This window comes from Arabidopsis lyrata (genome assembly GCF_000004255.2).
Source record: "Arabidopsis lyrata subsp. lyrata unplaced genomic scaffold ARALYscaffold_5, whole genome shotgun sequence".
Taxonomy (NCBI): Eukaryota; Viridiplantae; Streptophyta; class Magnoliopsida; order Brassicales; family Brassicaceae; genus Arabidopsis; species Arabidopsis lyrata.
Window position 1 is genome coordinate 10,540,159 of NW_003302551.1, and position 72,089 is coordinate 10,612,247.

At 37.0% G+C, this 72,089-nt stretch overlaps 5 protein-coding genes and 1 pseudogene across 5 annotated transcripts; 2 read left to right on the forward strand and 4 right to left on the reverse strand.

The window, feature by feature from the left end:
• Positions 1-1,883: 1,883 nt before the first annotated feature.
• Positions 1,884-2,836, reverse strand: LOC110228587. The gene is made up of 3 exons (XM_021026289.1): positions 2,465-2,836; positions 2,298-2,382; positions 1,884-2,217 (listed from the first exon to the last, which is right to left on the reverse strand). Exons 1-3 carry the CDS (start codon positions 2,574-2,576, stop codon positions 2,001-2,003), a joined length of 414 nt encoding a protein of 137 aa, XP_020881948.1. The 5' UTR covers positions 2,577-2,836; the 3' UTR covers positions 1,884-2,000.
• A 17,022-nt stretch (positions 2,837-19,858) lies between these two features.
• LOC9313377 lies at positions 19,859-20,830 on the reverse strand. The gene is made up of 2 exons (XM_021026150.1): positions 20,206-20,830; positions 19,859-19,992 (listed from the first exon to the last, which is right to left on the reverse strand). The coding sequence occupies exons 1-2, from the start codon at positions 20,828-20,830 to the stop codon at positions 19,859-19,861; spliced, it is 759 nt and encodes a 252-aa protein (XP_020881809.1).
• Positions 20,831-21,792: 962 nt separating this feature from the next.
• Positions 21,793-22,999, forward strand: LOC110228502 (F-box/kelch-repeat protein At2g43445; the record flags this gene model as incomplete). The annotated part of the gene is given in 4 exon segments (XM_021026151.1): positions 21,793-21,911; positions 22,192-22,343; positions 22,458-22,581; positions 22,583-22,999. Coding segments are annotated over 4 exon segments (645 nt in total), but the record flags the coding sequence as incomplete, so codon positions are not given.
• Positions 23,000-23,088: 89 nt separating this feature from the next.
• Positions 23,089-24,714, reverse strand: LOC9311703 (probable cysteine protease RDL3). The gene is made up of 4 exons (XM_002877264.2): positions 24,147-24,714; positions 23,832-24,073; positions 23,612-23,749; positions 23,089-23,522 (listed from the first exon to the last, which is right to left on the reverse strand). Exons 1-4 carry the CDS (start codon positions 24,592-24,594, stop codon positions 23,220-23,222), a joined length of 1,131 nt encoding a protein of 376 aa, XP_002877310.1. The 5' UTR covers positions 24,595-24,714; the 3' UTR covers positions 23,089-23,219.
• A 14,533-nt stretch (positions 24,715-39,247) lies between these two features.
• Positions 39,248-40,418, reverse strand: LOC9313379 (40S ribosomal protein S29). The gene is made up of 3 exons (XM_002877265.2): positions 40,275-40,418; positions 39,555-39,654; positions 39,248-39,468 (listed from the first exon to the last, which is right to left on the reverse strand). Exons 1-3 carry the CDS (start codon positions 40,334-40,336, stop codon positions 39,460-39,462), a joined length of 171 nt encoding a protein of 56 aa, XP_002877311.1. The 5' UTR covers positions 40,337-40,418; the 3' UTR covers positions 39,248-39,459.
• A 21,034-nt stretch (positions 40,419-61,452) lies between these two features.
• Positions 61,453-71,775, forward strand: LOC9313380 (annotated as a pseudogene).
• Positions 71,776-72,089: the final 314 nt, after the last annotated feature.

Sequence of the window (72,089 nt, forward strand, 5' to 3'; positions counted from 1 at the left end):
TAATATGTGGCCTTTGCAATTGTAAATAGGCTTATCAGTAATGAATATATTTTTATCTACATCCTTGCTTGTTTCTCATATACTACTCAATCTTATGAATGGTTACAAATAATTGTAATATTTTATATTAAATTGAGAAACAAGTTTTTTAATGTTAGATAATGGTGCCTTGTCTACACAGGCTTACGAATTATCAGTAAATACATACTGACCTGATTTAGCCATTGATAATGACCTCTATCTTTTCAAAAAAAAAAAAAATAAAAACGCAAATTAATGTACATATATACGTACACATCCCTGTAATTAATGTACACTGTCTTTTGTCAGATAAAACGAAAATGCAAAACAAAGAGATTTGGTTTTTAATGCGTTTCCTCCAGATTTAGCCATATACATGAACTCAATCTTTTCCCCTAATTCGGCGACAGACATCAACTCAAACTTTTAGTCAGAGAACGTAATAATGGTAGACATACGTACACGGGTATACGTTACTGTGTACACGTATTTTAGTTGGTTTGAAACTAGAAATATGAGAAGCGACTTTCGAGATGGTAGCAAATAATGATGCAATGCTGATTGATTTGACCTGTAATAACCCATATCTACAAGTTTTGGAGTGGTTATTTAATGCATACTGTCAAGCTCTATTCATAGAATGACCTCTATCTTTTCCCATAAATCTCCTTACTTTACGTACACGGTTTGCAATTAATGTACACTTGCATTTGTCAGACAAGAGGAACTTTAAAATAATGACACTTTATTAATGCGTTCCCCCCAAATGTAGCCATGTACATGAACTCAATATTTAGGCCCTATATAAACGATATCACACACACTAATTTATTTGCTCACATCATTCTAAAACTTCCTTTTTTCATCAACTGCAAGATTATTTCTAAACCTCCTTTGTTAACAACATGGCTTTCCCCGCAACCCCTCCAACCGAGATGTACCTTGCAATACAATTGCCAAACCCGATTTCCGTCCTTATCAACTACCTGCCCGTATCCCAGACTCCCATCGAGACCCTCCGCCAATTGGTCGAAGCAAGTGACGTAAACGCAATAGTGATGGACGACTTCATCACATGGCCTCACTTCGTGCAGCCGGAGTCTCCCTTCAGGGCCTACTTCAGCCTCTTGCTGGAAAGGGGTGCGATCCCGGCTATATACCTCGAAGGTGTCCGCCAGGCAAGCAGCTTCCTAACGGTGGCCCACGGCATTACACTACTCAACTCCATCGCTCCATCCAACCCTCTCGCCTGCTTCGCGACCGGCTTATTCCTAACTTGTACTGGCAACCATGTCGACTTTCTTCCAGTCAGCGATATGTTCTGGGCGATGACACCCACATTAGCGGCAGCTCACGCAGTGGGGGAGATGGTGATGTATCACATAAGCCAGCTTCACACCGAAGGTCCTCGGCTCTGGCAACGTTCATGGAGGTATGTGCACACACCGGCATGTCTTGGCCGTTGCACGTACAGTTCCGGCTGCAGAGGGTGTTTCTTTTACTGGTACGCGAGGGAGATGTGTGTCTTCTATTAGATATGACTTTGATAATGACGGATGAGGCATACAATTTTCCGGCTCATGTGTATGCTTCGGGCTCTACTTTTTAGTTTATTGCTTCCGCATCTAATATATAGTTTGTCTTTCTTAAATGTATGTCCTTCTTCGGGCATTTAATTATGAATGAATGAAGTTTTTGTTGTTTGAGGACAACAAATATGATATATGTATGTTTTCGTGTGCGAACATGGGTTTCGTACAATTTGCTGATTGAAGAACCAAAAAGCTAGTAAAACGTACACTGGCAAATTAATTGTAATTGTAGACAATGTACGTATAAAATGTACGTACAGTTACCCAATAGTTTATTATACAAATTCAAGTAATTAGAAAACGACAACAAGTTTATGTAGTTTTACAATACTTAATATAAATCTGGTCATTAATAATAAGAAGACTGGGGAAAACAAATCCCCCTATCTAAAAAACGACCTGCTTGATCTCTTCCACTTCCGGTGTGTCCGGATCGGCAAAGACCTTTGACACAGGACCATGACTCACAACCTTAGGATTAGCTCTGTCGGTTAAACGCCAGAAGACGAGTGCGACAACAACATTGCGCTGACCTAGACTCCGAAAGAAGGTTTGGAATTCCAACGCCTGTTCATTGTGTGCTTCGCATTCCAAAACTTCGTTGCTGCATTAGATTAAAAGAAGAATCAAGTCAGCGTTTAGATTAAAAAGTGTAAGTGAATCAAATGTGAAAAGAACATTTACTATCTATCTTTGATCTTGAAAGGAAGCTTGAGACCGTAGAAGTCTCCGGTCAAGTGGCCAACCTCCAACAACGCTCCAATGACATCTACATCAAGGGCCAAAAAAATAGAAACAAACTTCTAATTTCAAAAATGTGTAAATAAAACGTAACTTAAAAAACATCTCACCGACTAAAACTTTCTTATCAACTGTTTTCTCCAAAATGTAGTCGAATTGAGTGAAATCGTAAAACGATATTGGGTCCCTTCGTAAGGCGTTAGTAACGACGGTCCGATCCATAAACCATATGCCGTAGTCATGAGATGTTGCTCTCACTGGGTCAGCGACGTTACGGACCAAGAAAGTGGTCACAATTTTCCACTCATTTTCTTTGATTCGGTCTATGTAAAAAGGAGCAAGGCGACGATCAATGGTGGCCTCGATACGGGAACGGGATCCCTACAGAATATGATATATAACAGATTTATATAGAATTGAACCTAACGTATGATAAAAAAACACAAACACGGCACAGGGAAACTACCAAATTATCTGCCAAGATAAGGTCGAGTTCGAAGATGTTGGGCGCAACAAACTTCTTAAACACTCTCACGACAAATACACAAATTGTCCACCCAGTGATCTGAGGACACAATTCGGAGATGGTGTGATACCCGGCCATCACACGGTTAGCAAGAACAATCGAAAGACTTTGTGTTTGATTGATGTAACTGCCGAATGTGAAAGGGTTTTCGTTTGAAGGAACGTGGATAAAATTGAGGAGGAGATGTGGCTTAAATAAGGAAATTCCGTAACGGACGCGGTGGGTAGTGCGAAAGTGTTCCAACGGTTGAGATACAAAAGTGTGTAACCGTTTGTAACCGTTTATTGCATGAAGATTATACGTACATAGACACAACAAACACGTACACTAACAAAAACGTACACTCAGAAAACGTACATTGTTATACGATGGCAAACATTAAACGTACGTACACCGTCACAACACTTTGGTACACACTGTCCACACATAAACGTACACTGTCTTCGCGGAGACATAAAGCTTATGAGGAGAACTAAATAGGATTTTTGCAAGTCTTCTTGTTATGACCTGCTTGTCTACATCGTGTGCACTGATTCGGAATAAGTCTTTTCTATCTCTTTTTCTGAAATGACAACAACAATAAGTTAATAATCTACGTATCTTATACTCAAAACATAATGTTTGAAAAATCTGAAGGGGTTTGAATGATAGCACTTACCCGGTTTTCACCTCTAGATGGAATCCGTTTGGTTGTTGGTCTTCCTGGTGGTCGTCTACAGTATGGAGGAATTAGTATCAAATCCGATATATGTTGTGGGATGACAACATCCTTCGGATCCGCGATAGGTAGAATCGGTTCTTGAAAAGAATCGGAAAACGTTTGAAGTCCATACCACCATCCTACAACAACCTTTGGATCTATTCCAAACTCGATTGCAGCTGCTAGACCGTGTTCACATGGGATTCTCAACTTTGTGTACCTAAGACACGTACACGTACACTCGTCCAGAACGACATGAAAATGCTCACCTGACTTGCTTGTAACTTGATAACTCCACGGTCCAGACATCTTAACCGCTAATTTCCCTGACGCAGGCAAATCTTGGAGAAAACGTTCATCAACCTCAGGCGTCACTAAAGACTTACACCTAGCCACTTTTTGCCTCCTCGCTGCGAACCATCGCATTAGGACCTCTCGAATGAACTCTATCATGTACACAATCGGATATGATTTGGCTCTTGTTAAGACATTATTCATAGACTCCGAATTGTTGCTAGACATGATATTGTAGCGTTCCCCTTTACAGTGAGCTCTTGTTCAATGCTCAAATCCAATTTCCTCTAAGTAATTTGCGCATGCAGCACTCTTAGCCCTTAACTGTTCGAAGTATTTTTCAAAATCTCTCACTCTGTAAGCTTTAGCAGCGCTGAAGAATAATCCAGATACACCATACTTACCATAATGGGTGGAGATATTTCGCTCAAGGTGTACTGCACATGCACCATGACGAGCTTTCGGATAAACCACACTGAGGCCTTTATATATTGAAGAATGTCTGTCCGATACAATCATTAAATCTTCATTGTCTGGAACAATGTCAGCTAATTTATCAAAGAACCACACCCATGAAGCGTCAGTCTCACCATCCACAACACCAAACGCTATTGGAAATATTTGGAAGTTCCCGTCTTGGGCACATGCAATGAGGAGACATCCCTTGTAACGTCCTACTAGCTGCGTTCCATCTACGACAATTACCTTCCTCATATACTTCAGACCTTTTATAGAAGCCCCGAGAGATACAAAAACATACTTAAAGCGCTGCGTACCATCAGCTTCAGGTGTAGAGTGTAGGTGAGTTATCGTACCCGGATTAGCTAATTTAAGAAGATACAAATAGGTAGGCAAAAACCTGTAACTTTTTATATCATCCCCCCTTACATTTTCCACTGCAACCTCTTTAGCTCTCCAAGCGGTAGAATATGAAATCCGAACATTGAGATCATTTAGGAGCAACTGTGGTAAATCGACAGCTCTCGGACCCCCTTGCGTAGAACTGTATCTGCTCTTCACTACCTCTCCGAGAAGCTTATAACTAGCATGTTTATTATAATTCTTACGAGTGTCGATGTCACACGTATGGGTGGTATCATACGATGTGATTTTGAAACATTCTGAATTCTTGACAACTTGAGCTGTCAAATGCCATGGACAAGTATCATCAACGCAGACCATCTCCAATCTTGTAGGACATGACCTACGTTGCTTGTAGCAAAAGCATTGTTTGATTGCGAGATAAGACATTGTTTGTTGTATGACTTTTCTGTTCATAAAAACACTCCCGACATACAAAGTCTCACCTGTCGTACTCAGTTCGACTTGTGTCTCATCATCTCGTAAATTGGCTAAATCATCGAATACCGGAGCAGCATCATTATCGAGAATCTCCAACTCGCCACCATGTAATGTAGAAAAGTCATTATACACTTCGTAAGCCTCAGCTGCGGTAACTAACCGATTATCATTCAGTGTCCCACTTGCGGAAGCTCCAATACCACGGTCGATAGTGACTTCGTATATACCATTAATATTGGTATCCGTGTTACCTTCGCAGCCTGTATCTTGTACACACTCTGTAGTGTACGTACATTGGTACAAACCATGTTGACACGTACGTCTTGGAGTCCCCGTTGGTGTACGGTCACCCGAATGAGAAATGTTATCTCCGCCAGGTGCAGTAACTAGCCGATTATCATTCAGTGTCCCACTTGGGGAATCTCCAATACCACGGTCGATAACATCATCCCCAGAGACATCGTATATACCATTAATATTGGTATCGGTGTTACCTTCGCTGCCTGTATCTTGTACACATTCTGTTGTGTACGTACATTGGTACAAACCATGTTGACACGTACGTCTTGGAGTCACCGTTGGTGTACGGTCAACCGAGTTATTTCCTCCAGGTACACGATGACTTGTGTACGTACACTCTGCCAATAGACGACTGAATTCCCCTGGATGTTGAACCGTTTGTTGAGTGAGAATGACGTCCTCCTCAACATTCCCTATTCCATATTCTTCAATAATTAAATCGTTCCACTTGTTGTAATCGTAATCTTCGCCACTGCCTTCACTACCGTCTATAGTAGGATCGAGGGTACTTCCCCCCATAGATCCATCATCACCCTGATAATCATCATACCCAGCACCATCTTCGTTGTCCTCCTCCTCTTCTTCATCCTCATCTGTTTTATCGTCTTCAACATCGTCTTGCTCATCTACGGCCTCATTATTTCCATCTACATTTGAAGCCGCTACGATGGGATTTGGTGTCGTTGCACTCCCACACACACGGTAACTCTCACCATCGGTCCTAGGGACAGTATTCCCGAGTGCTTTGAAAGAGACAAACAAGGTGACACTAGGATCCCCACCACGAATCAAAAAGAATGTATCCAGGTTCATTTGATTGTCAATGTATACAGGAGGGCGTTTACTTTCTATCATCACTGACATCTTTCCCGGCATCCAGTAACTAATTATTGGATTGCATTCGGTGCACTTCAAACTGAAAACCTCGCATAATGTACGTACAAATGCCGTGTACGTCATGTTTTGCCTAACACGTACACAACGACCAAACCAGCCTTCCCATGGTTCAAATTTCCATTCTTCTTCTTTGCATTTCCACTCACCCACCATAGTAAATACGGGAATATCCATTACCAACCTGCATCATAAATTCAGCAGAACCCCATTAAATGCAAATGAAAGCATGATTATATCTACAAAAAACAAAAAGAATTCCCAACTACACACTTATAAACATAAATCTATCCTCATTTAGCAATTTCAACTAAAAAAAGTGGAAATAAAAATATTCTGGGTTTTTATATAAAAACAATGTTGATCTTAGCACACAATCAAGACCCTAGTGTGTTAAAACAAAAAACTTCTTAACCAATTTCATTACTTACACGTTCAATGCTTGTCTTGGCTCCAAACTTTGTAAATCAAGAAGATCAAACCGATGTAGAATCACATTCGTTCAGAAAAATTTGTTTGTTTCATGGATCATGTTTGTCTCTTACAACTATTCACGCATAAAAACTAATATTAGAAAAAGTAATGATGACTTTTGCATTAATTGTGACATGAGTCATGTCTAAACTTTTTGGGCATTAAATACTGATGTCTCATTGTGTTTTAATGTTTTTAATCCCAACTTGTCACTGTACTCCCGCACAAAATCAATTAAGAGCGAAATATATTGCGTAACCGGAACAGTGTACGTAACTAAACCTCTTAACTGAACCGTACAGTGAACCGCTTAACTGAACCGTACGCTTAACTAAACCGTACAGTGAACAGTACATCGGTAGGGGTAAAATGGTCAGATTTTGGCCAAAATGTCAAAACATGAAAACTCATTCTCACTTTGCCAAAACTTGAAAATAAAACTTGGTCAACTGCCATAACTTGAAATTTACCCTAAAAAGAATTGTTGCAAAAAAAAAAAAAAAAAGATTTTGGGTATCAGAGGAATATACAGTAGAGGTGAGCATGATCGTTTATATTAGGAAAGTAAATAAATCCTTCGTCATTACAATCCAACGACTCCGTTGATATTTTAGTATTAACGCAATTAATTCGTTATCCATATCATGGCCTCATATTTTAATTAACACGATACAAAATTTAATCCATTATAGAAAGGAAAAAATCAAGATACAAAATTTTAATGCAAAAAAGAACACATTTATATATATATGTGTTTTCGAAAAAGTAAATAGAAATGGTTTTTTTTTGTTATAACGAAAACATTCGAATTTCCTACCAATTCTTTTCTATGATTTTCCTTCCACTTTTTTATGAAATTTCCTACGACATTTTCTTCGTAGAAAATTTCCTACGAACCTCTTACGACTTTTGTAACAAATGCGTAGGAATTTGGTAGAAAATGATTTTTACCAAATATTTGGTAGGAAATTCGAAAGGAAAAACCTATGTATTTTTTAGAGTTTTAGAAATCATTAAATATGGAAAAAGCTTCTTTAAAAAAAAAAAAAAACTGGTCAAAGTAATGAAATGCAGTAATTGAATGACCAATTTCAATTGATTTTCGGATCGTGGACGAATACTTACACAAATTTAGAACATATACCCGTTTATACATCCGCAGATATATTTTACATGTACCATACTCATATTCTTTCTTGGATACACAACAAATAAAGAATAGTAACATGTGAAACTGAATATTTCGGATGATATGGTTATCTCTAGTGATATTTGTTTACAATATATAATTTTTAATTCGAAAATAAATTTTATGAATCATGATTCAACAATTAAGTCAATTCGATGATGTTGTAGTTTGTGACTGTGTTTGGCTGTTTGTGTTTTTGAGGAGTGATCACGTCAATTCTATTGAACATGATTATTGTTGGGAACGACTGTTCAAATTGACTTTTGTCACTGATAGTGATCATTCGCTGTTAATTTGTTCATCTATAATAGCAAAAAGGATATATTTTTTTAAAAATATGCAATATGGAAAATAACCAAGAAAGAAAATAAATACAAAAATGAAAGTATGTGTTCGCATAGATGTGATTTATCTTAGGTCTATATATCAATCAGACACTAAACTATTCTACTTTTAAGGAAAGAAAATCAGTGGTGTACAAAATAACATTTTACTTGAAAAGAATTAAGAAACTAGTTATGACAAAAGCTTTGACTTGAGGGTGGTGTGATCTTTAATTCTTTATCCATCAGCTGCTTAGAGTATGCCATGGTAAAAGCTTTTGTAGACTCTTATCACCAATGATCTAAGGGCCTCACTGATCTTCGTGGTTTTTCTGATGCGAATATAAACACTAGATGGATGTGCGAGATATTTAGATTATAGTTCAATTAATTTTTATGTGGATGATGATGTTGTTCTTGTTTGGATTATAGTTTAATTAAGTTTAAACTTTATTGTTTAATTAAGTTTTATGGTCTTGTTTGGATTATTTTCGGTTGTACAGTATTAGGACTATTTTTTATATTTGCTCACAATGATAAAACTTCAGATGATCAATCGAACAACATAAACAATTTTTGATGAATTAAACAAAAAAAAGATTGAGAACGATAATGGCCGATCAACCCCAAATACTTACTTTACCAAACACATTAGGCTCCCAAATTTAGAGCTCAACTTAAGAGTTCAACTTAGAGAAACATGGAAAGTGGAAATTGGATCCTAACAAATAGAAAGACCAATTCCTTACTTGCATAACCGAAACAACTTAGAGACCAAGTTTCATTAGTTGTCTATCTCAAAACAAGGCCAAACCAATTAACTCAAAAACAAATAAAACAACCAATTTCAACACACTAGGAGACAACAAATCAAATGACGAGTTCGACTTGAGTGGGTATACAGGTGTTAGTGTGACTCCACATATACCAGTTGAATTTTGGATGTTACTACGTTGAAGCCTAAAGTATCCATTTTCTCCCCACGTTGATCCGAATGAATTACGAATAAGCCAATAATCTTGACCAGTTGTTGAGTTTGTTCCATACCCCACTACTAACACATTGTGGTTTATCAACGTCGAATCACACGGTCCTGTAAACACACCCTGAGGAAGAACACAAGGAAAAAAACAAAAAAATGATCACAACTTTTTATTGGGAATTAGGAAAAATCAAGATTTTTGGTGACAATGTCAATTAGGATTACATCTTTTTAGAAATGCATGTTTTTGGCATCAATCCCAACAGCTATAGGTTGATTAGCAACAGCTTTCTTTAAAGACATCTCATCAAATATAGGAACACCCTCATAACTTTCAATGGTAACTTTACGTGTGGTAATTAATCATCTGCATGATGAAAACATAGATGATAAGTTACCATAATCAAAACTACAAAAATGGTCATTTATGTTGGTTTTACAAACCTCAATGGCCTTGCACGTTGCATTTTTATCGCCAGTAAAAGGGTAATCTTTATTTGTTACTATACCACCATTTTCCTTAATGAACATAAAAGCGTATGCCGCGTCACCTCCATCACATCGGTCATTGGTTTCTGTAGCGCAGTCAATGAGTTGTTGTTCTGACAAAGATATCAATTCTCCGGTTGTGATCTGGTTTATACCTTCCACCGCTCCAGCCGCCGAAAATGCCCAACAACCTCCTATTTATTAACATTCAATGTCAACCACAATCGCAATCCAAAATCAAATCATGCTAAGAAAAATGAAAGATCATACCACAGTTATTGAATTAAGATCCTAGAGTATACACCTTTGATCAAGAACTTGTGATTATAAGAACACCTTTTCTTATTACTTTTGAAACTAACTCAAAACAAAAGTACACAAATCTCTCAATCTCTAAACTCTCTTATATGACATACCACATCTTTGGTAGCTCATATTTATACACCAAACATAAGACCTAGTTTACAAACCGACTTTCTCATAAACCGACTTTAACAAGATATTACTTAGGTTTTTAGATATCTCCTAAATAAACCCTTAACCTTTAACCTCAAGTTAACTTCTAACTCTAGTTAACTTCTTAACCATAAACTTCTTAACTCAAGCTTACTTCAACAATCACCCCCTTAAGCTTGAGAACTTCTTGTGATATGTCTTGAACTCCTACGAGATCCCTCATTTCTTTAAACTTGATTCTTCCTAAGGCTTTAGTCAAGATGTCAGCCTTTTGAATATCCCCTGGAACATAATCCACTTCAACTTGTTCATTTGCAATACATTCTCTAATGAAGTGATATCTCTTATGGATGTGTTTACTGCGTCCATGAAAATAGGGTTTTTTGTGAGTGCTATGGCTGATTTGTTGTCAATTAAGATCAACACCTTCTCACACGTTTCCTCAATGATTTCCCCTAGAAGTTCCTGAAGCCAAATGGCTTGCTTTGCAGCTTCTGTTGCAGCCATGAACTCTGCTTCACAAGATGATAAAGCCACTGTTTCTTACTTTTGAGAACACTAAGTAATTGGACAGTCATTCAAGTAAAAGATATGGCCTGTTTTGCTTCTTCCATCATCTTCATCAACATTATGACTGCTATCACTAAAACCAATCAATTCTGTTTTATCTTTTCGACCAAATGACAAACCATACGCCTTTGTTCCCTGCAAATACCTAAGTATTTGTTTTAAAGCTGCTCCATGAGATTCTTTAGGGTCATGCATATATCTGCTCAGAACTCCTACACTATAGAAGAGATCAGGTCTTGTATGTAATAGGTATCTCAAGCATCCAATATTTCTCCTATATTCCTTTTCATCTATACTTTTCTCTTCTTGAGCTTTACTCAGTTTCAAATTTGCAGTCATTGGTATATGCACAACATTGCATTCCTCCATTTTGGTTTCAGCTAGTATTTTGGATGCATACCTTTCTTGTCTTAACATGATTCCTGATTCATGCTGTATTACTTCAATGCCAAGATAGTATGTGAGCTTCCCTAAGTCGCTCATCTCGAATTTTTCAGACATTCTTCTTTTAAAATCAAAGATCACACCTAGGCTAGAGCCTGTTACCAGAAGGTCATCTACATAGACAGCCACGACCAGAAGTTGTTTATCCTCTTCCTTTCGATACAAAGATGGTTCTTTAGAGCACTTAACAAACATTAACTCCATAAGTATCTGATTGAGCTTGTTGTTCCATGCCCTAGGGGCTTGCTTAAGTCCATACAAAGCTTTGTTTAGCTTGTACACTTTGTCTTCACCTCCTTCAATTACACATCCTTCTGGTTGTTTTACATACACAGTCTCCTTTAACTCACCATGCAAAAACGCCGTTTTTACATCAAGATGATGCACTTCCCATCCGTGTGATGCAGCCAAGGCAATGATGAACCGTATTGTTTCAATGCGAGCTATAGGTGCAAAAACCTCATCATAGTCTACTCCATGTTTCTGAACATATCCTTTAGCCACTAATCTTGCCTTGTATTTGTTGATACTACCATCAGCATTACGTTTTATTTTGAATACCCATTTGAGGCCGATGGGCTTGGTTCCAGCAGGAGGAGAGACTAGATCCCATGTCTTGTTTTTTTTCTATTGATGTGATTTCTTCTTGACATGCATCTCTCCATTCTTTCAACTCCTTTGCTTCATCGTAATCCCAAGGTTCTTCATTTAGGCTTAGTAGCAATCTTTCTGTTTCAATTTCTGCTAACAAGATGTAATCTTGTAAATAGCTAGGCTACTTAGTTTCTCTTCATGACCTTCTTAATGTTGGTTTTTCTGATTCTTGAACTATGTTAGGCTCAGTTTCGGGTACATTCTCTGAGTTTTCTTCACCAGACTCTTCATCACTATTCTGGTTTTCGTTTTCCTCTGTTTCCTCTGTTTCCTCTGTATTATTTTCATTATTTCTGATGCCTTTATTTCCAAACTCTCCCAAAGTGAGAGTAAAGGTTCCTGAATCTTTATCATTTTCACCAAGGTTATTCCATTTCCATCCTTTAGACTCATCAAAGTCAACATCTCTACTAACTACTATTTTTCGTTTTGTTGGATCAAGTAGCCTATAGGCCTTAGAACCCGGTTCTGTTCCTAAGTGTACCAATGCTCTAGACTTATCATCCAGTTTCTTTAGGTGTGAAGTCTCTACTCTTGCATAGGCAGTACATCCAAATACTCTTAGATGTTGAATATTAGGCTTCTTTCCCTTGTATGCCTCATATGGAGTCTTATCAGTCAGAGTTCTTGTTGCTACTCTATTAATCAAATATGTAGCATGTCTCACTGCTTCTCCCCACAAGTAGTTAGGTATGTTCATATGTTTCAAGATACTTCTTGTCATTTCCATGAGTGTTCTGTTTCTTCTCTCTACCACTCCGTTTTGTTGAGGAGAGTAAGGAGTTGTCAAATGTCTTTTGATACCAGAACTTTCGCAAAAAGTCTGAAATTCTTGAGACATGAACTCACCTCCTCTGTCTGTTCTTAGTGTTTTAATGTGTAGCCCGGTTTCTTCCTCAACATTAGCCTTGAAACTCTTGAATTTGTTAAAGCTCTCGCTTTTCTCCTTTAGCAAGAAAGACCACATATATCTTGAGTGATCATCAATTAAAACAAAAACATACTTGTTGTGCAGCTGTAGGTGGTGCTATTGGTCCACATAAGTCCCCATGAACAAGCTCTAAGACATTAGTAGCACGGTATGTTGTTGCCTGTGGAAATATCTTCCTAGTTTGTTTTCCAAGATAACAAGAAGCACACATTTCTTTTTCAATCTGCATATTAGGCATACCAAGCACTAGCTCTTTCTTTATCATATTCTTCATGTTTTCAAAGTTAACATGACCTAATCTTGCATGCCATGTAGTAGAATCTCCAGTTTTCATAACTTGTAGACATTTCTGATTCTATGCTTCCATTATTACTTTGTAGAGACGATTCTTTGCTCTGATTGCTTTTACTAGAAGCTGACCATCTTTATCATATAGCATCAGATAGTTTTCTTTCATCCTAACATCACATCCTGATTCGGTTGCTTGGCCAAGACTGATGATGTTGCTTTTTAGATCAGGAATAAAGTAAACATCAGCTAGTACTTTTCGATCTCCATTTTTAGTTACAAATAATATTGAGCCTTTGCCTTTAATGTCAAATTTTGAGTCATCTCCAAACCTGACTTTTCCAGTAATAGTCTCATCAAGTTTTGCAAAATAACTTCTATTCCCTGTCATGTGATTACTTGCACCATTGTCTAGGTACCAAATCTTATCATCTTCTGCAGTTTTCTTGAAATAACTTGGTTTAAAATTCTTCTCATTGAGATATACAACTTCATGCATCATTAGTTCAGCAACTTGAGTTTCTTCTTCCTCATTCTCTTGTGTTTCCTGCAGTTTTAGTAATCTTTCTGGACAATTGGAAGCAAAGTGACCATTCTTGTCACATCGGTAACACACAACTTTTGACCTGTCTCTATAGCCTGTTTGATTTTGATTACCAGATCGTCCTCTTCCTCTTCCTCTATTAGTAAACCTTCCACCTTGTCCTCTGCCTCTATTTTCATAAGAACTTTCTTGGTATGATTGTGAATCATTATTGGCGTACATAAGTTTGCTTTGATCATCATTATGTTCTTCTTCATCACTGATTCTTTCTTCATAAGTCTTTAGCCTTCCTAAAATTTCTTCAAAAGGTAGAGTATTTAGGTCAAGTACCTGTTCTAAGGCAGCTATGATGTGTATAAATCTTTTCCTAGGTACGCTATTTAAGAATTTCTTCACAAGTTTCTTCTCTTCAATATTATTTCCTAGGGCTGCGGACTTTGTGGATAGTTCTGATAATCTTCCTGCGAAATCATCAATCTTTTCGCTTTCTTTCATCTTCATTCTTTCAAACTCTGCCATAAGAGTTTGTAGTCTAGCCTCTTTTACCCTATCAGCTCCAACATGTCTTGTTTTAATAGCATCCCAGACCTTCTTGGCTGTGTTAAGTTTTCCAACTTGTAGGGTGAGACTTACTGATATTGATTGGAACATGAGGCCTCGCGCCATGATGTTCTTGTCTTCTTCATCAGATCCAGGCTCGATAGCATCCCAGACCTTATGTACACTAAGGACTATTTGCATCCTAATAGACCAAACCATATAGTTTGTCGTTGTGAGCATCGGGCATTTAATGCTTGAGGAAACACTTTCCTTAGGGTTTACGGCAACGATCTCAGACATGTTTGCAGCTGCAAACAGAACGATTTCTTCGATATGTGTTTAGGGTTTTTGAATTCAATAAAAAGCTCTGATACCAATTATTGAATTAAGATCCTAGAGTAAACACCTTTGATCAAGAACTTGTGATTATAAGAACATCTTTTCTTATTACTTTTGAAACTAACTCAAAACAAAAGTACACAAATCTCTCAATCTCTAAACTCTCTTATATGACATACCACATCTTTGGTAGCTCATATTTATACACAAAACATAAGACCTAGTTTACAAACCGACTTGCTCATAAACCGACTTTAACAAGATATTACTTAGGTTTTTAGATATCTCCTAAAAAACCCCTTAACCTTTAACCTCAAGTTAACTTCTAACTCTAGTTAACTTCTTAACCATAAGCTTCTTAACTCAAGCTTACTTCAACAACAGTCACTAAATTGATATTGATTTTTGACTTGTTCAACAACTGCTCCTCTCTCCCTCCAATCGACTTCATCTGGCAAATTATCTCCTTCCTTGTACCGATACCTATTGCTCGTATCCCATTCCCATTCCAATGATAAGCTTGTCCTTTCTACCTTTCCCCCCAAGTAAATAGATTGATACTCATCATCCGTTAGATCTGCAAACTGGTTCAACCTGAGTTCGTAAGTCCGGTTCGAAACCAAATTATGTGTTTCAATGAGCTTCAAGTTGTCTTTGAAGACCATGAACCGTCTCTCCTTCTCTCCAGGACCTTATAGTTCTTCTCATTATCCAAAAGCCATCGCTCGTACATCTTTCTAGCCTCTCCTTCATTGTGCTGCAACTTTGTTGCCGTGACGCCGCGGATGGACAAGGAAATTAGTAACACCGAGAGGGACAAAAGAGCTAGGCTTATAAAACTTATAGCCATTGCTCTTTTACTTTTCTTTTTCTGTTCTTTAATTTAGTTTCACTTGATATTTCTCCAACTGTTAAGTCGAAGTATTTATAAAATGGGAAATTTTGGTCGTTCAGAGAAGTGGAGAGCGAGAAGGAAGGTCGGATAGATTCACCATCATATTTTATTATTTGAACATTTAAACAAAACAAATTATTTTTAAATATTGTTTCAAAATTAAAAGGCACGTTAGACCATCTCTAATGGTCATTTTTTGGGTAATGTCTTTAAATTTTTTAATAATTAATTTTAATGTGATTTATTGTTGAATGTCTTTAAAGATTGTGAAAGTGTCTCTTTTTTTTTTTTTTTTTTTTGTCAACCACACATTAATTAATAATTAATTCCTTGATTGGTTGCCCAATTAGGAGGAGTAGAGTTTACAAAAGTAACTTCAGAAAATAAAAGTCTAGAAGAACGGGCTAAGCAGTCCGCTTGAACATTACATAAACGAGAAATAAGAGAAAGCGAGAAGAAAGGGAAAGAGAGACGGAGAAAACCAAACTCGTCTAGAAGATTGGAGAAAGCAGGCCATTCATCTGGTGAGTGTATCATCGAGACTAACTCCGAGCAGTCTGATTCAAACACCTGACAATCGATCCCTCTTGAAAGGATATTCTTCATAGCCCAAATTAAAGCTTCCATCTCCGAGTGAAGAGGGGAGGGACACCTCCGAAGGCACTTTGCACCGAGCAGTATCGTTTGATCATTTCCTTGAAAACACCACCATCCTATACCCATTGTTGGATCTGAATTTTTCCAAGAACCATCAATCCGACATCTTATAGATTGAACCGGTCGTTCCAAAGTTTCCGTAGTAGAACTAGTTTCGATCGGATCCAACTGAGCTTCTTCCCACATTAATTTTTCACTCAAAGCATGATTTAAAATATCTCTGGGTTCAGATTGTAATCCCTTGAAAACCTTTTTATTCCTATCTTTCCAGATGAACCACAAAATCCAAGCATAACTGAAAGTTTTCTCTCCCCCATCTAGATTAGATGGTAACCTCCAATAAAGATAATCTAGATTTGAGAATTCCGAGGTTAGAGGAAAACTACCTATTGCCGTAGGTATATCTGATAATTCCCATATTTTCTGAGAATGAGTGCACTCAAATAAAGCATGATTTATTGTTTCCTCTGCCATCTCACACCTTTTACAGAGAAAGTCACATTGGATCCCTCGATGTGCTAATTTTGAAGTAACTGCTAGAGATCCCGTAGCAATTTGCCATAAGAAATGTTTTAGTTTTGGAGGGGCTTTGACTTTCCAAGCTTGTGCTTGTAAATTCTTATAATTCGGGCCCCATTCGATCGTTTCTGTCATCTCTCTAGCAACCCGATAGCCTGATTTTACTGTATATCTTCCCGATCTTGTATGATGCCAGATAAGCCTATCTGGCTTATAAACTTTGCTAATAGCCAATCCCCTAATAAACTGAATATCCACTGGATCCAAAAATTCTTGTAAAATAGGAAGATGCCATTCTTTAGTAACCGGATTAATTAAATGGTTAACCATCAAACTTGGAAGTAATGTTTTTCCTCTTCCATTTTCGGGCCGTGGGTTAACATCAGGAATCCAAGGATCTCGCCATACCGATAGATTGAAACCCGATCCTAGTGACCATCTAGCTCCCACTTCAACTAATCTTTTAGTAGAAAAAATACTCTTCCATCCAAATGATGGAGAGTTTGGTTTTTTTGCCTGTAAAGGATGAATATTCCTGAAATATCTGCTTTGTAGCACCCGAGCTACTAAAGAGTTCGGATATTGGATTAAACGCCAATATTGTTTAGCCAACATGGCATCATTAAAAATGTCTAGGGAATGAAAGCCTAAACCTCCTTCTTCTTTATCCTTACACATTTTTTCCCATGCTATCCAATGGATCCCACGATCTCTCCCATTGGAACTCCACCAATAATTAGAAATAGCACTTGTTAACTTAGAAGTTAACTCTTGAGGTAGTTTAAAACAAGACATAACATAGGTTGGTAGTGCCAAAGCCACTGATTTGATCATTGTTTCTTTCCCACCTTTCGACAGAAATTTAGCTGACCAGCCATTAATCCGTTCATTAAGTCTTTCCCGGACATAATTAAAGATTTTACTTTTTGAGCCTCCTAAGCTCTCTGGTATACCCAAATAGGTACCCATTCCACCCTCTTTACTGATTCCAAGGGTGTTTTTAAGTTGATCTCTTTTTTGGTTTGCTACGCGCTTACCAAACATAACCGATGATTTACTGAGATTTATCTCTTGCCCTGAAGCTTTACCATAATTCCCAATAATATCCATCACCGTTTTGCATTGCTCTGAATCCGCTTTACAGAAAAAGAGACTATCATCCGCAAAAAGCAGATGTGAAATTGCTGGGCTTCTTTTCGCTATCTTAATTCCTGTCAGCTTCTTCTCCCTTTCCGCCTTTTTAATATTTGCAATCAGTACCTCCGTACATAAAATAAACAAATAAGGCGATAAGGGATCACCTTGCCGTAAACCTCTACTGGGAATGATATTTCCTCTTGGTTCCCCATTCAATAAAACCTGATACGAGACCGAACTAACACTCCACATGATCCAAGAAACCCAATTAGAATTGAATCCCAAACGTGTCATAATTGCCTCTAAAAAGTCCCATTCTATCCTATCATACGCTTTGCTCATGTCTGTCTTAATTGCCAGGAAATCCGTTCTACACATTCTATTAGTCCGTAAGCCATGAAACATTTCCTGAGCTAATAAGATGTTGTCTGTAATAAGTCTCCCAGAAACGAATGCCGATTGTGTTTCAGAGACTAGCCGAGGTAAAATGTGTTTAAGCCTCAAGCAAAGAATTTTTGAAATTATTTTGTAACTCACATTGCAAAGACTTATTGGCCTAAACTCTGCCATCTTCTGTGGCCTTTCCGTCTTTGGAATTAAACAAATATTTGTTTCATTTATTCTCTTATCAAAACGTCCAGTTCGGAAAAAATCTCTGACCAATCCTACCAAATCTTCCTTTAAAGAATGCCAAAACCTTTGATAAAATAATGCTGTCATACCATCTGGACCTGGTGTCTTTTCTGGATGCATTGAAAATAAAGCTTTCCTAACTTCTGCTTCGGTAACCTCTTTGGTTAGTTCCCTATTCATACTTTCCGTAATAATTGGAGACACTTCATTTACCATCTCAGCAATTCCATTTGTATTGGAGACCTTAAAAAGTTCTTTAAAATAATTAGTTGCTATCTCCTCCATCCCTCTTTCTGATTCCTCCCAAACATCATTAGGTCCATATAGACCTGATATCTTATTTCTTGCCCTTCTTTTTTTTGTAGAAGCATGAAAGTATTTGGTATTTTTATCCCCCACTTTTAACCAAAAATTTCTGCTCTTTTGTTTCCAATAAATTTCTTCCTCATGATAAGCTTCCTTTAATTTACTTTCGATTCTTTTTATTTCCTCTTGTGGAATCGAGTCATCATTCTTTGCTTCTTCCAAAGCCCTCTTAAGCGAATAGATATTAGCCTGACCCGTGGGAATATTATTTTTCCTCCACCATGAAATGGAATTTCTACAATTCTTTATTTTATCCACAAAAACAGGAATTCTAAAATTTCTTGTTCGATTCCAACCTGAATTTATGGCTTCAGTAAGGCCATCCTTTCCAACCCATCTTTTATCAAATCGAAATTGACGTTTTCTTCTACCCAAAGTTTTCCCACAACTCAATAAAATCGGTCTATGATCAGATCCAATCATATCCAGATAATCCACTTTTGAATAAGGAAATAAGTTATGCCAATCCTCATTTCCCAATGCCCGATCCAGTCTGCACCTGACTATCTGTTGGTTCCTATTACCTCTCCATGATAGTTGTTTACCATAGCATGGAAATTCTAACATACCGTTATTTCGAATCATAAGATTAAAAGGAACAAAAGAAGCTGCTGATCGTAAATTACCACCTGTTTTTTCATGATTTCCCGTCAACTCATTGAAATCACCTACCATTAGCCATGGTTTTTTCCGGTTAGAACCCATCTCTGTTATTTTATCCCAAACCATTTCGCGTTTTGTGGCAACAGGATCACCATAAACGAACGACATAAACACTATTTGTTTCCCAAAAAATGCTTTAACATCAATAATTCGATTGCTTGCATAAAGAATCTCCAATTTTAATTCATTATTATAAAATAAAGCTAATCCTCCACTAACACCACGAGGATCAACTGAATACAAATTATTAAAACCAAAAGAAGTTTGAAATTTCTTTAAATAAGAAAGACATTTTTTTGTTTACGATAAAAATAAGATATCCGGCTTGTGCTCTCTCCATAAATCCTTTAAGAAGTTCTCTGTCAGTTCAGCCCCTATTCCATGACAGTTCCAGCTCAAGATCTCCACGTATGAGCCGGTGGTTTCGGGAGATCCACCATCCCTTTCTTCAAATTACGATTTGCTCTTCCAGCTTTTGTCACCTCCTTAACCTTATTCTTATCAGCAACTTTTTGTTTGATACCATCATCTGCAGATTTAAGAGACATTGCTTTAGCCAATAAACGTTTCCCTGGAGAAGCCACAATCCTAGAATAATCCCTATTACCATTTATTCCCCGAATTCCCTGGCTACTAGTTCCCTTAAAATTCTGAATCTTTTTACTATCAAGAGTAATACCTTTCAGCCCTTTACGAACCAAGCCAATATCATCAGATAACACATTAGAGATTTGCACATTACCTTGTAAGGCAATCATGTTCTCCTCATGGGTCTCATTGCCTTCATCTTCCGTAGTCTTCTCTGCCATTACTTGAACCTCTATGTCCTCCTCAGCATGGTACTCGCCATCTTCAAGGAGATCATCCGTACTCTCCGAGAAATTAATCCCTACTGTAAGGCTCTTGTCTTGAACCTCTGGTACATCTTCCATCACCGAATCCTTCTTCTCCTCTCCTAAATCTGGAATCTTAGAAACATTGTCAACCTTGTGAGAAGCCTGGGATACCTTAGAGATTGCCTTTGGTTGATACAGTGGCTTAGGCCACACTGGCCCTGCACCCTTCTTTGTGAATTCTGTTCCTTGAACAGAGTAATGAGAATCCATCAAGCCCTCCATAGCCACTTCTTTCCCAGCCACTTCACTGTTCTCAGCCCAAGTCCCAGGGAAACTCTTTTTTTCCTTCCAACCTGATGCATGATTTTTGTCATACCGCCTGTGAGACTGCCTACTGTTATCACCCCTCTCCAATTGGTAATGGAAACCACCACTAGGTTCCTCACCAGAGAATTCCAAAGCTCTCTTTGCTGCAGGTTTTCGTGGCTTTTCCCAGCCTCCTTCATTACCTTGAGGCATCTGTTTTACCATTTGTTGCTAAGTAGATATTTTTAGACATTTTTCACACATTTTAAAGATACCCATCACCAAATCATATTAAATTTAATTATTAAAAACATTAAAGACACTCACGAAAACATAATCAATGTAGATGACCTTAGAGCCCATATGAACACATTAATAAACATTATTAATGGAGAAATATTATATAAATATATTTCTTTTTGTTTATGTTATAAATCTTCGTATGGGCACTACTAATTGAGAAACATTATTTTAAAATAATCGTTTGTTTGTATTATCATTATTACCGGGCGACGTTATACGTGAGAAAATAAATGATAGCCCACAATCCACATGGCCACATTATACGTGAGAAAAACCGATGATTAAAAAATTTGGTAAAAACATTAATTAGGCATTATGAAATAATGCACTGCAATGCATGTGTTTACGTATTGATTTTTTCTCTAGGTATGAGATTTTCTTTAGTTTAATGCAATTTCTTGTTTTCTTCTCTTTAATTTCATTTTTCCTCATCAAATCTAACATGATTAAACACATATACTCTCTCTATATCAAAAATTTTGATTTTATAGAGTTTCACACTAATTAAGAAAAACATTTTTAATGTTTAGTTATAAATGCACTATTTATTCATATTAAATCATTTTTTCATAACTATTAGCCAATAGTAATTCATCAAATTTTAAAATTCTCAATTGATGATCTTGAAATTTACAATTTATTCATAATAATTGATTAAAATTTACAGAAAAATCAAATTTTTTTATACAGAAATAAAACTTCGGAAAATTATTATTTATGACACAGAGAGAGTATATATTCCTTATGGATCTTTGTGTTAACATCATGATTAATTAGCGGCCTATAAGATTTTTATGAAATTGAGTTAAAATTTGTTAATTAGGTTAGAAAATTGGAAAATAAAAAAAGTTTCGGTAAATTGATATTAAAAAAAATATATATATTTTGTGCTTGCTAGTGTAAAAGAAGAGAAAACCCCTAATTCGATGATCTACCTAGTTCCTGATCTACTTGAAGAAATTTGCCTTGGATTGCCGTTGAAATCTATCCTCAAATTCAAAACCGTCTCAAAATAATGGAGATCTATCCTGGAATCGACGAGTTTTGCGGAGAGGCGTGTGAAACTACAAAAGAAGCGGAAAATCCTGGCGGCCGGAGGAAACCGGACCGAGTCGAAATTCGAAAGGGACGAAGAGATGGAGATGGTCTATTTACACTGCCACGACGTCACACGACCTTGGTTGATGACATGTGACGGTTTGGTTTGCCTTCCCGTACCAGCAGGTTGCGTCAACGTTTTGAACCCTTCCACCGGAAAATCCCTTGTATTGGGCAAGCGTTAATGGATCCATCTATTGGTTGGATGTTCTTACTTTTCAGATACTAGCTTTGGATCTTCACACAGAAGAGTTTCGTGATGTTCCGTTTCGTAATCTTCCTTCAAGACCGCGTTCACTAGCGATCACAGATCAGCTGGTGAACTTTGACGACCGTAGCCATATCCACAATCCATTTTAAGTCTTGGACATTAGAGATATGGACCATGGATGCACAAGAAGAAAGATGGAGCATGACTTACCCATACGTTTATCCGGTAGTGATCTTTACCGTCAACCATCGTCAATGAATTTCAGACCAGTGACGGTCACTAAGCAAGGGAATCTTTTCTTCCATGACAACGAGAATAGGTTGTTCAAATATTATCCAAAGATTAACCCCCTTCGTTGCATCTCAAGATACTTGGGTTATATCTCCTTTCGTTGAAAATTTGGTCCCATTTGAACATCATAATTCTGTTCCCATAACATCCGGGTACCAATATGAAATTCAGTATCTAGACGAGCATGAGAGAATTAATGAGCAGAGCTCCCGGATATCCAAAGTTTTAAGATGGATCAAATTGCAAACCCCAACTATATTACTTACAACAAGTGTTGTGTCTCTGGTAATTTTTCGCCATTATTGTGTTTTATTTAGGTCTTGATTTTAGTATTTACTATATTCGGACCCGCACGTAGGTGAGGGATTATGTTTGTAAACATTTTTATCGATATAGTAATCGATATTGAGTTTGGTTTTCGATTTGGTTTTAATCCAATTTACAAATGTTTGAATGTTTGAAATAATAATGGATTTACTTGTGTCTTAAAACTCATACCAACGCAACCCGCCGCGGTCAGATCGGGATCTAAGGTGGGCTAAATTAGTGGTCAATGAGATAATATTAAACTTGGGTATACAATTGTGAAAGACGATTAGAACTCCTTGAACCGAATATGATAGTCATTCAAACATAGTGGTGGACATATAAGCCACAAAAGATAACAACGCTCACCCGGCTTGTGAATAGAGCTTGAACACCAAGTATATATCAAAGCAAGGCCAAACTAATCAACTGAAAAATACATAAAAGGACCAATTTAAACACACTTGGTGACAATAAATTGGATGCCGAGTTCGTCTTGATTGGGTATACAGGTGCTACTGCGACTGCACATTTCCCGGTTGGTTCATTGAAGTTACGTTGGAGCCTAAGGTATCCGCCTTCTCCCCACCCTGGTCCCCAAGAATTACGAATAAGCCAGTAGTCTCCTTCATCTGATGATGTCCCATACCCCACAATTAGCACATTATGGTCTCCCCACAAATTACTACATGGTCCTTTATATACACCCTGAGAAATAACACAAAAAGAAAATTTGATCACAACTTAGTATTGGATTTTTAAAAAAATCCAAGGGTGACAATGTCATTTGGAATTACAGATTTGTAGTCGCTCATGTTTGCAGCTGATATCATAACACTAATAGGTTGATAAGAAACAGCTTTCTTCAAAGACATCTCATCATTTACAGGAACAACTTCATGACCATTAATGGTAACAACCCGAGTGGTTTTCATCTGCAAGATAAAAACATAGATTACCAAATTGAAACCATAAATTAAAACTACAAAAATAGTCATTTATGTTGGTCTTAAAAACCTCAATGGCCTTGCACGCGGCAGTATCATCGCCAGTATAACCGTAATCTTCATCGGTTACTATACCACCGTTTTCTTTAATGAACTCAAAGGCCCATACTGCTCCACCTCCAGCACATCCAAAGTTGTCTTTCCCTCTATCGCAGTCAATGAGTTCTTGTTCCGATAAAGATAATAGTTCTCCAGTTGTGATCTGGTTTATACCTTCCACCGCTCCAGTCGCCGCAAACGCCCAACAACTTCCTATTTATATAAACCGCAAATCTCAACCGCAATCGCAATCCAAAAATAATGCTAAAAATATTGAAAATCATACCACAATCTCCTTGTCTTTTGACTCTTGGAACAACTGCTCCTCTCTCCCTCCAATCTACTTCATCAGGCAAAATATCTCCTTCTTTGTACTGATACCTCTCCGCTACATCTGATAGGCTTTTCTTTTCTATCTTCCCACCCAAGTAACTAGCTTGAAACTCATCGACCGTCAGATCCGAAAACTGGTTCAACCCGCGGTCGTAACTCCGGTTGGGATCCGAATTGTGTTCTTCGATGTGTTTCAAGTTGTCTTTGAAGATCTTGAACCGTCTCTCCTTCTCTCCAAGACCGTTATAGTTCTTCCCATGCTCTACAAGCCATCGCTCGTAAATCGTACGCACCTCCGCTTCATTCCGATGCGACTCTGTTGCCGTGACGACGCCGAGAGACAAGGAAATTAGTAACACCGAGAGGGTCAAAAGAGCTAGAGTTCTAAAACTTATTGCCATTTCTCCTTCTGGTTTTGTTTTTTTTGTTTGACTTGATATTTCTGCAACTCTTAAGTCAAAGTATTTGTAGAAAGAGAAATTTTGGTTGTTGAGACTTGAGAGGAGTGGAGGGCGAGAGGGTTAGTCATATAGATAATAGATGTGTTTTTCGTATGGGCTCTAAACTATATTATAGGCCTGATGCAACTAGTCAAAACTATATTATAGGCATTATTATTATTTCTCTATTATTTTTTTCCTATGACAAGCATTATTTAATATAGTTTTGACTTGAAAAATCACATGGCAAAGTAGAAACTAACTTTTATGGTTTGGCAAAAATAATGAATTTGGACGAAAATGTCATTCGTTCGTTTGCGTCCAGTTTCAACGAAACAAGGAAAGTCCATCTCGGCCGGCCTGCGATGGGCATTTAAGTTTGTGAGACTGCGACGGGCCGGCCCGCTAGAACCGCGGACAAAAATGATATGTTCATGTCCGCCCCGCTAAGTCCAACGGGTTAGCGGGCCGGCCCGCGGGCTTATTTTTAATATTTTTAAAATAAATAAAAAAAAGAAAATTAATTATTAAAATTTGAGATTAACAATTTTTAAATTAAAAAAAACTTTTTGTATTAATTTTTTTGTAAATCTTATAATTTTATACATTAAATTTCGTTATATGTTCATATATTTCACATATATATTTTCAGAATTATTTAAAAGTATTTATTTATTTATATTAATTAATTGTTTTTATTAAATATTTGTCGTCCGTGGGCCGGCCCTCAAATCCGCGGACAAAACCCGCAAAAACCCGCAATCTGCTTGGGCTTGTCCGCGAAACCCGCTATTTTATGGATATGAAATATGATGTCTAATCCCGCCCCGCCGTGGGCTACTTGGACAAAGCCCGCGGACTATCGGCCCGCTTGACATCTCTAAGGAAAGATGCGTAAAATTTGTATATTTCGACATAGGAAAGAGAGATGCAAGAAAGGGTGAGACAATATACATGTGTTTGTGTCAGAGAATTAAATAAATATATGTTACTATTTCAATAAAATAAATACGTTTTAATGTTTCATCTTCACATAATTACAAACTTTTAATCATAAATATAGGAGTATGTTGGTCAGGTTTAGTTTAATTAGATTGGTTTAGTCTGGTTTACTTCTTATACCACACTTGTATATAATAGTGCAAATTGTATAGATCTCAGATTTAAGAAATTAACTAGATCCTGACCCACACGTACGTGCGGGATTTTATATTTTAAGAAATTATTATAATAAATTATAATTCGATTTAGATTATTTTGTTGTTTTGTGATACATATTGTACTGTATATATTATAATGTAAACATAAAAAATGTATCTTTTTTATAATGGAAAAATCATTGCCAGCTACACGAACTATACGCCAACACATCACCACACATGCAGACTATTTTAATGTTTCGCTAACTACACGAACTATTGGTATTACATACGGACATCTCCGAACTATCATCGGTTATGTGTACAACACCATAACCATCATTACCAAATAATATAAATGTCTTGTTAACTACATGAAGTATTTCTTTTTTTTGTCAACTACACGAAGTATTTTCATCAATTTTTTTTTAAAACTAATAAGTTAAATAAAACTATATAATATATCAATGTAAATTATATATGTACATTATAACTATTCTAACTTTAAAATTTTAATGTAATAAAGACTAAACTAGTTCCATAAAAAATATATGTGTTCATTAAAAATTTGTTAATTAACTTAAACCTATAATGAACATGTATAATTTAATTAAGTGACACTTTTAAAAATTTAGTTAAATTAATTTCATATAAAAAATATGTGTGCATTAAAAATTAGTTAGTTAATTTAACTTAAAATTATAAGGGATACTGCTTATGTAGAATTTAAACTTTAAAATTTATAATGCATATATATAATTAACAATAGTGTATTATTTACTTTTAGTTATTTTTTCATTTTGTAATTTAGTTTTAAAAAAATGATGGAAATATTTTGTGTAGTTAACAATACATTTATATTATCTGGAAATGATGGTTATGGTATATATAATTTACATTGATATATTATATAGTTTTATTTAACTTATAGTGATGTATAATTTAACTAAGTGACTATTTTAAATTTTTAACAATTTAATATAATAAATATTAAATTAGTTAAATTAATTTAACTTAAAAGTATAATGCATGAAAGTTATAATATATATATATATATAATTTATAATAGTGTAATATTTAATTTTTAGTTATTTTTTATTTTTTAATTACTTTTTAAAAAAAAAAATTGATGGAAAATACTTCGTGTAGTTGACAAAAAAAAAGAAATACTTCGTGTAGTTAACAAGACATTTATATTATCTGAAAATGATGGTTATGGTGTTGCACACATAACCGATGATAGTTCGGGGATGTCCGTATGTAATACCAATAGTTCGTGTAGTTAGCGAGACATTAAAATAGTCTGCATGTGTGGTGATGTGTTAGCGTATAATTCGTGTAGCTGGCAATGATTTTTCCTTTTATAATACAATAGCTAAAGTAGTGATTCATGAGATAAAGTTTGGAGTTTGAAACTAAAGAGTAGAGAAAAATAGTATTAGATGTAAATATATTATAGGTTAAATTGATGTAAAGTAGTGCTATATAAATTTTTTTATTTTATGTATCAAAGTAATAGTTCGATTATTTTCGACTATCGATACTTTAAAAGGCTTGTTGTCAATGATGAAACACATTTTATTTTTATAAGTGTTGAACTATCGGATATGTGAACATCAGTGTTTGTTACTATATTAAAACTTTTAAACGTAGTGATCCATTTTTTTAGTAAATGTATTTTGGGTTAGATTTTATGGGCTTGTAGTAAAGCCATTTATTTGGCCTATTTCGAATTTGTAAATATTTGTGTAATTATGATAAATATTTGGTTACTATTTAAAATTCGTTTGCAAAGCTAAACATACATACAAATATAGTTTCCTTGGCACAACATTAGTGATGTATTCTTAACACTCGTACACCAAAACAAACGTTTGTTACCTTTCTTCACAATTTAATTCTCAACTTTTGGCCCTTTATATGCAATCTTGCTACATTTTAAACAGCAAAAATAATACCAAGAATAGTCCACATGAATTCTGTTGATTTTACACATAATCTTATTTAAAACCACTATTTAAAAAATCCTACAACTATTTCAGAAAGTTCAGACATTGTTTCCGAAGGAATCGATTGAAATACTACTTTTTCAACACTTGCATTTTCTTTGGGATATCTTCTTGGATATCCAAAGCTAATCCATCTTTAGGCAGTCTAATATGTTACAATAAAAAAAAATAGTTAATTATAATTCTGTCAAAAGCAATTATACTATCTATACTATGAATCGATTATTATTACATATGTGGAGATAAACTCTCTAACCACAAGATAACTGTCAAAGGAGTTTGATTGATATATTTCACATGCAAATATATTAAAGAGTAAAAAAAAATAACTATACATTTTAAACAAGGCTACCTTTCCATGTAAAGGTTCACCACTACAATAGAAAATCCTTATTGTTTTTAAATATCATAACAGTTAATAGTGTAGCGTGTAGGCTTGTTAGAAATGTCACAAGTTTTTATTTTACCAATACTTTTTACATGACCGAATAAGTCTGAAAAATAAAATAAAATTATAAGTTATGTTAGTAATTGAATAAGCTTCTATCAAAACATTGACATAGTTATAATTTATATAATTACCAATCAAGAAATTATCGTTCAACCCTTCCTCATTCAAGATATATATCATCAAAGGTAGTGAAATCAAAATACATATCATCTGAGATTGAAGCACAAGGACTTCTAGGTTTTGTTCATGAGAGACATTTTGTAGGCATGTTTGGTTGCCCGGTACTTTTCCATAGCTGTTGATAATGTGAAGTTTTCGATAATTCACCATTCTCCAGTTCGAATAAAACCTCTTTAGCTTACAAAAGTTGCTTTTTGAAAGATGCATGAATCAAAGTACCTTAGAAATGTTAAAATATAATTTGTTAGAAAGAATCTATTTGCTTACATATTCATTGGCTAGAATCATCTCCATGGTCTCTCCAGTATACTGAGTCCACGAATGCAATATCTTAACTTGAATCCCCCATTGGGTTTTGAAAGGTTCAACATGAGCAAGGCTTGTGAAGTCAAGATTTGCAGCCCTCTTTGAAAATGAGAACAATAAAGCAATAGAAAGGAAAATAAGAGATGAGTACTGAGTGATGATAAACATGCAAACAAACCCTATATTTATAGGGTCAAGAGAGTCAGCTAATATATTTTAGGGTTAATGCATTTAAAGAAAAATAATTGATAGAAGATTTTTGAAAAAATTCTGTAGAATTATGCTTCATTTTTAAGGATAGCAATCTTTAGGTAACATATTTTGAAGCATATATGATTTATTTCGATTATATATTTTATGGAAAACTACCGTAAAATTTATAGATTACGTGAACTAATTTGAAAAGCCAAATATTTGGAAATTTATAAAAAGATTAATCGCACATGCTAATATTCGAAATTATCCATAAAAACGTAGATTACATAAAATAATTAATGATTTGATCTATTTTTTCCTAAAAATTCAAAAAAATTATAAAAAGATTAATCGCACATGCTAATATTCGAAATTATCCATAAAAACGTAGATTACGTAAAATAATTAATGATTTGATCTATTTTTTCCTAAAAATTCAAAATTTAAACTTTGATAATTGTTTAAAGGATCTTACTTAAATGATACTATTCGAAACAACCCATCAAATGTGGAGAATACATAAGCTAATTAATTTTGTAATTAGTTTATTTCCTAAAATAATTGATTTAGTTTCATTTTTATATGGAAATTGGTTTAATTCGGATGGATAGCTACTATCAAAATCCGCTCCATGACCCAAATAACTCAGTCCAAGATCTGTGTGTATTGGGCTGAAGAAGTTGAAGTTCATATGATCATCATCATGAGCTTTGATTTAAATATTTTGATGTTAGGTTGTTTCTAATAGGGAACTAATATCCAAAATTTGTGATTGCAATTTCAACAATCATGAAGGAAAGATTATTGTTTTTTGGTTTTAACTGGAAAGCTGTTTGTATTTTAGGATTTATATACGTAAAATACTCTTTCTATTATAATATTAAAATAATGAAAATATCAAGTTGTAAAGATTCACATGTTACAAACGTATCACGATGCTTTATAATGTATGGGCTTGTAATGGAAATCAATGTTTAAAATATATTTGGCCCAATATAAATTGAATCAGATAAGCATAATGGCCTTATATTAATATACGGTCTATTTATTATTGGTAGTGTCAGGTAGAAAAAACGGCTTCAAACGGGTATGAAGGATCCGCGCGTTTTTGTTCGGGTCAACAAATAAAATTGACCATTTTACCCTTTTGCGATACTTTTTTTTCCTCTTCATATTCAATATTTCCAATGACATTTTCTGTAATATTATACCCTTTATAAGGTTATTTAATTTTTAGTGATTCGCAATTAATAGTATAGATGAGAGTTTCTCTTTCTAACAAACTTTCTCTATCATCTTCGTCATCGATTTTTCGTTTATAAATAATAAACAGTCCCAAAATAAATTATATGTTTTTATTTTATTTTGTGAGTTTTTAGAGCTCCATTGCAAAGCATTGTTTTGAAAAAGTAATTTTCATAAAATATTCACTTTTGACTCGTAAAATCACATGGATTGGTAAAGTGGGAACTAACCACATGGTTTGGCAAGAGTAATGAATTTAGACGAAAATACCATTCGTCGTTCTAACGAAACAAATAGAGAGTGCATAAAAAGTGTGAGATAAAATGTGTATTTGTTAAACAATTTAATAAATATTTTTAACGAAAAAAACAATTTACTGAATATGCCATTATCTCAATGAAAAAACTATTTTAATTGTTTTCTTCTTCCCCTCTTTTTTCATCTTGTCGTCTAATCTTTTCTCACTCTTTCCCTAATCTTTCCATCTTCATTTTATTAAAAACTTTTAATTAAAAGCCTTCCAAAACAAATTTCTATATATATTTATTTTATTTTGCGAAACTTAATAGATTTTTTTTGTTTTATCTCAAAACGATGATGCACAAAATGATGTACACAATTAACACCGTGCTTTTGCGTTTTTTTTTTTTTTTTTGTCAACAGCTTAAATAAAATGGATGCTCAAAAGAGTTGATTAGGAGGTTTTCTCTCAATTAATATTTCCTCAAGGTCCAAAAACCACAATCTAATGGTTATCGTTTATAGCACTTAAGGGTCGAATCCACAGAGAACTAGAGATCTAAGACACTAAGAATACACAAAATTTCTTAATCTAAGCAAATATAGGGTTTTAAACTAACAACCTAAGTAAAATAAAAACAAAAGGAACTAAAATGCAAATGAAATAAACAAACCAAAAGAAATTGACAAAGCTAAACAAGTGTCTAAGCTAAGCAATAACCCATAAACATAAAGCAATAGCAAAATAAATGAGAAAGATGCAATTTATAAAAGTCAACAAAAAGTCAACGAAAGTCAACAAAAAGTCAAAGACGAAAATGCTAAATGAATAAGCCTTTGGGTTAAGGTTATTGACTTGGGTGGTCAAAGGATAATCTATGATGCTAATACAATCAATTATTTGCTAATCCTTAGGTCTAAGATCACTAATTTAAGCTAATCCACTTCCATGGCAATAACTCTACATTAATCAAGCAATTAACATCAATTTCCATTGGCAATCACAAGACTAATATGCATTAATTTCAAGTCTTACTAACCACCTAGCACCCTAATCATCAATTTCCATTGGCTAGGAATGCTAAGCACTCACTAAGTTCTTTCGGGAATTTCATCGAACACCTTCCGGGCATGAAACTTCCTATGATCTAGACTAGCTTAATCAAGACTAATCTAGCACTAAGAGCACCTAGAGAGTAAGGATATATTAAGACTAAGTCCTAAGCATCACAAATCATCACCTAATCACCCTAATCTACTTGACCCAAAAGCTCTAAGAAGACTACTCACTTAAAGCCATGAAAATCCAAGGAGTTGACACTAATCCTTGAAAATTCATGTTAGAAGAAGAGTATAAGAGATAGATAGAAGTTGAATCTAAAGAAATAATTATATAAAAGCAAGAATCACAAAGGTTTAAAGTTGATTACAAAGAGAAATGAAGAAAACTAGGCTTAGGTAGCATAAGAAATCTAGAAATTAGGTTTAGACACATTTCTAGGAAAAGAAAACGAACCGGGTCAACCCGGAACAAACCGGGTTTTGACCCGGTTTAAGTACCCAATCGACCAGGTAATCGACCAGTCAATCGACCTAGCAATCGACCAATTGGTCGACTTCTTCCTCGATTCCTTCTCGTCCGCGGGTCTGGTTTGGTCCCAATCGACCAGTCAATCGACCAACTGGTCTATTGCTTTCATCCTCCTCTTGATTCTTTGATTCTTCACTTCTTTTAACTCCATTTGCTTATAAAACTCAATGCTCCACTCCAAGAACCTAAAAGTAAGAAATGCTATGGAAATATGCACCTAAGGACCTAAACAAGAATGCAAAATGATGAAAAACCAAGAGAAACAAAGCTTAAAAAGGAGCAAAAACACAAGATATCAACTCCCCCAAACTTATCTCTTGCTAGTCCTCAAGCAAGGGCTAAGAAATAAGATGGAAAAGAAGTTTGAAAGCGGGGATTCATAGCCACAAATTAAAATATCAAACAAAGGATTCAACTCAAAGTCCTTAAAAATAGTTCAAATTTGCTTGAGTCAATCATCATACTCTTTCGTACTTTTCCATACTCATTTCAATGCATGATTCTATTTCAATTTCTAACTATTAGTAAAGACTCACAATCAAATTGAAACATCTCTTTAACATTCATTCAAGTGTTTGGCGCGGTCTCGCAAATGGAAAGTAAATCATTCTTAATCGGTTTTGGTAAAGGTTTTTGGAGGTGGTTTCAAAAGATTCATACTTTGGTGGCTTTCTCTCAAGAAAAGGAATGCTAGACAATCATGAAATCCATCTAAGACCAAGAACAATTTATGTATACAAAGTTAAGCTCTTGTTGTTCTACCCGCCTAAGATGTAAACTCCTATTTCTACTCTCTTTGCGAATTATTTTCCTCTTCTTTTCTACCCCAAACACTAGACACTTTGGTCTTTTTAAATCACCAACCTCAAGATCACTTTCTTTTTGTAGTCACCTAGGGAAAATTTCTCTTAAATACTTAGCTCTTTTCTATCTCTTTACTTTGGTTTTCTTTGCTCTCATTACTTATAACCTTGTAAATTTCTTTTTCTTTTGGGGAACTAACTTCACACTTTTCTTTCTCTTTTAACTTAGAGACTTAGAGCTTTTATTTTAACTTTATTCCCTAGGAACTCTTTATTTGCATGGTCAAACCTTTCTTTTCATTTTTCTTTCTTCCTTTTTCCCAAACCCAATCCCAAATATTCAATCTAACCACCCAACTCTTTCATTCCCAACCTATTAGCTAGTCAAAGATGTTCAAAAAGCTAGCTAAAACAAGAGCAAAAACTTTGTCGTTCTCAATACTCTCAAGGTTTCAAAATCTATAGCATTTTCAAACAAGAGGCCTCACTCACAATCAATCATAGGTTTGAAAGAAAAGGTTTGAGGTTAAGGGTAGGGAAACCATTCTAAAGGTGAGAATGGCCATTCGGGTTTACAAAAGAGTGGCAAGCAAAGTGGATAAGAAAACCCGAATGATTCTTTTAGACAACCATGAGAATGCATTTAAAATCCATGAGCGAGAAGATTAAAATCAAATTAAGTTCAAATTCATAGAGATGTTTCAAAGTCATGTAAGCTTCACACAAGTAGAAATTGCTTTTGAAAAACGCAAAGGTCTAAGTATGAATTTTCCATTTTTTCTTAGATGATCAAGCAACGATTAACTATGATTAAGGGCTTTAAGTTCAATCCTAAGCTTGAATTTCTACAAGGTAATTGAATCATTAACCCCTATGCATATGCAAATGCAACTAAATGCTTCTAGACTCAATATTAGAACAAAAAAAAAAAAAATGAATATGCAAAGCTACATGATTCTTTTTGGATTTTTCAAAATTTTCAAATTTTTTTGATTTTTTTCTCAAAACATAGCTATTGACAATGCAAGACTCAAAAGGATGAAATCAAAATAGAACACAATGTTAGATGGTTAGTCTCTCCCCCAAACTTATTTCACAGCGTCTCGGTGTGAAGAAAAATATGAGAAAAAGACTAACAAAACAGAGAATGCAAAAGACGAGAAAAATAAAACTATGTACAAGGATTTGGAGTGGTACCTCTAGTAATGAAAGAAGCTTGAGGAATCTATGGAATAGAGTGAGACGAATCCATGTATCCCCCGGATCATATTCATCGTAGTACCATCCCCTAAACTTTTTCATCCTAATCTCCTCAAAGAGTACCTTCCTCGGTTCATCAATGCTCATTTCATTGGTGGAGATTGTACCAAGATGCTTTCGGACCATGTATTCAAAAACCAAAACACCTTCACAAGGATCTTCAAATCTTTTTCCAACCACACCTAATCTTTTCTCATTGCTCTTGGTTGAATAACTCAAGATTGCCACGGGTTCAACTTGTTTTTCATATCTCACTACAAGATTCTCATCAACCGTGCATTCAAGAAGCAATTCAAATTCTCTTATAGACTCTTTGGCTTCTTGGAGGAATTCATCCTTGATTTGAGCATTTTCCTCAAAAACTTCTCCAATATCATTAGGAAGCACCTCTTTTGTCTTGGTTTCGCTAAGAGGAATGCATTCTTCTTCTTGTTCCTCGATCCATCGTTTAAGGTTGGTGTTGATAGGCTCCACATGTGTTGTCTCAAAAACCCTTGAACCTTGAGTCCAGGCACCTATCTCGGTGTCAATCATGCGAAGACTCTCATTATACTTCTCTTACTCTTCCAAAATCAACTTCAACAAGTTGTAATTCTCTTCTTCATTAGAGATTGGGGAAGAATAGAGTGCTCCATAGTCATAGTCCATCTCCGAAGATTGATATCTACCATATCCCCATTGGTTCCCTTGAGCATTGTTTCCATCCGGTTGATACTCTCTTGAGGTGGATGTTTCATAAGCTCCTTGATAGCTTGTGGAGTTCCAAACTATCCCTCGTTCTTGGTCTTCCAATATGAGCTTCAACATAGAATTCATGTAGGAAGACATCTTCTTTCTCCCTTGTGAGTGTATCTTGAAAAAGAACAAACACTTGAAAGAAAGTTAGTAACCAAACAAACTAAAATGAAACAAGCTTAGTCTCAAGAAAATTTGAAATCCTAATGATAAATCTACTTAGTTCCCCGGCAACGGCGCCAAATTGATTAGGAGGTTTTCTCTCAATTAATATTTCCTCAAGGTCCAAAAACCACAATCTAATGGTTATCGTTTATAGCACTTAAGGGTCGAATCCACAGAGAACTAGAGATCTAAGACACTAAGAATACACAAAATTTCTTAATCTAAGCAAATATAGGATTGGTTTTAAACTAACAACCTAAGTAAAATAAAAACAAAAGGAACTAAAATGCAAATGAAATAAACAAACCAAAAGAAATTGACAAAGCTAAACAAGTGTCTAAGCTAAGCAATAACCCATAAACATAAAGCAATAGCAAAATAAATGAGAAAGATGCAATTTATAAAAGTCAACAAAAAGTCAACGAAAGTCAACAAAAAGTCAAAGACGAAAATGCTAAATGAATAAGCCTTTGGGTTAAGGTTATTGACTTGGGTGGTCAAAGGATAGTCTATGATGCTAATACAATCAATTATTTGCTAATCCTTAGGTCTAAGATCACTAATTTAAGCTAATCCACTTCCATGGCAATAACTCTACATTAATCAAGCAATTAACATCAATTTCCATTGGCAATCACAAGACTAATATGCATTAATTTCAAGTCTTACTAACCACCTAGCACCCTAATCATCAATTTCCATTGGCTAGGAATGCTAAGCACTCACTAAGTTCTTTCGGGAATTTCATCGAACACCTTCCGGGCATGAAACTTCCTATGATCTAGACTAGCTTAATCAAGACTAATCTAGCACTAAGAGCACCTAGAGAGTAAGGATATATTAAGACTAAGTCCTAAGCATCACAAATCATCACCTAATCACCCTAATCTACTTGACCCAAAAGCTCTAAGAAGACTACTCACTTAAAGCCATGAAAATCCAAGGAGTTGACACTAATCCTTGAAAATTCATGTTAGAAGAAGAGTATAAGAGATAGATAGAAGTTGAATCTAAAGAAATACTTATATAAAAGCAAGAATCACAAAGGTTTAAAGTTGATTACAAAGAGAAATGAAGAAAACTAGGCTTAGGTAGCATAAGAAATCTAGAAATTAGGTTTAGACACATTTATAGGAAAAGAAAACGAACCGGGTCAACCCGGAACAAACCGGGTTTTGACCCGGTTTAAGTACCCAATCGACCAGGTAATCGACCAGCCAATCGAACAGTCAATCGACCAACTGGTCTATTGCTTTCATCCTCCTCTTGATTCTTTGATTCTTCACTTCTTTTAACTCCATTTGCTTATAAAACTCAATGCTCCACTCCAAGAACCTAAAAGTAAGAAATGCTATGGAAATATGCACCTAAGGACCTAAACAAGAATGCAAAATGATGAAAAACCAAGAGAAACAAAGCTTAAAAAGGAGCAAAAACACAAGATATCAAGAGTCATTCCTGGGGAATGTCGTTTACATAAGTGATATGATGCGGTTCGGTACGAATTTTTCGTGCCAAATTATCCGCTTTTTCATTTGCGCTACGCGGAATTAAAGATAAAGAAAAATTAGAGAATTCTTCCTTGTCACTCTTCAAATCTTCCAAATACACTGAGAAGGCCGTGCTTTTGCGTTAAAAAAACGAAACATTGGCTTTTGGTATCTAATTTTTTGAATTTTTTGGGCATATTATTTAAGTTTCATTTATTTATACTATAATCAAATAATGGAACTACGGAAAATATTTAACCATTGAAACCTTTTTGATAATTAAAACAAAAAAATCATGAGTTTACACAATAAAAATTCTGGCTTTCTAAATTTTTTTTTTTTTTTGACATCTTTGGATCGACAAGGCCCGATCCAAAGAATTGGTTATGAATTTAAAATTATGAATAGAGTAAATAGAGAATTGGTTATGTAAAAAGTTGATTGACCTGACTATTTCGAAAAATATAATCTGTTGAAAGTTATGCTATATCTAGGGGTGTCAAAATGGTTTAAAATTGATGGATCAATCCAAACCAATCCAACTCATGGATCTAATGAGTTGAAAATTTTGATATTAATGGATTAATGGATTGAATGGTTTAATGAGTTTCATGAGTTGGATTGAAATGGTTTGGTTAAAATGGATTAATAGGTTATCCATAACCAAACCAATAAAAATTAAATAATTGAATATCAAATATGTAAACCAAATATAACCGAATTGAATAGCTAAACCGATTTTAGTAAACCGAAACAAACATAATTTTCTTAAATCGCTTAACCATCGATCTCTCTCGGCGTCAAATCTCTCACTGTCGATCTCTCTCAATCTTATGGTTTCGCCGGCAAATCCATCGACAACGTTAAACGACGAAACCAACAACGCCGTTCGCCGGCAAAGCCACTGACACTCGAATCCCTCATCGCCACTCATGGAGTCTTTGGTCGTCGTTTTTGGGACATCGTGTCGAACTGTCGATTGCGTTAGTGTAACCGTGTTGCAAGCGTAAACCTTTTTTGTGTTCAATTTATGAACCAATGATCATAGATACAAGTATTTCGATGGCATTGATAATGACAATTTCGACTACACTCTATGACGGAACTTCGCTATGGTGAGTGATGACCAAATTAGTTGATGATGTTGACGAAGACGACGACGACGACGACGACCATGATGACGGTGATGGTGATGGTGATGGTGATGGTGATGGTGATGGTGATGGTGATGGTGATGGTGATGGTGATGGTGATGATGATGATGACGACGACGACGACGACGACGATGACGACGACGACGACTATGACGATGACGATGACGATGACGATGACGATGATGATGATGGTGGTGAATTGATGACGATGGAGTGATGAAGATGATGATGGAGTGATGCTGATGATGGTGGTGGTAACATGATAGTTACTAATTATCAATTAATTAGGATTTAAATTATAAGAAAACTATGTTATAGATCAACTCTCCATTAATCCATTCATTTAAATGAGTTATGGGTTAATCCAAACCATTTGCTAAATGAATTGGATTGATTCATTAACCATTAAACACTAAATCAATATGGATATGGGTTGGTTTGGTTTGGTTTAACCAACTTGACACCCCTAGCTATACCCCTCTGTTTTTTTTATATTTAATGTTTTAGGAAGAAAGTTTTGTTCTAAATTAGATGATGTTTTCAGTTTTCGAAACAAAATTAATTTTCTTTTTATTAGGTTTGGCGAATTATATTATGTAGATTATTATTGGTTGACTCGTATTTAAATGGATAATAAATTATGTTTTAGTATAGAAATAAACAAAAATTAAACGATTTTTTAACTGTGTGCAAAAACTTTAAACATCATGTATTAAAAATGGAGGGAGTATTAGCTTGAGTACACCACATGAAATATTACATGACTTAGCCATTTCATCTATGGAATATGATATTAGTCATAAACTTTGATTTTTGAAAATTTTGTTAACAAATTTGTTGAAAGAAAAAAATTGTTACGACACCTATTTTTTGTTTGGTAGTTTTAGCTCTTTATTTGTCTTTTGTTATATAACGATGGTAATATTATTGTAAACGTTTTTCTATAAACAGAGGCATTTTATTCTTAATCGCTTATGTCGATCGTTGGCGTTGGCACGACTCTATACACAAAATGGTATGCGTAAAAGGTGCAAGTATATTGAACGATTTTAATCATAGGTTTTAGCACATTCACTTTTATTTAATATAAATTTATAAGTTCTAACAAATTTTGGATCAATAATTACTGATTATACATATCTTGTTTCTATGTCATATTAGTTATACTTATATATAATAAATTATTAGTATCTTAATCTTATATTTAAAACTGTTATGATTTATAAGATTTTGATATGATTACGGTTAATACGGTTTTTTATTTTATTAACCATGACCAATATATTTTTTTCGGTTAACAGTTACAAGTTTTAACTGTTTGATCTGGTTACAGACTTATTAGAGCAGAAAAACTTGTACTCTAATTGGTGGGTGATGTTCTTCATCTTGTAATACAGAAGAAAGAAACTGGATTTCATTTCTAATTACGGTCGAAACCTTGATTTTTGGAACGTATTGTTAGATTACAGAGTCTACGAAGTTAGATTATGATGTTAATTCCAAGTTTCTTTATCAGATAGTGTGATTCAGCAGAAGCATAAGGCATAGCTCCCATTGCCAAACCAAAACCATATGATAAATGTTTGGATTTTCAAAGATTCTGATGTTTAAACAAGTCTAAAAAACCTAGAAATTCTATTCCAAGATCATATTGATTGTCGGAAGATTATTATTCCAAAATGATCGATACTAACAAGCAAATTCTTAATCAAAACCAAATATCATTGTTCCAAATAAGACATAAGCTTTAAATAAAAATGCAACAACTTAAAACTTTCTTCTTCATTAAAATCAACAAACTAGTAAAGTTCAAACGGCAATTAATCGACATAATATAAGCATCAATCAAGAACTGCTGCTTCATTAACGGTACTGCAAAGACAAGAACACAAATCAGAATGAACAACCATGCTAATGAAAGGAGATACAAATCCGCAAATGTTCATATTGTAATTTACCTTGATGAATCCGATCTCCTTGGCGTTGCTGCGGAAACACTGTCTGCAACAGTTCAAACCATACTTCCTGATCAGCCCGTGGGAGTTCCCGCACACACGGCTACATACATACAACAATTTGCATAATACAAAGTCAGAATCTTAAAATGCCAAATATCACACAAAACTAATCTCATTCATAAGCCAAATATAAAAATCTCACACATAAGCTAATCACTACAATCACCTACATTACAGACAAGAATTTGCAAAATTACAAAGTCAGAATTTTGATTACCAAATATAACACAAACTTAATCTCATACATAAGCCAATCTCAAATGGTGAAGACATAAGCTAAATATAACAATCTCATACATAAGCCAATCACTATATCAGCTACACACAAACAAGAATTTGCAAAATTATAAATTCAGAATCTTGATTACCAAATATAACACTAAACTAGTCTCATTGACATAGATAATCTCACATGGTGAAGAAATAAACCAAATATAACATGAAAGTTTCACAATTAGAGCAAATATAAAATGCAATCAATACTTCACCGTGAGCTATACTATTCACTAAACTCATTCATTTCATGATAATGAAACAAAACATGATAAAATCTGATCGGAATTTTCAAAAGATAAGACAAATTGTGGCAAGTTAAACAAGAAAAAAAAAACGAGATTTGAGAGATTGTGGGGATAAGGAGAGTGAGGAAGATGATTTTACCATAAACGAGATCCAGGGCCATACTTCTTTGGATGAGAATTCCAGACATTGGAGTGACCCATTTCGTCGATTTGCTCACAGAGGAATAACAAACGGCGACGAGAGAGGCCCTTCCAAACCCTAGAAATTTGTTTCGTTGAGGAGAAGATAAATTTTTATCAACATCGAATTTATTAAAATTTTAAATATACTAACGGGCCAGGTTCTTTAGGCCCATTAGTAGCCCAACGTTACCCTTCTCCTTTTTAGCCTTCTCCTTTTTATTTCAAAATAAATGTAATGATTTATTCCATAACAGATCCAATCAATGTAATGATTTATTCTTTTCTTTTTTTTCTTTTTCATCCCAAAAGGGCTTATGGGCCATTGGGCCAAAAGGTAGATACAAGTTACAAAACGGCAAGCCCAAAACGGAATCTCACCGGAAAATGAGATCTGAAAACGGGCGGTACACCGGAACGCTAATCTAATCTACCATCCCCGTTGCTAACAAGACCTACTCCATTGTATCGAGGATGACGACCTCAATGTAATGATTTATGCTTCATTTCATATTCTTTATAGATTACAACTAGGTTTTGAACCCACGCTACGCGTAGGTTTATTTGATATATTTCGGTGAAAATTATATACGATGATAGTTTTAAATTACTATTAAAGAAAAAAATTTGTTCCAAATACACCATCTTAAAATTTATAAAAGCCAATAGTGTTTAAGAATCAAATCTGATCAAAAGAATCATGAATCAATCTTATCTTCTAATAGTCAATTGGCTGCCAACACCTATGTCTTCGTATTTCTCTTCACATACATCGTTTCTTACTTTTCATATTCCTTCTCGTCATCTTCATTGTCAACTTTTCATGGCTCTTGTCATCGTTACTTTCACCGTCCGTTTCCGCTTCTTCGTTAGAATCTTCTTCTTCCTCTTTCTCTTCCTCGTTGCCTTCCTCACTTTTTTCCTAATCCTCTCCATCTTCTTCTATGTAAAACATTCGTTATTATGTGGTTAAAAACGGAGCAAAAAATTTAAACTTACTAACCTTAACCAAACAAATCTCCATAAGCCTATGAACTAACTACCCGAAACAACGTCGTTTATTTTACCTTCTGAAATCGAAATTCAATGTCTTTCTACCCGAACTTAGTTCTACGTCTCCAAGATACTCCTACCAAATTTTAGATTATTTTGGGTACGTTTGGATGTTCGTTTGTTGTCTTCACATGGCTGCTCAGATTTGAAACTTTAAAAGAAATCTTCTCGAATAGGTTGAAGACGCTAAGATACAATATACACAAAAAACCCGTTTAAATCAATATTCTACTATTCAACCTCAAGACAGTAATACAAGACACCTCGCCGTCAAGTTTTAGCTACAGATGAACTAAATGTTGCCATAAAGAGGTCACGTCATAACTGTTTTCTCACTTTTCTTTTTCCATGTTTGATAATCCAAGTTTGTCTTATGGTGTCAACCGCGCCTCTCTCTCTTTCTCCTTCATTTTCACATAAAAATCAACCCTCTTTATTACCTGAATTATGACATCAATTGTTCATAATGCAAGAAAACTCTCATTAATTAAATTTATTATCTTTCTAACTTCTCGTTAATTCCCGATTTTGATTGCAATTAGTACTCCAAAATAACAAATTTTCCCACAATTTCAACACAAGTCTTCATACCTTTTGAGTTTTGACTAGTTAGATATCATCCAACTGAAGTATATACAACCTAAGTTTTAAAAAAAAAAAACTATGCAAGAAGTTACCTCAATAGCCATATCTGCATCCACTTACAGTTTAACGTACACAATTATCACTATATTGACCAAAACATCTTTTCCAAGAGAGCTTCCTTGCACGGTCTTACATGTATGTTTCTCAACTCCCACCGCTACCACCATTTCCCTAGATTTATTAGCATGTAACACTTCTCGGTCACAAGCAATTGATGATGCATTCATCAGAACCATTGAATAACCATTCACAATAATTTGTTTTAAAGTACCACACAACTTGTTTTCCAGCAAGCCTCCTGCAACCTCCAAGACCATAATAATTGCCTAATTTCTCATAAGATTTGTGCAATTCAAGATCAGCTTAGCCACCTCCTACACTCAATTATTGATACTTTCACACGTATACTCGATTTAAGATCCAGTCGTATAGAAACTTTTCAAACCAAAATTATTAATACCACAAAACTGCAAGTTACTTGCAGAGGAAGTAACATGAACATGGCCACATGTATAGCTAATAAAACATGTGTGCTTGTCATCGATTCTTCTTTAAACCCAAAGGTTTATCTCAAACAACATCAAATCAAGGTCTTACGATTCATAATCGATATGAAAGAGTACAAACATCGACCAATGATGCTTGTCCTCGATCCTTTTCTTCAGACCCAAAACTTTTATGCAAACAACATCAAATCATCTATAACATCAAACACAAACACATGTTTTACGGCTCATCGGGAGATATAAAGTAGAAACAGCCCGACGGAGAGAGAAGTGCCTACAGTTGCAAAAGCGATAAAAAATATAAAGAGGCGCCATTAAGAGTAGTAACCAACACTTACTGTTAGTGACGACTCAAAATTTACAACTTAAAAACTTATCATAGAATGGGATGCCTTCGGTTATTGTTTTTTTTGATTAACAATATCCACACAAAGATATTGTAAATTTGTGTTTTTGAAAAAAAGCTAGGGTTTATCGAATATATTTTTTTGTTGGAAAATAAGAAGACTAAAAAAATAAAAATATAAGTTTAATGTATTCCAAATATTATTTTTCTAAAATTAACATTTTTATATTGCTTTTCTTATTTCCGTATGTTGTTTTTCAAAAGTTTACATTTCTATTTTATATATATATATATATATTTTTCCTTTTTTCATAAATATTTTAATATATAAAATATTATAATTTAAAAATCTCAATTAAAGTAATGTCACAAAATGTCAATTAATGGGATGGCTAATTATAATTTGGTCGTTTATAAAATATGACAATATAATAAAATTTGTTCGACTAATATGAATTATTTTATGTATTATAATAACAAATTTATATACATCTTGCTTCAATATATTGTCATATTTTCTCTTATCTATAAATATTTTTAATATAAAGTTCATAAATCTTAAAAATATCATTCATCGAGATAGCTATCGTGAATAAACGGCTATTGTTATTAATGATGAAGTACTTATTATAAATTTAGTGAGGCTAATAATAAATGGGTATTTTTGTTTATAAATATAATAAACTTAAAAAAAAACTTGAAATTTTGATAATTTTATATTATGTTTTTTATGACAAAATATTTAAAAGAATTTCCATATTTTCAAATATTTCTCTAATTTCCATATGTTGATTTTTTCCATTTTACAAAAAACTAAATAATAGAAAATATTAGAATTTCAAAAATGTTAATTAAAGAGATGGCTAATCCCGATTGGTCGTTTAAAATCCCATGTGGACAGCCTCAGAAGCTTATAGCCTCGACTTTTATATAGTATAGATTTGCGCAGTGAAGATATCATCGAAAACATCAGGACAAGGTGAAAAAGAGTTCAAGAATGAAGTTGTTGTTGTGGCAACGCTTCAACAATACATAAATTTGGTCAAGCTTTTTAGATTTTGTTTGGAAAGAAAAGAGAAAGTACTTGTCTACGAGTTTGTACCCAACAAAAACCTTGATTAGTTCCTTTTTAGTAAGTTTAATCCCAATACTCAGCCCAAATATATCCAACAAATAGAGTGACCCAATACTCAGCCCAAACATATCCACCATTTTATATTTATATTGCTAATTTATTTTATAGCTTTGAGAAATTTGTCATACTTAATTCCAGTGTTCTAAAAAGCGGTCTAGGCGGTCGCCTAGGCCCCGACTAGGCGATAGGCTCTTATGCGACGCCTAGATAACCGCATTGACCGCTTAAAATTACATATAACTTGTTTAATGTATTTTTTCAATTTCAATTAGAGTTTTATTTATATATATAGTTATAAATATTCATATATTGTTTAATATAAATATAAATAAATGTTTTATTTAGTTTTTGTTTATAATTTCATAATTTTTAGTTTTATATAAATATTTTATATAACTTTTATATATAATATCATATTTATAATATTTTATGTTATAACCGTCTAAACCGCCTAAAAAATCGCCTAGGCCCCGATTAGGCGTTCTAGGCGCTAGGCACTGGGTCACCGCCCGCTTAGCGCCTAGCGCTTTCTTCAACACTGCTTAATTCTAATCTATTACCAACGATCATGATTTGTTTTTCAGTATGTCTAAACTCCAACTCTTTTGAATAGTTCATGAAACCCAAAGTTTAGCTCTCGTTACTTGGCGAATTCGAACATGTAAAATCGATTTGGGATTACGATATTTTCATTAATTCACATATTTAGTTTTGTGATTTAAAATCGTGCATTAGGGTTTGAAATTTTATTCACCTTGTTTGTTACATTTTTTCACTGTTATAACTTCAAAACTTTAATTTGAAGTTAAATGATATGTTTTTTTCAAAGGGTGCATTGGACAAATTTGTCAACTCTTTATAGGGAGGTAGAGTCGAACTCTATTGCTTAAAAATCTTGCAGAAAGAAAGAATGACTTCAAAGAACCATTATGGGTGAAAAATGCTGCATCCACCTCTTGGACTCAAAGATTTTTTTTCGAATATTGAAGAAGATACTTAACCTTTAACCAACATATTTAATGGTATCTTACTCTTCTTCAGTTTCTATCTTAATCACTAAAGAGATAATTTCCTAGTGTTTCCTTTTAAGATATGATGAATATATTGGGGATGGATTTTTCAGCGGATTTATTGGACAAATCTCTCAACTCTTTGTAGAAAGATGAAGTCGAACTCCCGTGCTTAAAGATATTTATAGAAAAGGCAATGCCACTGGAGTTAACAAATCTAATATGTTATATTGATGTTTTATGATGATTCTTTTTATAATCTATCATATATGATTTTTATACAATAACCCACGTGTGGCGTGGACAAAACCAGGTCCGGTCCTTCACACAAATCCAAGATACATTTGTATTGAGCCCCCAATTTTTGAAACAAATTTTGTACCAAAAAAATCTATTTTAAAGGCCCTTAAAATCAAATCACTACAACAAATATCAGCATTGATAGCACACGAGTATAGCGTTTTTTCTGTTACTGCTATGGTAGAGTTTATTTTTTTTGGGTTTCTTTATAATAGCGGTGTGTAAACGCTATGATAGAAATTTAATGAGCGGGAATCTAAAATGACTTAATCCGCCAACACTTAGCAAAAAAAAACCCTTTAGCGCCTCAGATCTAATTCATTTCCCTCTTCAGTCAAAACACTTAACCAAAAACAAAACCCTTTCTCTCGAAATTTTTTCCGACAAAACTCAGAGTAATCTCAGATTTAGCTCAACTCTCAAATACTCTCTCAAATACTCTATCCTCTGCGGCGTATTAAGGTCGGATTTGTACTCCTCCGTAGCCACATTCTCCTTCGCAGCGGCCATCAGCTAGCTAAAATCGAGGCATGCATGTCTTTCTTCGTTTCTATAACTTCCATTTCTATTGATTTTTTGGTCAAGATTGTCTCTAATTTCAACCTAGTTCAGTAGATTGGTACAGAAAATCGTATTTGTTTATGTCATTTTGAAATTAGGGTTCTTCGATTAGTTTGAAATTAGGGTAAAGCGAAAACTTCTGCGATTTTGATGTCTGTTAATCATTTTTATCCACATTCTCTTCACAAAGATCTTGGTTTTGCGATTTAGATTTCTCCTAATCGATTTGTTAGTAGATTTTTTATTTAAGCTTATACTGATTCTGCTTTTTTGATTCCGCATTTTTTGGCAAGTGTTGGTGATTGAAATGTTGGGGAACTGAAGCTTTGCCTTTGTTGTACTAATACGATAGGTTAGTCCTTGAATGTGGCTGTGATTCTTTGATTGTAAATGGTATGAATGTTTTGGTTTTGATAATTTGCTGTGACTATTGTGGTTTTGTTGAAGTTGATGTGACTGTTGTCAATTTGTTAAGGTTGTTGTCACTGTTCTTGTTTTGTTAATTTGTTTGTTTCTGAGATAGTGTAAGTTGCTTAATGCTTAGTATGTCTTTAGCATTGTGTTCAGTTTAAGTTGTGTCTTCATGATAAGTTGTCTGATCATGATAAGTTCTCTTATCATGTGATTTTTCTCTGTGACTATTGTTGATTATGGTTTCAATTTGTGTTAATAAGGTTTTATTTAAGCTTATAACATATAATGTTGGACAAGGCATGGGTGCATCTATGCAGGTAAGGAATAAAATTATATACATAGGTTTGCTTTAAAATGGGGTTTAGAAACTTTAAGATTTTTTTTTCCTACTTTACTTCTTCATTGAAGAGCTGATCCTGGTTATGAGAGAGGTGCTCGGAGATTTGTATTTGATGTGGCTGCGGCTTTAGGAGATATAGATAAGATAATATGTCCTTGCAAAGACTGTCGTAATGTATACCGCCACTCAAGTAGTGATGTGGTGGTTCATCTTGTAACAAGAGGGATGGATGAGGCTTACAAGCTGCGAAGTGATTGGTACCATCATGGAGACACAGTTGCTGATGGAGAATGTGAGAGGGAAGTAAATCTTTGGAATGAGGAAATTCTTGAGTTATACAAAGCTGCTGAATACCATGACCAAGAGTTGGCTAGTAATGGTGAGCTAGACATGCACTTGGAACATCTACAAGACAATAATCCAAGGTGTAGACGTGATGCATCAATGTTATGGTCTATGCATGCTAAGAACTATGCATCATGGTTAAAGGAAAAGGCAAGCTATTTCACTGTCTTTTGTATATATTTAGTCTGATTCATATAAATATAAGTCACTGACACTAATTTATGCATCTTGCTAGATACCCATTTCTTCATCTAGACATGAAGATACAATTAAATGGCTGGCATATGGTCCACGGTGTAGTGCAAGGTCATACACTGGTTATATAGTGAATGGGCAACGTTTTCACACAAGCTCACTTGAAAGGAAAAGTCAGAATAGTGGAGTCTATTATGAGGCTACAGCTATGTGTAGATCTAGTGCTAAAGATACATCACAGGTGGTTGATTTGGTATCTTACTACGGCAGAATCATTGACATCATCTTGCTAGACTATAATGTCTTCTATGTTCCTCTGTTCCGGTGTCAATGGGCAGTGAGAGGTAATGGAGTTAAAGTGGAAGATGGGTTCACACTTGTTAACTTAAATCAGAGTCAAGTCAGTTTTTTACGGGATCCTTACATACTAGCATCTCAGGCAAAACAAGTCTTTTATTCAAGGGAAGATGATTCCTCCAGTTGGTATGTTGTCATGAGAGGTTCTACAAGAAGATATAGCAAAGAAGATGTTCAGGATGGAAATGCAGATATTGGTCCATTGCCAGCAGCTGTTGACATGGATATTGACATAGATGATGCAGAAACTGCTAGAACTGATTGTGAAGGAATATATGTGCCAAATGTAGCTTTTTTAAAAATCTTTGTTCTTGTTTTGGTGTCTGTTTATGTGGTGTCTGTTATCTCATAGTATGTGTAAGGTAAGATTATCATATTTTACTTATTTGTTTACTGGTCATGCAGGAGACTTAATTAAATGGGCAGACCAAAGAAGAAGGGAGGGAAACAATCAAGTAAGAAGAAGGGTACAACAAAGGATGATGAGCCAGAGTATATTGGTACTGTTGAGCCTGAGATTCAGGAACAAGAACAGCAGACTGTAGAAGAACCACAGACCAGTAAGCAAGTGGAGCAACCTGTTCAAGTATCTCAGACGGAAGGGAGAGTACCAGCTGATAAAGATGGAGAAGAGGATGACCCTGAAGGTGAGCTTGAGTTATCTGAAGACCAGGAGCCTAAGCGTAAGAAACATAGGGGACCAACCAAGATGAAAAACATTGCCAAAGATCCAACTGTCAGAGAAAAAGTTGACTACAATCTCATGGGAGATCCTTATGGTCCAGGGTCAGTGAAGCTGTCATCATACCTTGGAACACTGGTTAGAGAACATGTTCCTGTTACAATTGAAAACTGGAAGCATGTTGGTCAAGATATCAAAACAGTTTTGTGGAAATCTGTTCAGGTAACATTTCCATTACAGTGTAGTGTACTATTACAGTGTATCAGTTTTGATGGTTAGTTTTTGCAGGCAAGGTTTGAACTTGATGAGGAGTTTCAAAGGATTGTTGTGTTAAAGAAGATGGGAAATTTGTGGAGATCATACAAGTCACGCATTGTCAAAGATATAAATGAGGCTGCTAATAACCAACAGAGGATGAATTTGAGACCAATGAATGTGAATCCAGCAGATTGGAGAAAATTTGTCAAAGTCAAAACAAGCACAGCCTTTAAGGTATTGTGTTTATCCTTATTTAAGATTGGTATTTCATTGGTGATAGCATAATAAATTTGCTTGTTAGGCTGTGAGTCATAAATATAAGGAGAGGAGGAGTAAACAAATACCTCATACTACTAGCCGCAAAGGAATGGTCCGACTTACTGAGGACATGGTAATGATCCTATCATCTTTGATGTTTCTCTTGTTTAGTCTTATATAGATTTATTGTTGTGTTGCTTGTAAACAGAAAATTGAAAGTGGAGATCCATCTGAGGTGACTAGGCTGAAGGTGTGGGTCAAGTCGCGTACTAAAAAGGATGGCACGCCAGTGAATACTAATGCAGCTGAAAAGATTGTATGTCCCAAGATTGTTTTAACATGATTTTGTTTTCCTTTAGTAACAAGTGTCATTGATTTGCAGATGAAAGCAGCTGAGCTTGTTGGAAGTGATGCTCCAACAACCACAACAAATCCAGAAGAAGATCACCTCTGTCAACTTTTAGGACCCGACAATCCTGGTAGGCTGCGGGCAATGGGTAGAGGCATGAGTAAGACCAAATTAGCTTGTTTTCAAGTGAAGACCAAGGTTATGACTGACATGGAAGAGAAGCAGGTTCAATTACTGAAGAAGGTGAATGAATTGGAGGAGGAACTTAGCAAAATGAAGAAGCAGGTTAACTACTTACACAATTAATGATCCAAGCAGCTAAGATTATATATATATATATATATATATATATGAGAACTGACATTATTCTTTTATGTTATAGAGACAAGAACCAGAAATAGGTGAAAATTCAGGTGAAAACTCAGCTGCCAGAGTAAGTAATTTATATCAGATCCATGAATCCTTCTTACTATTGTTATTTCTGACTTAATTTTCTATTTTGTAGAGTGTAAACAAAAGATCACACCCTAAGTGTGTATTGGTTGATTGGTCTGGTAGTGATGAAAACGTTGGTGAGGGGCGTATTCTATCTTCTGATCCTGATGACTTAGTGAATGACTGTCGTCTAGGCCCTACAGATCTTAAAGTGTTGGTTGAAACTGCTACTAAAGCAGATGCATTCCTCTGGAGACCAGCAACTAAGATGTTTACTATTCAGGAAGCTGTTGGACAGATTATTGCATGGCCAGCCTCTAAGTGTGTTCTTTTGGACAAAGAGCTCCAAATAGAAGACATTGCGCCTTTGGTAAACTTTATATTGATACACTATATTACTGAGCCTGTTTATGAGTTGGTATTTGATGAGTTATTTTCAAAATGTTTTTGACAGGGCCTAAGAGCAAACTCTATGAATAAATGTAAACTGCTGGATTTGTCTAATGATGATGTGATTGTTGCTGAGGGTCGTTGGCAGACACAAGAAGAAACTGCATTGGTTAATGGACTACCTCTTGGACCAAAGGCAGTAAAAGTATTTGTGGATTCAGTGCTTCAACCAGAAACATTCATATGGAGGCCTACAATTGATATGGCATACCTTGAGGACTGTTTGATGGCTTTTGTTTCATGGCCTGTCAATAAAGTTAGCTTTGAGACTCAGTCTCCTAGACAGCATTCTGCATCAACTGATATACCTTCAGGATCTAAATCTGCAGTTGGGACAAAATCTGCGGAGACAAGTGATAAACCAGCGTCTAATGCCTCTAAATCTTCAGGATCAGGTTCTAAATCTCCTATTGAGACTGAAACACGCCCAAGCTCTCCAGTAAGGAAAACTATACCAGATTCACAGTCTCCTATCCGGAAATCACAGGTATTTCTATTTTATTTTGGTCTGATTACTTCTGTCAATCTTCTGACCTTTTGTTTTATGTTGTAAACATGGCAGCGTATCATGCAAAATGGTTCAAAGGAGAATAAGAGATGCAAGTTGATGGACATTACCGGAAAGAGTCGAGTAGTAGCTGAAGGACGATGGGCAACAAATGATCCAAACCAGAAGGTTCACTTTGTTCCTTTGGGTACTAATGCTGTTAAAGTGTGGGTAGATATTGTCAAAGTTAGCGATGCAGAAGTTTGGAGGAAATCAGATGAAATAGAGATTATGGAAGATGCCCTTGGGATAGTTATTGCATGGCCTGAGGACAAAGTGATCATGGCCTGAGGTTTGGTTTGTGAAACTTCTTTGGAACACTTGTTTTCAGACTTTTAGTTGGTTGGTTTTGGATCTTAAGGAGATCATTGACAGGATCTTTGGAAAACTTGTTAGCTTGTTATGTGAAACATGTCTTGTGAATTGTATCTTGGATTTGAAGTTATTAATGATGTATTTGGGGATTTTAAAACAGGTGTGTCATAAAAAAAAGAAATCAGTGACATGAAAACAAATATAATAGCATTTAAAAACTTGCTACGAAATATATTGGTTTTTAAAATGTAAGATTTAAAAAATGCTATGTTAGAGTCATCTACTGTAGCGCAATATATGAGTAATTACTAATTTTTTTATCTTATATATAAACGCTATAAGATAATATCTCATAGCATAAATATTTCTTATAAAAACATAAACTAAACCGTTTTAATATAGCTATCGTAGAGACCCCCATCATAGCATGGATAATGAGTAATTGCAAAATTTTAAACAAATAAATACGCTTGAACACACAGCGTTTCCCTACTGCTATAATAGAAGTCTTTAACATAGCATCTGTATCTAACGCTATCTTATGTGGGGTACTTACGATAACAGGGGCATAAAATAGCGTTTATGAAAACGCTATTAATGACAAAACATAGCGTTTGTGGAAGTCGAAACTAACACAATCGAGATTTGTCTAGGGTTTTAATTTAGGGATACGATTTGCGAGAATTCTCAGAGAACGACAGAATCAATTGATACCAAAGATGGTGTTCTTGATATTATTAAGAAAAAGATGACTTTGATCGTACAAGAGTTTGATCGTAAAAGAAAAAGGTGTTTGTGCTGTGAGATCTTTGCGTAGTGTCAATTCTAGAGCGATATTGCCTCTCCTTCTGCGAGAGCCTTGAGTCTTCTTATATAGGGATGGTAAACCGCCTCTCTAGCGATATTCTCGGAAGATTTCCATTTATCTAGAAGTCCGCTTAGAATATCGCGGATTAGGATAGTTTCCTTATTCTTTGGGGTTTTCGGAAGTTTTCCTGATTTGAGTTGATCCTTCGAGATTCTCCCTTATCATTTCCGGGCATTTCGGAAATGATCCCTCTTTTTCGGAAATGATGCCGTTCTATTCGGAAGTGATTCTATGGAAGTGAATTTTTAACCAAGTCTTTGTCTCGGGTGACTCTGAACACTTCACCTCGGGTGACTCTGATGACTTCACCTCGGGTGACACTGAAGACTTCGCCTCGGGTGACTTTGCAGATTTCGCCTCGGGTCAGTCTGAAGACTTTGCCTCGGGTGACACTGAAGACTTCGCCTCGGGTGACTTTGCAGACTTCGCCTCGAGAACAATACACATTTCACCTCGGGTAGCACTGAGACTTTGCCTCGGGTAGCACTGAGCCTCGGGTAGCACTGAGACTTTGCCTCGGGGTAACTGCAGTATAAGGCTCGGCAGTGTACCCCGAGCTGACTGTGTACCCCGAGCTGACTGGCAGACTGACTGGCAGGGTACCCGAGCTGACTGGCAGACTGACTGGCAGGGTACCCGAGCTGACTGGTAGACTGACTGGCAGGGTACCCGAGCTGACTGGCAGGGTACCCGAGCTGACTGGCAGACTGACTGGCAGGGTACCCGAGCTGACTGGCAGGGTACCCGAGCTGACTGGCAGACTGACTGGCAGGGTACCCGAGCTGACTGGCAAACTGAATGGCAGGGTACCCGAGCTGACTGGCAGGGTACCCGAGCTGACTGGCAGACTGACTGGCAGGGTACCCGAGCTGACTGGCAGACTGACTGGCAGGGTACCCGAGCTGACTGGCAGACTAACTGGCAGGGTACCCGAGCTGACTGGCAGGGTACCCGAGCTGACTGGCAGACTGACTGGCAGGGTACCCGAGCTGACTGGCAGACTGACTGGCAGGGTACCCGAGCTGACTGGCAGATTGACTGGCAGGGTACCCGAGCTGACTGTCAGATTGACTGGCCTGGTATCCGAGCTGACTGGCAGATTGACTGGCAGGGTACCCGAGCTGACTAGCAGGATAACCCGAGGTGTTGAAGTTTGGCTCGGTCTCAAAGGATGGGTGAAATCCGACCCCAACAGCGTTTCTCCCGTGATAAGAATGTGGATTTTTCTTGTAGTGAATAAATATTTTTTAAAGGCCTAAAAAATCTAATATAAATTTTTAAAGACCTAAAAATCTAATAATCCAATTGTGCAAGGTTTTTGTTTTTGTTAAACAGCTTAGATTTTTTTTCTTCTATATTGGGCCCAAATAATATATTTTTTACCACAGGCGAGGCTCAAGCTGGCGGGATCTGAAGGAAAGTGGTGAACCTTCATACCATGTAGTAAAAGATACTTACTTTGTCAAAGAGGTAAAGCTGTCAAACAAGCGCCATCGAAGAAGGAGCAACATAAACTTGCAGAGTTAATGATTCTTCAGGAGATTGGATTTACTGCCCTTGACATGCAAGTTAAGCGTTTGACTAACCTCATGGTCATCACAAATGATCCGTTTTTTTGAAGAACTTGCACAAGATTTGAGGAGAGACAAGCTTGGGCGTGGATTCTTCGTGGTGTGTGGGATTCCTGATGGTATCACTACAAAAAAAAGATCATTTAGCATCATATTTATTTTGAATTTTTGTATTACTTATAATTGATGTAAAAGAATTTTACATCACTTAAGTAAATGATTTATATATTATTAATGCAAATAATTTGCATCATTTTATTAACAACTGACACTACAAGAAAACATGTGTTTTGCGAGGGAAGGATTCCTCGTAAATCCCTCGCAAAACGCTTGTAGCAAGGGATTTGCTACTCCACGTCATTCCTCGCAAAACGCGGCTCGCAAATGTAATATCTTGCAATTCCCTCGAAAATTTTGCGAGGAACATATTCCCTCGCATATTTTACGAAGGCCACAATCCCTCGCAGAAAGTACGAGTAGCACTTCCCTCGCACATTTTGCTAGGGATTTACAAGTCTTTTGCGAGTCTTTTTTTTGTTTTTTTATTTACGAATTTTACCCTGAATTATTTTTTTGGGTGATTTTAATTTGATTTTCAAAAACATTCAAAAACATAAATGAAATCAGTAAAACATTCAATTAACTCCTAAATGATTCAAAAACATAAGTGTACATTCAAAACATAAGCCTTAAACCAAATCTTAAAATAAACTTCAAGTCTTAACACATAGAGATATTAAAAAGCTTGTGAAGTAGAGGAGGCTGGTCTGGTACCAGTTCCTGTCTCAGTTCCGCCGGTCATATCGCCTCCGGTCTCGTTGCCCTCCGCAGTTCTTGTGGCGTCTGCATTTTCCGGTTCAGATGGTCCTCGATACATGCCTGCAAACACTGGATCCTTCTCTGCGAGGTAATCCCAATAGGCATCGAAGCTATTGATCTTCTCAGCCTAAAGTTGAAGACGAGCTTCAGCAGCAGCAAGCTTCTCCAATAGAACCTCTCGATCATTATGAGTAGGCAGTGGACCAACATGGACTGAGGATGCTTCATTCTGCAGAGAACTTACCCCATACAACCTTCCTTTCTTCCTTGGAGCAACCTGATACAAACCACACAAGTATAATGAGTGGACTGCCAAGAGACTAAGTACTAATGAAATAATCACACAAGTATAATGCTAACAAGTATGCTGCTAACATCATCACACAAGTATGCTGCCAACATCATCACATAATCACACAACACACAACACACAAAGACTAAGTACTAATTAAAGACACTCTCAATTGAAATATACAGAATTACCTGAGCATAAATCTTGTTCTTGGCAGCCACTGATAATCTACCTGAAGCAGAGCTCTCTCTATTATCCCCTGTAAACAGCTGAAACTCCTCCTCTTCAATCCTTGATGACATTTCTTTGTAGATCTCCTTTGACTTTCTATCAATGAAAGTCCCATCAGGTTTGCGATGAGTTTGCTCAAGAACCACCAGAAAATCTGGAGTTAAATCACCAGTCTCCTCACACTAAAAAAAAAAAAAAAGTTAAGTGTTGTTGGTGTCGGATCCCGCACCAGAAGTACGAGACCAACCAAAGATTGCCACGTAATCAGGATAATGGCCCATAAAGGATGAAGCCCATTGGACCCGTGAGCCGAAGGGACGGTCGAAGTGGTTGTCTCCATTTCGAGAATCCGAAGTGACTTCACGGTGACACGAGTTCGGTGCAGAAGATGCGGGTAAGTCGGTTCAAGGACACTTGGGCCAAAAGAGGCGAGGCCCATGAAGATTAGAGTCAACTCAAATTCAAACGTCGGGCATTAAAGCCGAAGAATCAAAACGGACACATTTAAGAAGAAATAATTGTATTTAATTACTCATTTTAAATGTCGTTTAGCTATGTATAAATATGGAGGCCAATGGCCATGTAAAGGGGATCTTCCTCTCAAGAGAGAAATAATACAGCAATTTTCATATCAATTTACAAGTTCTTACGTGTTCATTTTTGTCCCTCAAGAATAATCTTTCCCACTTAACAAAATACTTGAGTGTGTGAATCCGACTTCCACATTTTGGCGCCGCCTGTGGGGACTCAGGATTCTTGAGTGGTCAGATTTCTTCTTTTCTACATTCCCAAGATAAGCGACAATGTCCGGAGGAGACGCTGTTGAGACATCATTGGCCGAAACCCTCAAAGCTATGCAGCAAACCATGTCGGACATATCACAAAAATTCTCGGATGTGGAGAAGGCCGTCGATACGTTGCAAACATCCCAGGTATCTCTTAGTCAAAACGTCAATAATATACAAACTCGTGTTCGCTCTTTAAGTGCAGGAAACCCGGTGGGAACCCGAAGAGGGATATTCAACTCGCCAAGTTCCGCTGCACGAAATGAAACCAGCGGACAAACAACTCCCGGTGCTACTAATAATGTAGCTCAGACGTCGGAAGAAGAGATACAGCTCGGGGATGAGGAACAACTTGCAGCTCAGTACGAGCAGGAGAACCTCGACCAGTTCGAGACCATGAGGAAGGTTAGCCAGGAATTAAAAGAAATGAAATCAAAATTTCATCAGGCTACAAGTTCGGAGCCAGACATCAATCGAGTCATTGAAGAAGCAAGGCGAACCCCTTTTATCCCGCGAATTGCAAGTTTGAGGATCAAAGATTCCCGGAAGCTCAAGTTGGACCCTTACAGCGGATTGGAAGATCCAAAAAGCTATCTTGCAGCCTTTCTGATCGCTGCAGGAAGAGTCGAGTTGGATGAAGCTGATGAGGACGCAGGCTATTGCAAGCTGTTTTCGGAGAATCTATGTGGCCAAGCTCTAATGTGGTTCACCCAATTAGAGCCGGGTTCGATCAGCAATTTCGACGAACTGTCAGCCGTGTTCTTAAAGCAATACTCTATCCTTATGGATAAAAGCGTTTCGGATGCCGATCTTTGGAACTTAGCGCAAGGATCTAATGAGTCACTTCGAGTTTTCATCACCAAATTCAAAGGAGTGCTATCAAAACTCCCAAGAATCTCACAGCAATCAGCTTTATCTGCCCTACGAAAAGGATTGCGACATGATTCAAGGTTTAAAGAAGACTTAATACTTCATAAACCAGATACAATTCAGGATGCACTCTTCCGTGCAAACAATTGGATGGAGGTAGAAGACGAAAAAGAAAGTTTTGCCAAACGGAATAAACAAGAAAAGCCGGCAGTCACCGTCCCTACCAAGAAGTTCGAGCCTAGAGAGAGCAAAGGACCAAGGAAGTTTGGGTCGCAACCCTTCAACAATTCCGTCGGGAAGCAATTCCAAGGGAAAGGAAGGTCAAACACTTGGGTCCGTGATGAAAGTCTATATTGCGACATTCATAAAGTAACCGGACATTTAACCAAGGATTGCAGCGTTCTTAAAAAGCACCTCGCAGAGCTTTGGGCTAGTGGCGATCTTTCTAAATTCAATATAAAAGATTTTGTGAAGAAATACCACGAAGCAAAGGAAAACTCCAAAGATCAAGATTCCAAAAGACCAAGGTTATCCAACGAGGAAGAACCAAGGAGTTCGAAGGGGAAGATCAATGTGATTCTAGGAGGTTCCAGATTTTGCGGAGATTCAATAAGTTCCATCAAAAAACATAGACGAAATGTCCTACTCAAAGCAAGCTTGAGTGAAGAAATTGATTTTCAAGGTGCTTCAATATCATTTAACGAAGAAGAAACGCGGCATCTCGAAAGACCGCATGACGATGCTCTAGTCATTACTCTTGACGTCGCAAACTTCGAAGTATCAAGGATCCTTATAGATACAGGCAGTTCGGTCGACTTGATCTTTTTAAGTACTCTAGAAAAAATGGGAATCAGCCGAGGAGACATAGTAGGACCTCCGTCTCCATTAGTTGCATTCACAAGCGAATCAGCCATGTCTCTCGGGACAATCAAGCTACCGGTCCTTGCCAAAAAAGTATCGAAAATTGTGGACTTCGTCGTCTTCGATAAGCCCGCAGCTTACAACATCATCCTTGGGACTCCCTGGATTTATCGAATGAAAGCAGTTCCCTCTACATACCATCAATGTATCAAATTTCCAACATCAAATGGGGTGGAAACAATTCGGGGAGACCAAGAAGCTTCACGGACTTGTTACTTAGCTAGCCACCGTATGAAGATTCAATAGCAACTAACGAAGCCCGCAAAAGAAGGACTAAAAATAAAATTTCCTAGTGGGCAGAAGAAAGAGGATGTAGTAGTCGAAGTGGTACTGGAAGAAGACAAGCCGGACCGGAAAATTAGAATTGGAGCAACTTTGACTGGCCAAATAAAAGAAGCTTTGATCGAACTCTTAAGGAAAAACAAAGCGTCGTTTGCATGGTCAGCAGCGGACATGCCGGGCATAAATACGAGTATAATTTGTCATGAACTAAACGTAGATCCAAGCTTCAAACCGGTGAAACAAAAAAGAAGAAAGCTTGGAGTGGAGCGGGCAAAAATAGTAAACGACGAAGTGGATAAACTCTTGAAGATAGGGTCCATAAGAGAAGTGCAATATCCGGAGTGGGTAGCAAACACTGTCGTTGTCAAGAAAAAGAACGGAAAAGATAGGGTTTGCATCGATTTTACAGACCTGAATAAAGCATGTCCTAAAGATAGTTTCCCGCTCCCGCATATAGATCGACTTGTAGAGTCCACCGCTGGAAATGAGCTGTTAACGTTCATGGATGCCTTCTCGGGTTATAATCAGATAATGATGAACCCCGAAGATCAAGAAAAGACGTCATTTATCACAGATAGAGGTATCTACTGTTACAAGGTAATGCCTTTTGGTTTGAAAAATGCAGGAGCAACTTACCAACGATTGGTGAACAAAATGTTTCACAATCACCTCGGGAAGACTATGGAAGTCTACATAGATGATATGTTGGTTAAATCATTGAAGAAAGAAGATCATGTTAAACATTTGAAGGAATGTTTTGATATTCTCAATAAATATCAAATGAAGCTGAACCCGGCGAAATGCACATTTGGAGTCCCATCCGGAGAATTTCTTGGCTATATCGTGACAGAAAGAGGGATTGAAGCCAATCCAAATCAAATTAACGCCTTTCTGAACATGCCATCTCCAAGAAACTTCAAAGAAGTACAACGGTTGACTGGGCGGATTGCGGCTTTGAACCGTTTTATCTCGAGGTCAACAGATAAGTCGTTGCCTTTCTACCAAATTCTAAAAGGGAACAAAGGATTCCTTTGGGATGAGAAGTGTGAAGAAGCTTTTGGGCAGCTTAAGGCATACTTAACCACTCCACCTATACTGTCCAAACCGGAAGTAGATGAAAAACTTCACTTGTACGTATCAGTTTCAAACCACGCGGTTAGTGGAGTCTTGGTTCGGGAAGACCGTGGAGAGCAGAAACCAATTTACTACGTGAGTAAGTCAATGACCGATCCGGAAACCAGATACACAATGATGGAAAAACTCGCGCTCGCGGTGATAACTTCGGCTCGGAAGCTTCGTCCATATTTTCAATCCCATCCGGTTGAAGTATTAACTAACCAACCACTCCGAACAATACTTCATAGTCCAAGTCAGTCCGGACGTTTGGCGAAATGGGCGGTGGAATTAAGCGAGTACGACATAGAGTTCAAAAGCCGGATCAGTATGAAGGCTCAGGTCTTAGCAGACTTCCTGACCGAACTACCAATACCTGGAGCGATAGAGCAACCGGAGAACCAAACTTGGAAATTACACGTAGACGGGTCTTCAACAAAACAAGGATCCGGAGTGGGAATCAAGTTGGAATCTCCAACATCGGAAATTCTAGAACAGTCATTCCGATTGTTATTCAAAGCTTCCAACAACGAGGCGGAATACGAAGCCCTTATTGCCGGACTTCGACTAGCACAAGGAGTTGGAGCTAAGGAAATATTGGCTTATTGCGATTCGCAATTAGTAGTTAACCAATTTAATGGAGACTATGAGGCTAAAGATTCAAGAATGGAGGCATACCTCGAAGTGGTGAAGGATCTATCTAAAAATTTCTCGAAATTTGAATTAATCCGTATACCTCGGGGAGAGAATACAACTGCAGATGCACTTGCCGCATTGGCGTCAACATCAGATCCTGAGTTAAAGAGAGTTATTCCAGTAGAATGCATCTCGGAGCGAAGCATTCAAGACAGCAAGGAAACCCTCGTCGTTACAAGGTCTCGAGCAGCGGCACGCGACCGTGGCGAACCAGAGATCGAACCGCCACCCAACAAACGAAGAAAGTCAAAGGGATCAAATACATCTAACAAGGAACCCGTTGTCCTAGCTGAAGAAATGATTCCAGAAACGATGTTAGAAACCGAGCCATTACTCGAGGAGAATATTCTTGAGCCAAACGAACATCCCGAACCAGAGCCACGGATATTTCACAAAGTTGATCAAATTCCGGCTAAAGACTGGGGGGCTGACTGGAGGGAGCCAATAAAGCACTACATCACGACAGGCGAACTCCCAAAGAATAAATGGCAGGCCAGGAAAATGAAAGTCGTTAGCGCGAAATTTTGCCTATCAAAAGATGCGTTATATAGGCGAGGAGTTAGTGACCCTTACCTATTATGCATTTTTGGGCCCGAAGTCGAAATCGTCATGAGCGAAGTACATGAGGGATTATGTGGAAGTCATTCATCAGGAAGAGCTATGGCTTTTAAAGTTAAAAGAATGGGGTACTTTTGGCCCACTATGATCACAGATTGTGTTAAGTTTGCCCAAAGATGCAAGCGCTGCCAACTCCATGCGCCATTAATCCATCAACCGTCGGAGTTATTCTCCTCCATTTCCGCCCCATACCCGTTTATGAGGTGGTCAATGGACATCATCGGACCATTGCACAAATCAACTCGAGGTGTACAGTACCTTTTAGTCCTTACGGACTACTTTTCGAAATGGATTGAAGCTGAGGCGTATGTTGGTATCAAGGATTCGGCGGTGAAGACCTTTATTTGGAAAAACATTATATGTCGACATGGAGTTCCGTACGAAATAGTCACTGATAATGGACCGCAATTCATTTCACACGAGTTTGATGCCTTTTGTGCGGACTGGGGAATTAAAGTTAGTTATTCTACTCCAAGATATCTGCAAGGAAACGGTCACGCCGAAGCCGCGAACAAGACGATATTAAGCAATCTCAAGAAACGCTTAAGTCATCTAAAGGGAGGATGGTATGAAGAACTCCAACCCGTCCTGTGGGCTTATCGTACAACCCCTAGGCGACCTACAGGAGAAACTCCATTCTCTTTGGTTTATGGCATGGAAGCGGTAGTACCAGCTGAACTCAATGTGCCCGGACTTCGTCGAACAGAAGCACCGTTAAATGAGGAAGAAAATTCAGCAATGCTTAACGATTCACTGGATACCATAAATGAAAGGCGTGATCAAGCTCTAATTCGGATCCAGAATTACCAACAGGCAGCAGCCCGGTATTACAATTCTAAAGTTAAAAGTAGGCCGTTCTTCGTGGGAGATTACGTATTAAGACGCGTCTTTGACAATAAAAAAGAAGAAGGTGCTGGAAAACTTGGTATTAATTGGGAGGGACCTTACATTATTACCGAGGTGGTTCGAAACGGCGTTTATAGGTTAAAAGACCTAGAAAACAATCCAGTCAAGCGACCTTGGAACGTGATCAACTTAAAGAAGTTTTATGTTTAGAAGCTACATGCATTGTTTATGTACATGAACTACGATTTGGCTTGATCCCGAAATGGGTACGTAGGCAGCTCGAAAACGAGTTCAGCCATTAATAAAATTTTTGTTTATTAAAGGAAGAAGGTTCGGCTATGCGAACATACAAGAGATTGGAAATAAAGCGTTTATTCAAAAAAAAAAAAAGGGCGAAGTGTCCCTCATCGTACACTTTGAACTACGAAATCCTCGTTGACGAGCAGAACACTTCAATTCCTTGACCAGCAAGATCGAGGATTGGCATCATGCAGTCCGGAATTCGAAGCAAAGTCAGAGATTCCAAGCTCAATCCACTCTCCGGGGTGAGATTCAAGGATGTGAAGATTTCTTGACACCGTAGTAAGCCTGCGTTGCATCCAGTTAATCCTCTTCCGGAGCCTCCTCTTTTCCGACGTAAGCTTCCGGTGTTGAAGTTCAAGTGCCTCTATGAATGCCGTCGCTGTTCCTTGGTCTCTGATTGGGAGATCCCTGATCAAAGCACATGGGGCTCGGATCTGAGATCTCGAGAGGCCGCGAAGTGGGGAAGGCTGCCTGTTTGGCTCATTTGAAACATTTTCATCCATCATTCCGATTCTGGAGAAGTCGGGCATAGATTCTGAACAGCGAAGATTGAACTCCATACCTGCTAAAATAAAAAGAAGGATGAGAAGTAAAGGAAAATCGAACCTATAATTTATAGGAACCCCATATCCTTAGCAAGCTGCGTATTTTATCCAAGGAATGGAGTGATTCACGGAGAGATTTATGCCCTCGAATGGATCTTGCATTAAAGGACGCATCTCCAAGAATATTTGGAAAGAAAGGAAAGTTGCAAATATTTCCATAAATAAAAAGGGCCGAAGCCCATTACGAGTTTTCTAAAAAAAAAAGGGAGAGAAAAGTGAGGAAGTTAAAGAACATTTATGGGAGAGGCTCAGGAACAGACTCCTTCATCGCCGGTTTAGATTCCGAAGTGGACGCCTTGTTCGTGGCATCCACTTCGGAACGATCTCGAATGCGTTTCCGGCAGTTGCTGGCCTCCTCCTCCAAGTCCTCTTCCTCTTCACTGTCGCAGACAGGGGCGTTCACGGGACCCGGGACTCCTCTAGCGCGGAGATACATCCGAAGCATCTTCGGGATCTCAGCAACGGAATCAAAGTTCCGCCACTCCCATTGAAAGGGATCGCTCTCCAGGGCTCGTATCTTCCTTTCCACCCGGGCGATGCGAGCCTCGAGCGTCTGCTTTTTGAGTCCCAGCCGCTGCCTCTCTTCACATAAGCAACGGTGCTTGTCGACGACCTAGCATAAAAATAAGTGAATAAGGCAAAACGAAAAAGTTTTTAAGTAAAAAAAAAAACTTTGAATATTTACCTTGTCGACGAAGTCGCAAGCCTCTTTCTTCTCTTTTGAAGGGAAGTAAAAGACGGCGTGAGGAAAGAGAACGCCAGCCGGTTCAAATCCGTCGCCGGACAAGAAAAGTGGGCTGCCGGGAGCGATGGGGGCTACTTCTTCGTTTTCCATTCTTAAAATATTTCTCAAGTGAGATTCTATAGTCATGTTTAATAAAGCCTAGAGGTAGGTAAGCCTTTATTTATAATGATTTAGGGTTTGTCTTGGAACCATAAATCCATTAATGGTAGCGTTTCCAAGTGGGTTAAACCATTTTTGGAAAATCGAGAAAAGGCAATTATCACATTAAAAGACGAGCCGTTCTCTTTAAGAAGGGAAAAAGCAACCGTCGCATTAACTGCAAAAGTTTCTAAGGCCCAAGCCTGACAAGTTTACCGAGTTGACTAAACCCGAAGTGGGGAACTCGCTTTAAGCCGAGCTCAGCTCTCGCATTCTAAAGAGAAAGGTCTGATCAACCTAAAAATCTCGAAAGCATTGCCACAAGGCCACAAAAGGTTAAAAGCGGACTTTGCAAACCCGCATATAATTTTAACCAAACCCCCTTGGGTCACAACCTAGAAAGGTTTAAAAGCCTCCTCAGGCAAATATCTTGTTCAAAAGAAACAATAAAGCCTCCTTAGGCCAAAAATAAATTAAGTCTTAAAGATAAAGGGACAATCCCCAATTTAAAGTGGGCGCAGCCACTACGGAGTAATCTCCACCCCGGACTCCGGCTCAGCAACCAAAGTTTCATTCACCTCCTTAATCGGTGCTTGATCAGATGAAGCTCCCTGGCCACCCTCCACGGTACAACCAACCTCCGGAGTGACCTCTGGTACCATTGGAGCTGCGGGCGGGACAACGTCTTCCATCTCACTTGGACCTAGAAATAATGATTCCAGTCAATCAAAGGTACAAGGTAAGAAAAAGGTAAGCCACAGGAGCCAAGTGTTACCTGCCCAATCTAAACCCGATTCACTGATAGGAGGCGATTCAGTAAAGAATGCCTCGAAGTCAAGCGGGTTGAAGACCGAAGTGGGAAGAGCTGCTAAGCGACTCCGTTTTTCAGAAAGGTTAGTCGACAGCTCGGTCCTTTCTTGCTCCTCGGAGAAATCAGCTTCATGGATTTGGTCCAGCAGAATCAAGTTGCTTTCGTGCTCCTTGATGTCTGACTCCAAGTCCGACCTAGCTTTCTCGGTTTGCATGAAGCGAATGGCTCCTTGGATCAATTCCATCCCGCGTCCCTTAACTTCCTTTCTGGCCTTCGATGCCGACCTTGCCAACTCAGAATCACGCAACTTGGCTAGCGCCTTGTACTTCGCGTCAAGCTCAATAAGTTGGTTGTTCAGGGTGTCGGCGGTTGATTCGGATTCGTGAAGTCTACCCTGAACACCAGACAGTTCGTCTTGGAGTTTGTAATTCCGGTCATAGTAGTCTTGCAGTTCCCCCTTTACCTGCGCCAACTCCGACGTCAACCTATCGACCTTATCCTCCAGATCGTGCTTAGAGCCATCAGAAGAGTTGAGGTCAGCCTCAAGAGCTGAGAATTTCTTCTTCCACATGTCAATCTCCTTCTCCCGTCCGATGACCAACCCTTCGTAATGTTCGATCATGTCGTTAAATTCGCTCTGGGCCTGGCATTATACATGAACCAAGGATGGTGAGTCAGTTCGCAGAATGGCAATGCAAAAAAAAAAAAAAAAAAAAAACGGAACTAACCCGAGATGAGTGGTAAGCGTGAAGCAAATAGCGTTCACGAATTGCAGGGCGCCATTTGTTGAAATCTGGCAAGATCGAACCCGAACGGGTCTTGAAGCATCGGAAGACGCTGCCTTCTGTCTCCATAGCTGCGAGGAAGGAAGAATTGTAAAAATTGGAATTTTAATAAAGACAAAAAGTTGAAGTATGTAAATCACCAAACCTGAAAGTGATTTGACTTGAGGGACAAGAGCAGGTTTTAACCTCGAGGAAGCATCTCGAGATTCAGAGTCTCCCTTTTTCGGAGACGCACTCCGAGCAGTCTTTCCACTATCAGGCTGGGAGGAGGAAGACATATCAACCGGACGTGGAGGACCCATTGGTTCAGGAGGAGGAGATGATCGAGGTGAGCGGTCAGTCCGAGCCCTCGACTTTTCCCTCTGCGGAGAAGAATCGCTGCGAGAGGATTTGTCTCTCTTCCGGCGAACCAAGTTCTTAATTGGCTCGTTACTAAAATCATCTCGGGGAGGACGAGGTGAATCACGGCGAGGAGATTGAACCCTCCGAGGAGAACGTGAGTCGCGACGATCGCGACGAGGAGTTAATCTGAAGGAAGCAACAGATCGAGCTCCCTCGGTGCTGCCATCATCAACCAGCAAGGTTCTACTGTAGTCCTTCTTGTCTATAGAAGTCGCGAGGAACTTTTTCTTCTCCTCGCAAGCCTCAGCCATCGGCTTGGAAAGCAACTTACGCTTGGCCGCAAGGGCCCGAGATGACATTCCTTGAGTTGAAGGAGGGGGAGGAATTTGGTGAAGATGACCAGGCGGACTCATCCTGAGTCTGTGGTTAGCTTCCAGGAATCGTTCAAGAGTGAAGGAATTCCAAAGGGTTTCCCCTTCAAGAATTATTTTGAAGAATTCGATGAACTCTTCAGATGGGAGGTTGGAAGCGATGAAAGCTGCGAAATGAAACAACGGTGTTAGTCAATAAAGATAAAGAAACAACCGGGAAAGATACGGGCAACCTAATCACTACCGGGTTTCGCAGACCACTTCGAAGGGAGAAAATCAGCGAGATTTCCAATCGAAGCGGGGGTTTTCTTAATTAGAAACCAAGGATGATGCCAATTTTCATCCTTGTTCGGAAGATGTGAAATAATGTTCCTGTTGGCATTGGGATATGCTGAGAAATATCCCGTTTTCTTCGATGAACTTCTCACGCTCAGAAGCTCATTAAGTTCAGCAACTCCGATAACATAACCGGCCTCCGCCGCGATTGTTATAATTCCAAGAATAGTACGGAGAAGATTGGGGGTTAATTGAGGAAGAGCGATTTCAAGAGCCGCTAGGTATAAAATTAGGGCTTCGGGAAGAGGAAAGGTCAGCCCGCAACCCTTGAAATAAATCTCATACACACAGAAGTAACCATCGCGATGGTTTTCTGGAGATTCTGTGGGGGAAGCTATTTGTGCTTCCGCCATAATTTCCGGCGGAATCCGGCAAAGCTCTCTCAATCGCTCGAGGGATTGAAGAGTACAAGTGGACCTATAGTGCGGACCGGCAATGTCACCAGGGCGGGTGCACTCGTCGTTACTAGAACGCCTCTCGTCAAAAGACGGAGACTCGGGTCTATCGGAATCAGAAGTCATTGGTAAGAAAGAAAAATTCAAGATCCGGCGAAGAAGGGTTTTGGTGAAGGAACGAAGAGAGAGGTTTTGATTAAAGTACAAAAGTAAAAGAAGAGAGTAATGGTGAAAAGAAGTTACCTCAAGCTAATGATGAAACCGCCTCGAAAGTCGTGTGGGAAGTGGGAAGGTTTTTCCCGTTTTAATAGTAATTAATCAATATACGGTCATAATGATGACAGATGTCACTCGGTTAAAAATGGCTAGTGCCAAAATTAAAGGAGTGATGAGATTTTCGGCGGGAAATCAGAAAGATTCTCGAGCGCAATCTTTGGCCACTTGAGCATTTAAAGTCCTCCGAATTGGAATAACACTTCGAAGAACTTGGGGGGCTAATTGTTGGTGTCGGATCCCGCACCAGAAGTACGAGACCAACCAAAGATTGCCACGTAATCAGGATAATGGCCCATAAAGGATGAAGCCCATTGGACCCGTGAGCCGAAGGGACGGTCGAAGTGGTTGTCTCCATTTCGAGAATCCGAAGTGACTTCACGGTGACACGAGTTCGGTGCAGAAGATGCGGGTAAGTCGGTTCAAGGACACTTGGGCCAAAAGAGGCGAGGCCCATGAAGATTAGAGTCAACTCAAATTCAAACGTCGGGCATTAAAGCCGAAGAATCAAAACGGACACATTTAAGAAGAAATAATTGTATTTAATTACTCATTTTAAATGTCGTTTAGCTATGTATAAATATGGAGGCCAATGGCCATGTAAAGGGGATCTTCCTCTCAAGAGAGAAATAATACAGCAATTTTCATATCAATTTACAAGTTCTTACGTGTTCATTTTTGTCCCTCAAGAATAATCTTTCCCACTTAACAAAATACTTGAGTGTGTGAATCCGACTTCCACAAGTGTCAGTTCAATATGCATAAGTATATGTATGAGAAAGAAAACAGAGTTAACTTACATGCTTTCTGGCACGGGATTTGAAAGAGGTCTGGCCAGAACAGTGTTTAGATATACCAAGGCCAACAGGATCATGATATCGGACATTTCTACTGTTGATACTCCTAATTTCTGATTTAGGATCACGCCAAAAACGAACAAGTCCAGCCCACACTTGAGGATCATCCATTTAGGCTTTGCCTCATCACCTTTATTCATCCACTTTCCCTTCCACCGAGAAACTTGATCAGACATCCTATCCTTCAACTGGTCCTCAAACTCATCTCTAACTCTCTCATTTATGGACTTGTCCCAGTTGTACATTTGCTTCAAAATAAAAAACAGAGTCAGAAATAGCATCACATACATTTGTAGAGTAAAACAAAGCTAAACGAAACAATTTCACTAACCGAAAAAGTCTCATACCAACGATTAACCACTGCATCAGGAGTTTGTGTCCAATTAGCATGAGGTTCCTTGAAATCTCTTTCAAAAATCTTGCAGACAGAAGCTGCAACTGAACCATCAATGTCAAACCTACAACAAAAAAATCAATTACAATGAGAATCTACATTATTAAAATACAATGAATCAAATATACAAACCTAAGTAGAACCAAAACTGAAATTAAATTTAAAGTAGAACCAAAATTTTCCTTACCAAAGAATTCCCGGAGGACGATTTGGATCTAGTCTCTAAAGAGACTGACTCCCCGGATTGCCAAGGAGCTCCTTCAATGTCAGATCGTTGAGACGCCCAGTTGGTGGTTGAGTAGCTAAATGAGATGGATTAGGCGAGTTTGGATTGGATGGTGGAGGACACAGACCGGCTTGATGGTTTTGACTGGTCAAAACAGAGAAAGAAAACATAGAACTAAACCCTAAATCAAACCCTAAATCGTTGTAAAAACCCTAACTGAAACCCTAAATCAAACCCTAAATTAAATCCCTAACTGAAACCCTAAATCAAATCCTAAATTAAAACCCTAATTGAAACCCTAAATCAAACCCTAAATTAAAAGAATAATTGAAACCCTAAATCAAACCCTAAACTAAAACCCTAATTGAAACCTTAAATCAAACCCTAATCGATTTAAAGCCCTTATTGAAACCCGATTTAAAACCCTAAATTAAATCCCCAAATCAAACCCTAAATCGATTTAAAACCACAAATCAAACCCTAACTACACCCTAAATCGAATTAAAACACGAAATCAAACCAATAATAATAAATAATAAAGAGAGAAAACACTTAAACCTTCAGATCTGAGAATCGGAATTAGAGAATCGACGAAAGGAAGAGAATCAGAGTGTGAAGTGAATCAGAAAGGAGAGAATCGGAGAAAGGAAGAGAATCGGAAAGAGAACCGGCGAAAGAAGATATCGGAGAAGAGAGAATCGCCGAAGGAAGAGAGAATCGGTGAATTAGGGTTTTCGCGATATGCGGCTGGTTTGAGCTTCCGCTCAAACTAGGTCTTTAGTATATATAGATATTTGACACATCGCAAATATCTCGCAATATTTGCTAGGATTTTGCGAGGAACCGCCAAAACAACCAATCAAAACGAGGCATATATTTCGAGGGAATTGCGAGGTTACCTAGTAAATCCCTCGCAAAATCTGCATTAGGGTTTTTAAAAAACACAAAGACATGCTTAAATATTATTAATCATGTCTTATTCATTTTCTAGTTCATTTTCCTATTTCTAGAAAGTCCCTCAGGAAAAAAAAAAAACATGACTAAATATTTTACATATTTTAGGGTTTAGGGTTTAACTTTGCGAGGGAAGTGCTACGAATGCCTTGCCAATCCCTCGCAAATTTTTTATTTACGGTTTATATTTGCGAGGGAATTACTAGTATTCCTTGCAAACCTCTCGCAAAACCCTCGCAAACTAGAGATCAATTTAAAAAAAACAACAAAATTACTACTAAAAATCATTAAGTTTCATTTTTTGAATTATTAGGAAGTTAATTATCTACATTAGAATCTACTTTCTCATCATATACTTCGAATTCATCCGAATGTGCATTTTCTTCAAATACATCAATGATCATCTTATGTTTTTCTATAATATGAATCAATGTTTATAACATTTTCTAAAGAAAATGTTAATATTGAAACCTATGCAACATTTTTTTATGCATCACCATATATTCAACTTGTCTGATTATATAGTCTCTTAGATTCACATTTATAAATGAAAATCATAGATCGCAAAACAGTTTTACGTATTTTAGGGTTTAGGGTAAAGATTTGCGAGGTATGTGCGGGTGATTTGCGAGGAATTTACCAGAATCCCTGGCAAACCTCTCGCAAAGCCCTCGCAAAATAGAAACCAATTTGAAAAAAAAACAACAAAACACTACCAAAAATCATTAAGATTCATTTTTTTGAATCATTAGGAAGTTAATTATCTACATTAGAATCTACTTTCTCATCATATACTTCGAATTCATCCGAATGTGCATTTTCTTTCAAATACATCAATGATCATCTAATGTTTTTCTATAATATGAATCAATGTTTATAATAATTTCAAATGAAAATGATAATATTGAAACCTATCCAACATTTTTTTTATGCATCACCATATATTCAATTTGTCTGATTATATGGTCTCTTAGATTTACATTTATAAGTGAAAATCATAGATCGCAAAACAGTTTTATGTATTTTAGGGTTTAGGGTAAAGATTTGCGAGTTATGTGCGGGTGATTTGCGACGGAGTAAATATTTCCCGCAAATTACTTGTAAGTCCCTCGCAAATTTGCGAGGAAACTTTCCTCGCAATAATATTTGCGACGGAATTGCGGCACGCGTCCTTTGCGTAGCAAATTACTTGCAATACCCTCACAATTTTGTGAGGGATGACTTCCTTCGCAAAGCTCCGTCTCAAAGCGACTGGTATTTGTAAATTTAATTGTTTGGAAATTTATAGAAATTTTTGATCGAAATTTAAATAATTATTTGTAAGTGTATTTAACATAAAGTGATGGAGTACCTTTAGTTTATGTTTCTCCAAACTGTGTAGGAAAATACACAGTCCTAATGATCATTAGTGCAGTGTGCATGACAAATTTCTGAAGATAGAAGAAAAAAAAACTGAGTGATGGTGAAGAAAAAAAAGAAAGAGAGAATGTCAGAAAATAAGAAAGTATTTGAAGGTGGAGAATTGAATGAAATCGAGTTATGAGATTTCGAAAACTAATTTGAAGATATTCTAAAAACGTTTTTTGGAAATAACATAGCAAGAAAAGATCATGAGCGTAAAAGAAGGATTGTGGGTAAGTAAAATAAATAAATATATTTGCTTATTTTGAGGATTAATAGGAACTGATATATTATGATAAAACTACAGTATGATTATTTAGTTATTGTATAAACTGGAAATTATTTTTGGCAATGTTTCAGACTTAAGCTACGTTTGGCATGTGAGCCTTTTGGTTTTTGTTGAGAATGAGACGATTGAAATTAAAGTTTTTATATCTGATTTGATATTATCATGTTAATGAGAAGAATGCTGCTTAGTCCATTTGATTACACAATCGCAGTTCCGTTTGTTTTGGTTAACATAGTTAGATAGAAAAGATTAGGTAAATACTCTCTTTGGAATGTATAATATTTCCAGCTGATCTTGGTGGATGGACTCGGGTCATTGTTGAGAAACCATTTTGGAAAGGACTTGGATTCTGCACAGCAACTGAGTTCTCAGATTGGAGCGCTGTTAGATGAACCACAGATTTATCATTTTGATCATAATTTTGGAAAAGAATTAGTCCAAAACAGTTGGATAGCTTAGCACAGATAATCTCTAATTTTTCTTTTTTGCATATCGTTTTTAGAGAAGATTTTTAAACTGAAGGTCGTGGGGGATATTTTGATGAGACAACATTACCATTGAATTCTGATGACTTGTATAATCTTCCATTTCAGAATCATTCGTGATGTTATTCAAGACCACTTGCTCCAGGCAAGTGTTTACATTTGAAATATTTGTCTACTGTGAAGAAAAACATGAAATTTTCTTCTTGAAAGCCACCTCCATATGACATGAAATATTTGGGGAATTAAGTTGCATGTCTTTCATTTATTAACTTAGTTTAGTGTACTACAGGTTCTTTGCCTTGTCGCCATGGAGAAACCAATCTCGCTTAGACCCAAGCACATCCGAAATGAGAAAGTGAAGGTGATTACAAATTTTCTTGATCACATTTCCAAACTTGTGGATTGATGTATCTTTCAGGTGTTCCGGAAAGGCAATGAGTTCAAAGAAGGCATTTATTCACATTCGGGTTTAAAGATGTTCCTGGCGACATATTCAAATGTTTTGTGTCGAGACCAAATCAAACCTTCTCAGATATCAAGTGTATTTACTGATACTAAAAATTTTGTTGGTCTAATCTCTCATGCAATACAAAAGGTCAAAACCAAGGGAGGAACCATGTACATGAAGCTAAGTAGCTAACTGTAAGTACCTGATGAACTAACCACAATTTATGATATTACAAAAATGGGAGAGATTCAGTTTTGTGCATTCATTCAATCAATCTGAAGTTTTTGGCTTTGTTGCGCAGGCGAAGCAACCGGGTCTGGAGATGCAAACCTTGCAGAGTGAGCTAGACCTATCGTACAAGAAGCGTTACTAAGATGTCTCGATTCTAGAGGCTTACGAACGCCTTATTCTTGACATGTAAGAATCTAGTAACAATACTTCTGTATATCAATACCTTTATTCATCCCATTAGTTGACTTTATTGTGTATCCCTCTACAGAATCAGAGGCGACCAACAACACTTTGTTCGCAGAGACGAATTAAAGGTAATTTTACCTTTCTACTTCACCACTTTAGAACCCCTGGATACTTCACATCATTTCAAGAACCCAACTCAACTATGTTTCAAACTTCCACAATCTGATTTTACCAAAATTTGTTGTGAAATCTTTCATTGAGAAGATCTTTAAACACATATATGTCTGTGATCAATCACAAAACAGACAGGTTGGGAAATCTTCACTCCACTGCTTCACATGATGAACAAGGGAGAAGTGAAATCTATCCCATACAAACAAAGAAGCCCTGGCCCAGCCGAAGCAGATCAACTACTTAAGAAAGCTGGTTATATGCAGGCTCATGGCTGCATTGGATACCTCCTACATTGTAAATGGTATAAAACATAGAGATGATGATGAGTACACACAAAATGTTGAATTTTTTGTTTTTTTTTTTTTGTTTCCTTGCTTGCTGAATAAAAACTCTACACCAGTTTGGAGTTTGTTTAAGTGAATCTTATGTATACTAGTGATGATCTTCACTAGGACATAGTTTATGTATACTAGTGATCTTCACCACATGCTCTGTAAAATGGAACCAACGAGAGGTCGTTCTAAGTCTCTTGTATGGACAAACACATGACGCCCATTGCAAGTATAGTCACTCACGGTTTGAGTTCCTCTAATAGGCACCATACTTTAGTGC

Bases quoted from the DNA above. Each gene is read 5' to 3' on its own strand.
- LOC110228587 (XM_021026289.1), bottom strand. From the start codon at position 2,576: ATGGATCGGACCGTCGTTACTAACGCCTTACGAAGGGACCCAATATCG. The intron at 2,383-2,464 runs GTGAGATGTTTT...CCCTTGATGTAG, and splicing joins TGATAAGAAAGTTTTAGTCG to ATGTCATTGGAGCGTTGTTG. The intron at 2,218-2,297 runs GTAAATGTTCTT...AATCTAATGCAG, and splicing joins TTCAAGATCAAAGATAGATA to CAACGAAGTTTTGGAATGCG.
- LOC9313377 (XM_021026150.1), bottom strand. From the start codon at position 20,830: ATGGTAAAACAGATGCCTCAAGGTAATGAAGGAGGCTGGGAAAAGCCA. The intron at 19,993-20,205 runs GTAATGTGCAAA...TTAAATCTGCAG, and splicing joins GAACATGATTGCCTTACAAG to ATGATGGTATCAAACAAAAA.
- LOC9311703 (XM_002877264.2), bottom strand. From the start codon at position 24,594: ATGGCAATAAGTTTTAGAACTCTAGCTCTTTTGACCCTCTCGGTGTTA. The intron at 24,074-24,146 runs GTATGATTTTCA...TTATATAAATAG, and splicing joins CAAAAGACAAGGAGATTGTG to GAAGTTGTTGGGCGTTTGCG. The intron at 23,523-23,611 runs GTAATTCCAAAT...GTTATTTCTCAG, and splicing joins ACATGAGCGACTACAAATCT to GGTGTATATAAAGGACCATG.
- LOC9313379 (XM_002877265.2), bottom strand. From the start codon at position 40,336: ATGGGTCACTCCAATGTCTGGAATTCTCATCCAAAGAAGTATGGCCCT. The intron at 39,655-40,274 runs GTAAAATCATCT...GTATGTATGTAG, and splicing joins GGCCCTGGATCTCGTTTATG to CCGTGTGTGCGGGAACTCCC.